General features: G+C 49.8%; 3 protein-coding genes across 8 annotated transcripts; 2 read left to right on the top strand and 1 right to left on the bottom strand.

Annotated features, from left to right (window-relative positions):
- Positions 1–11100: 11100 nt before the first annotated feature.
- On the bottom strand, positions 11101–30580 carry PTP4A2 (protein tyrosine phosphatase 4A2). Of its 2 annotated transcripts, none has more exons than XM_086765066.1 (6): positions 30331–30580; positions 21501–22177; positions 19846–19938; positions 14704–14834; positions 12669–12743; positions 11101–11548 (listed from the first exon to the last, which is right to left on the bottom strand). In XM_086765066.1, exons 2-6 carry the CDS (start codon positions 21594–21596, stop codon positions 11440–11442), a joined length of 504 nt encoding a protein of 167 aa, XP_086621192.1. In that variant the 5' UTR covers positions 21597–22177; positions 30331–30580; the 3' UTR covers positions 11101–11439. The 2 variants fall into 2 exon arrangements, with proteins under 2 accessions (XP_086621192.1, XP_086621191.1); XM_086765065.1 differs by having other exon boundaries at positions 30358–30580.
- A 4180-nt stretch (positions 30581–34760) lies between these two features.
- Positions 34761–56011, top strand: KHDRBS1 (KH RNA binding domain containing, signal transduction associated 1). 2 transcript variants are annotated; one of them, XR_015260886.1, is made up of 11 exons: positions 34761–35165; positions 41908–42035; positions 42642–42758; positions 43815–43961; positions 46510–46646; positions 47536–47749; positions 48662–48729; positions 49064–49122; positions 51508–51702; positions 54307–54368; positions 55774–56011. XR_015260886.1 is itself a non-coding variant. In XM_086764788.1 (9 exons), the coding sequence occupies exons 1-9, from the start codon at positions 34847–34849 to the stop codon at positions 51603–51605; spliced, it is 1287 nt and encodes a 428-aa protein (XP_086620914.1). In that variant the 5' UTR covers positions 34810–34846; the 3' UTR covers positions 51606–52890. The 2 variants fall into 2 exon arrangements, 1 of the variants encoding a protein (XP_086620914.1); XM_086764788.1 differs by lacking the exons at positions 54307–54368; positions 55774–56011 and having other exon boundaries at positions 34810–35165; positions 51508–52890.
- Positions 56012–56989: 978 nt separating this feature from the next.
- On the top strand, positions 56990–67146 carry TMEM39B (transmembrane protein 39B). Of its 4 annotated transcripts, XM_086764784.1 has the most exons (10): positions 56990–58165; positions 59712–59820; positions 60588–60796; positions 62521–62740; positions 63064–63147; positions 63789–63943; positions 64575–64911; positions 65636–65823; positions 66267–66387; positions 66765–67146. In XM_086764784.1, the coding sequence occupies exons 2-10, from the start codon at positions 59818–59820 to the stop codon at positions 66999–67001; spliced, it is 1554 nt and encodes a 517-aa protein (XP_086620910.1). In that variant the 5' UTR covers positions 56990–58165; positions 59712–59817; the 3' UTR covers positions 67002–67146. The 4 variants fall into 4 exon arrangements, with proteins under 4 accessions (XP_086620910.1, XP_086620911.1, XP_086620912.1 ...); XM_086764785.1 differs by lacking the exon at positions 59712–59820; XM_086764786.1 differs by lacking the exons at positions 56990–58165; positions 59712–59820 and adding an exon at positions 58487–58585.
- The last annotated feature ends 1640 nt before the right edge of the window (positions 67147–68786 follow it).

Below are 68786 nucleotides of genomic sequence, written 5' to 3'. Positions count from 1 at the left end.
AGGTTACCGAAGAGCCCTGGCATACGCAGCCCGACGCCGGCACAGCATCGCACGCCGGCACGCTTCGGGTCCCCACCTGCAACAGGCTCACGGCCTCCACACCGCACCGTGAGCAACGGGATGGGGAGATGCCCAGCTGCGCAGCCCCTTCACCGCAGAGAGTGAGGAGGCAGAGCTCCTCGTGAGCGTAACCTGTGTGGAGCCCGGGGTCCGCACATCATCCACATGTTATAGCAGATTATGAAGGTCACTGTCCTCAGCATCGCTGTTTGCCCTTGAAACACCCTTGTCAAGGGAACAAGAATCATCTCCCGCCGGAATTCTGCCAAGGCATCCATCTAAGATCCTTTCTTTGTCTTGCACCAAATGCAAAACACGCATTAAATCGACACCCCTGGTGTTTTATGGCCCTTTTCTCGCCAGCGAGGCAGCACTGGACTCCAGGCAAAGGGAAGGCATTCCCTCAGCCTTTAGCTCCCGGAGCCTCTCTCACCCATTTTCTGCCTCAGCCACACAGTAAGCTCCGGGGAGACTGGAGTTTATAATGCAAGTTTTATGAAGCATGGAGCTACGACATAACAACGGAAACACGGAGACGGGAGGAAGCACAGGAGGGCTCCGTGCAGGCACGTGTCCCGCTGGTCTCCAGCTGGGAAATCGCTTTACGAGGCTGCAGACATCTTTCCTCCACTTCTCACGGGAGGTCCTGCGAAGGTACAGACTTAACACTGCTCCATTTCTACCACATATTGATCAGGTATTGGCGTTCCGGAGCGGCAGAGAGCTCTCATCAATCAGGAAGACGCTGCCTGCCGCATTAAGCCCTGCGGACACGGCAGCCCAAAGCCCTCCAAGGCTGACTGAAGGAGCAATTGCTCTCTGTATTATTGCATTTCCAATATCAGACTGATCTCTAAGAGGTTACATTTATTCCCATCATCAAAAATTGCTAACTGGCTGAACGACAGCCCCGGCAGTCAGAGAGCAAGGGCACCACGGCGATATCTGCAAACAACCCCAGCAAAAGGGGCCGGAGCAGCAGGGAGAGCGTTGGTTTGCTGTAAGGACACGGGAGGGAAGCGGCCCCTCTCCAGGGAGCTGCCAGGTTCTAAGTTACAAAGCGCATGATAAACACAGCCAGATAATAACTTCTGAAGAGGTCTCAAGAGAAAAAGATGGGCTGTAGGAAGCTCTCGCATCCTGTGCTGCATGACCAGCCACCATCAAAGACCATCCTCCCATCTTACACCGAAATGTCAGACTTGGGGAGGCTCAGTACTCAGGCGGTGGAAACGCAAAAGATTCGTGGTCCGAGGTCTCCATCTGCCTGGACTGACGATTTCCCCTGTCACCTAGGATTTTGCAGGCTTACTGCAAGGAATACGACTGAAAAAGAAAAGAAGGAAGCCCGGGGAACAGAAGGGTGTGAAGAAGAGCAGGAGGGTGTAATTGCTGCATGCAGAGATGATGCCTCTGCAGAGAGGTGTCCTGAGACACAGGCCAGGAAGCCTAGACTTTGGGAAGTGCTAAAGGCAATAGTCCATGTCCTTTCAAAAATGAGTAAAGTGAGAGCTGCAGATCCCACATCCCAGCTTGGGTTGTCAGCAGAATGGTCTGATCCAGCCCCTGAACTCTGCAGGAAACCAGAAAACCAGAGGTGAGGCCTCAGTGGGTGACAGGAGAGGGTCCACGCTACCAGAGCTGCTGGATAAAAGGCTGACATGTTCTTCCCCAGGTCTCACAGCTCGCTGTTACCACCTTGCTGCCAGCAGAGACCACAGCTCCGTGGACTGCAGAGGTTGCATCAATGCTCTTCACCCAAAAAAATGAGCCCTGCCTACAGCTCACGCACCTCCTGCCCAGCTCCTCCTGCCGAAGAGACCCAGGCAGCCATTATCTCCACCAGCCAGGTACCTCGTAATCCCCCGCGGCACTGCGGTGAGTGTCCAAACACTCTCTCCAACCTGAATCATTCCCACTTGGCTTCAGTTTGGAAACCAGACCCAGGCCGAGGCCGTTAAGGAGATCAGGGTAAGAGCAGCAAGGGACAGAACAGCTCACAGCCCACCGTGGCTTCCAGCCAGGACTTGGTGCCCAGCACCCCAACGCCGGTGCTTCAGAGGAAAGAAAAAGCTCACGTGGGCTGCTCGACGAGTGGCTTCCAAAAGAACACGTTTCCAGAGCTCAGAGAGCCGAGCTGGAAGGGGCAGGAGGCAGCAGGGGAGGGTGCTCAAAGGAGGCAGGGTTGAAATCTGCTGGAGTGCTTTCTGCCGCCTTGATCTGCCGAGACAAATAGCAGCACACAGATCAGAGACAGAGGAACAAGCCTGCTCGTTGCTGTCCAGCTAACAGGCATTTCTCTCACGCTGCAGCAACTGCTTCCTGTAATCAATGCACTGCTGAGGCCATGAGACAACAGAATATGTTTTTTTCCCAAAACAAGGAGCTGATTTCAATTGATCTGAAGGTGCAAACACCCTCCTGTTATCCCAGAGAGGCCAGGACCCCGGGAACTGCCAGGTACCCCTGGGAGCCTGTCCTGCCCAGGGCCAGCTTTCTCTAGCCCCCACATTTCTGGGCCATGGAGGAACTGGCAGCAAGCACTGCTGCCAGAGGGAAAGCTGGCCCAGAAACTTGCTGAGCGAGCAAAGCCCTGGCTGGGTGCAAGGGAAAGTGCAAGCCGTGCTGCAGGATGCCCGCGCTGAAGCCCAGATCCATTTGTATTCCACAGGATCCTCTCCTCTGCCTGTTGGCACAACAGACGACGGAGTCCCCCCTCGGAAGCCGAGGCTGGGATGAACGCTCAGCACCAGCTCTGCTCAGCAGAAATGCTGTTTCTGCGCGAGCTCCTGGAGCTACGCCCTCCTGTTGAGGACAGGTTTTGCCACAGCGCTGGTTTGTCAAGGCTGCGGCGAACCTGGTCTCACCAGGAGGAGTCACAAGGGAGGCACGGGAGCATCACTTCACGAGCATCCTCAGGACACAGCACCGCTCTGCTGCCTGGAAACCCCAGGAGCCGCAGGGCAGCTGGGCAGCTGCCTGGTGTCAGGAGGCTGACGAGCCACCTCACGATACGATACCGCAGCAGAGACAGGCAGGTAGCAGTTTCTTACCATAAAAGCTTGACAAAATTGCTTTTAAATCCCTCTGGTTTTGAGCTGATCTGATTTTTTTAACCCTATCGCAGTTCTCTGCCACACAGGACTGGTGGTTTCTTCAATTTTTCAGCAATCCCTCCAGAACAGAGCACAGCAGATTTCCCCATTCATGTTATCAGCACCATTTGCCTTGTGAACGACAGAAGGACCACCTGAGATTAAAAGCCACGCTGTTGCCCTTCGGGTTTCCCCCTCACAGGCTACCCGATGTCTCTGTTTTAGCCCCCTGCCTCAAGAGCCACACTGAGTTTAAATCCGCTGCCCGGCAAATGAACGGTACATGCAAAACCCATCTTGAAGAGCAGAAAATCTATTCCCTTCCTAGGCTGTTAGACGCCATGGATAATTGATACGTGACTCCGTGAGATAAAGAAATAAACCATTCTTCCTTCTGGAGGCCCCTTCTGCCTCCGGGTCTCAGAGCTGGGCAGCCTTTGACCTTGAGCTCTCGCATTAATGCCTGCGCGCAGTCAGACGGGGATATCGCACACGCCCTCGGCTCATCTCCTGGGGTTTCGCTTTCTCCTGCCCCTGCATAATGGCAGCTTTGTCCTCCAGTAAACGAAGGAGCAGCCAGTTTATTGCAGGCCCAGCTCGTTCTCAAATATAAACCCAGTGAAAAATGTCACCTGCTGATTCGATCCGCCCCGCGTGCCACTTCAGCAGCTGCTCTATCCCAAACAGCCATTATCACCAAACAGGTGGAAGAACAGACGTGTATACAGCACATATACATAAACACGAGAGCCGGAGGAAAGACGGCGTTTGTCTCGCAGCCCCGCAGGCCTGGCTTAGAGACCTGCTTTGTTTAGGAGCCACAACAGCCCAGATCCACAACGAAGCTCCAGCTTTGCCCCCTTGGCACTGAGGCATCCGAGGGCAGAACTGGACACTGGTCCCCAGCTCAGGGCGCGAAAGCAGGACCCTCAGCAGTGATGGGGTGGGGAGGGAAGCACCCCGCACCACAGCGGAGCCACCTCGGACTTCACTCCCGGAGCAGCTTAACCCTTGTCTGTGCTTAGAGAAGCCGGAGGGGCTCTGGCGCTGTATCTATCACACAGTTACGGGGCAGGGGAAGGCACAACACGCAAGGGCTGTCTGCGTAACAGCTGCCCAGAACCGCCTCCCATCCCAGCTACCGCTAGCAGACTCTGCTCTGCGAGCACTAAAATTAATTTAAAGCCATTTCCAAGCAAAGGCAAACAGTTTAATTCTGCTGCCCTTTGGCAACCCTGCTCTGATTTCTTACCCAGGCCCTGAAACAAACGGACGGCTTGGATTCAGCTTAGCAGAACGCAAACAGGAAAGCCCTGTGATAAATCACCTTTGCAGGCACGAAGGATTCACCTGGGACAGCGCCATTACCAGTAACCAGGAAGCAACCGCGGGTTATCGGTGTCACATCTAGCTTTTGCAAGCACAGCTTTCACCTGTGATGCGAGTGTTGGGGAGACACCAGCTCCCTCATCGCTCCGGGGCCAAGCAGCTCCGGCAGCCGCACCTGTGGGGTGACGTTAAAGGAGTTGGAGCGGCAGCGGCATCCTGAGCCTTGGCAGCGGTCCGCAGCCCTCCTGGGGTGTTTAAATTTACTGTCATCATTAAGGACAAAGACGCAAATGTCAAACGCAAGGCATTCCATAATGGATTTAACGCAGGCTGGAGAGGAGTTAACTGAAATGCAGAGCATTCGTCTTGCTTTAAGTAATTACCCTTGCAGGAGGAATACCGCTACCAAAAGCAAGTCTGCAGTAATTTCTGCCACCTTGCTCCTGACCCCTTCTCCTATTTAAAATTTCTGGCTAGCTTTACAGAAAGGAAAGCAAGACGGGCTCATTAACGAAGGTACAAAGAACAACTGGAGTAGGTTGGGATGGAGTCCACGCAGCAATCAAAACACGGCTTTGTAGTTAGCTCTGAATTCCTGCTGTCTCAATTACGTTTGCGGAGCCCAGCCCGTGCTGCACGCAGCTCTGCTGTGGGGAGACTTTTCTTTGTGCCTCATTGGCTGCGCGCGGTGGTACTGTGAGAGCAGTTTCCTTGACAACATTTTTTTTTTTAATGGAATTTCTTTTTTTTCTTGCCCCACTCCATGGCTGCAAGATCAGGCCTGACTTTGAATCCCAGTGGCAAAGATACCACGAACAGGAATTAGCACGGCAGGAGAAGGAACACCCCAACAGCCTGGCTGCAACGCGAGGTCCCTGTCCCACTCAGCCTGCGGAGCGACCAGACGGAGGAGCTGAAGTTGGGAAGATAGTGATAATCATCCAGTTGTGCATTACACAGTTCTTCCTCCAGATTTTTTTTTTTCTATTAGCCTCACAACATTTTGTAACCCTTCATCTTGTTTTCAGTGTCTAGAGAGGAGAGAAGGGAAGAAATCTACGCCTTACATCCACGCCACCACCAGCTACTCCAGCACAGGTCACGCAGCGGGTGCTCTGCAGCACAATACACCCCAGCTGACTCCTCCAACGCACCAGCCAGCCTCTCCATCCCCAGGGAGGCCATCAAATCTGCATTTCATCTCTCCTTCGCCTGATCTGGTGGCAGGAGACCCACTGACTCGCTTACTGCCCTCGAGCAACAGAAACAAAAAAGCACATCTCTCATTATTAGGACCAGTCAAAGATCTTCCTGCAAAACAGACGCTTCCCTCCCTGCCAGACGCTGAAGCGACGGGATTGAAGCGTTCTGCAGGAACATATCGATCCCACCATAGCTCTCAAAAAAGCAGGAGGCCCTGCCTGCACTCCTAGCACTTCAAGCTTGCAGGCAACAGGGCCGAGCGGCAGCGAGGACTGGATGTCAACAAGCTGCCGCTATTTTAACATTTCCCCCCAACTCCATTCAGCACCGGCCTGATAGGTTCTGCTGGCTTTTTCTCTAGGAAACATCCTTATTTCAGTCCTAAAGCCGTTTATATTCCACGCAAGAATGTCCTCTTCCCTCTTATTGTTGGAAATTGAAATTTGAAATGGCAATAAATCACAAAGTAGCACAAAAGGCAGCCTGCATGCAGAATTATCTACAGCAAAAAGTACTCCAAAGCACTACGTCTGGTCAGAAGGAATAACCAGCTCAGCACGACCGCGCCGATAATAACAAGGACAAAAAAACCCCCAGAAACAAAACAGTGGTCCAGGAAGGTCACAAGCTCCACACGCACGGCCTTGCCAAAGACAACCCAAGGGCTTTCTGAATATTATTTCAGCCAGGGGTTCACGCTGGGCTCTCCGTTCTCTGCGCAATGTTGCAGATGTTGGTAGCCCCAGCCTCCCCGCTTTGCTGGGAGCGGGGGGCCTTTCACAACATCCAATCCTCCGACTGACTGCACGCGCATCCCCTCAGGGTGCTTGTCAGCAAGAAAATCGTTTCTGTCAAGGACTCCAGTCATCAGCATTCTGCTCTGCTTCCCAGCAAAGCGGCTCAGGAACCACAGAGGGTGTGCCACGTCCTCAGACCAGGTTTGCTCCCCCCGTGGCCGTTACGCAGCCCGAAAGGACTCATGTTACTGCTCAGTGCTTTTGGTTTCCCTTGCCGGACAGAGAAGAAGCGATTCCTTACCTGGTTCTTTTCCCCGCCTTGAGCTCTTCTAATCCATCCAGATTTGGATCAGGGATTTTCCTCTGGCTCCCGGTGTCCTTCATTTGTCTCCATCTACAGAGTTAAGCCCTGTAAGAAAGGGCACAGAGACAGCCACCTCAAATTCCAGCTATCCTGCCAGTACCACCACAGCCACCATCAAAACAAAGCAGCTTCTCCAGAAGCCTCGAAATCTCACCCACGGCTCTTTCTCCAAGGCCTTTGCCAGGCACACCATTACCCCCACAAAGCACTGGGGAGCTCAGTTACCTGGTACCAACCACATCCCTGAAACAATGATCCATTCAGCGGTCCACAGAGAAGTGGGGCTCCTGTCCTGGGTGGTATGCAGGCAACTTTCTGCAACTGCACCAACACCTTTGTCAGACAGCCAGTAACTTTGTGAGAGCCTAGTTTTCTTCCTGATGTTGTCCCATCAATTAGTAGTAGCAGGATCTAGACTAAATATACAGCATGGAAAGCAATTAATACTTGACTTAGGTCACTTCCTTCATGGATGATGGTGATTTAAGTTCTGAGGGAACAAGGGAAAGTCTTAAGATTTAGCTCCATACCAAAGCTTTTGGGTTTTGCACAATATTTAACACAGGACTACCAAGGTAATGATGTCTACACAGCCCTTGGACAGCCTAAAGTGGAAGGTGTTCCTGATAGACTTGTGAAAAGCATCGCCCGTTACGTCCCTTTGGGACTCGATCAGACGTAAATCCAGTTTTAGACAGGATTCCTTGACATCTCCATTTTCACAGATGAGTCAAGGGTACTACCTTATACCAAAACTTTACGCCCCTACACATCCAGCCAAGCCAGCCTCCAGAACAGACACATGAATGGAGTAACCCACTTACCCGAGCCTAGAAACTCACCGTGGTGCTCAGCTGCAAATACCCCTGTGCTCCAAGGGCCTCAGCAGCCTTTCTGTCGTTGTCAGGGAACAGCGCAACCCCGAGCCAAGGCTCTGGCCACCTTCAGCACACGCGTGAACGCTGCCGTCCGGAGCGGTGACGCTGCAAACACCTAGAGAGGCAGCAAGCTGACAGCGACCTGAACATTTCACTGCAAGATCTGTTTACTGACAAAAAGCTGTTCTGCCAGCCTCCACGGAACATGTACATAAAATGCTCACTGGAATTGATTCACGAGGATTAAGACAGAGTTAAATTATTTGTTATTTTTCAGTTAAAGGAACATACATGATCACCGAAGCGCAAACCATGACTCCCAGTTTCTTTCCCCATGCAGTCTCTCCACTCTGCTTATCATTCTTGATTGCTTCAAAAGTAGCATCTTAATGCTATAAATACGCATGTGATTAAGTGTTATCTCCAGTGAAAGTGTCAGTATCTGAGGCTGCCGAGATGTTAGCGAAAAAAACTGACAAGAGAAACAAGGAACTCCTATCGTACAGGAATATCTCAGTTCCAATTAAGCACATGGTATTTTTTTATACCAAGTGGCTTTTGATTAGCAAGACGTATTTCACTTTGGTGCATGGTAACCAAAAAGGTGGAAATTCCGAAAAACAAAACAAGAGTTTGGTGTTAAAAAAAAATACATATATATATGTATACACACATATACACACAAAGACACCCTCACAGAAAGAGGAGATGGAACTTCCCAGTTACTGCTGGCAGTCTCACAAAGTTGTTTATTATCTCATTGCCAACAGGGACTGCAAATTTGTTCCAGTGCACTAGTGGGAAAAATCTGATAAATATTAGAAACACGATACCGATTTGCAAGTAACCAACTTCTTTGATGGCAGCAAAGCTGATTGGATTGTTATCTGTGAGGCCCCGAAAACAGCACCTTCGTATTGTTTCAGTGACACAGACCAAGGCAGGGGCATTCCCGTGCCAAGGAAGGGGACCGGCTGGGAGCCAGGACTCCAGAAACTCCATTGTCACCCCAGAACAACCACCCCATTCAAGCTCTGCCAGGCGGCCTGCTGTCTAGTCTTGTCCAGGGCACAACGGAAAGTTTTGCAAGGGATCTTGGACAGCTCTTGTTTAGAGCTCTTGTTTGGTTTGGGGTTTTTGTTTGTTTAAAGGTAAGTTTACACCTTTTTAGAGAGGCAGCTTGAAAAGAAGAGAACTGTTCCTGTCTGTGCCTCTTCTCAAAGGCAGAGCAGCCTTTCCCACCAGCGCCTCCACACCACGCGGTACCCAACGGTGACCAGCTATACAAGGGGCACGGACAAACTTGTCCAAAGGCCTTTACAAATCAGATGAAAGAAGAGCATTTAACATTAATGAGCTGCAATAAATTCATCAAGAGCCAGAGGGAAGACGTTTTACTGCAAGAACTTTATTGCACTACGTTCAAGTGCTGAACCACGTATTGTGCCTACTGGACATCGGTCACAATTACACCCCCCATTTTGTGCCTGCACTGTACAACAGTCTGCTCTTTTCCCTATTCTTCCTCAATTACGGCTGCAGAGTCATAGTATATGATAACTACTACATTATAAATCAGAGTAAAACTAGGGGGAAAATGCAAAGTTATACATATAGCATGTGACTTTTTTTTTTTAAAATTGTTCTTCAGAAGGGCCTGGGGTTTGGTTTTTAATCCAGCTCAATACCTTCCCCTCCAATCTGACTTCCATCATTTGCCAAATCAGCTTTACCTACCACCATTTCATTTTACTACAACCATCACTTTTAATTTGCAGAGACAGCTAGAACACCAGGCTTGTAGTTTACAAGGGGAAGGTAAAGGCCAGGATTTGGTAGTTTCAGCATCCTGTGCCTTCCACGTGGACTCAAACATCACCAGATAGGTTATTTCCCTAGTGAAGGCAGTGACATCACACACACTTTCATGTCTCCTTTATCTATCCAAGAAATCAGAAACGTCACACATCTTAGAGGGAGGAAGGAACTCAGCACAACAACACAGCTTGAGTCAGGGTGCAGAAGGAGTTCCGTGGAGCGCGCTGCTTTCCAGCCATGGCCTCAAACAGGTCTGTCGGTAGGTCTGTGAAGTGAGGGTCTTGATAAGCACCATTACTTTTTGCTAAAATTTATAAACCCCTTCCAGGAATAGAATTCTGAAAGTCCATTACTGGTGTTCCAAAAACGTTTGTGCAGTTAAGCTGCGGACTGAAAACAGAAGTCTAGAACAGGAAGAAACCCTGTGAAGGCAGTTCGCATCGCCGGCAGCTGAGGTATCAGTAAAACACGGGTACCAGTCTACACCCACTACAGGCACAGACCAGCAAAAGCCTTTGGTGCTCCAAGCAAAAGGTGACAGGAGAACACGACCCTAACCCTGCATTCCAAGCCTTCAGAGGCTGAGTATTACAGACGTGTTGTCAAGTCGAAAGCATGAGGTCACTACTGGGCAGGGCACTAAGCGAACATGTTTGGTAGAAGCAGCCTGGCTGAAACCGCTTATTAGAGGCTCTGAAGTGACTCAGCTTGATTAACTCACTGACATAGAAAGAGAACGTGGTGCCAGCACGCACCCCAAAAATCAGCGTATTTATGGTCTGACAATGGTGCATACACGGCAGGCATGTTGGCGTGTAACCGGAGATTCTCCCTCCAGAAGAGCCTAATAAAAAATAACAAGGCAATCGGTGGTTAAACTGAACTGTACGCGAGGGCCAGGCGGGGAACACACCCATACTGGGCATCTGTTCACGGACCGCATTTCTGCGCGTGTACCAGCTTTACCTCAGACACAGTACAAATGAGACACTCCCTCTGATCTACTGTGTTCAGCAAGGCAGAGAATCTGGACAGCAGCAAAGAGCCTTTTCTTCTTCCTTATGACAGATAAAATTAATTTTAAGTCCTTGTCTGAATTGCCCCTTGCTCACCTAGGACACTTTTGAACATCAGCCTTCTGCCGAGACAGATTTTCTATCCAGCAACAGAAAGACAATTAACATTTCAGCCAAATTCTTTGGATATAAGACCAACATACACACACACGAAACCACACACACGTGCATACACACACTCTCAAAAGCACCATCTCCCCCCAGTCGGAACAGGCCTTTAGCACGTTCACCAAAGTCAGGAGGCAGAGAGTCTCCTGTTAAAGCCCACCAGGAAGTTTTTTCACCCCTGCAGAGTCAGAGCACCGTGCAGACACACAACACAGGCATCTCTGAATCTCTAGAATACGCCCCGGGTGGGCTTAAGGCTGTCAGACTGCTCCCGTACAGCAAAGGCTCCTCCTCGTGTCTCTCTGCCAGGTCCCAGCAAGGTTAAAAAAAGGCAACTCCATTTAAGAGAGTCCCATAGGAATTCATGTATCGGGCCCTAACTGCGGGGTACGTTCCTCAGGTCAAGAAAATAGTTTCTCTACGAGCCAATGCTCTGCTGGTTTTCCTTAGACATAAAATTTACTTTATTTCTTTTCTTAAAAAGTTAAAAATACAGAAGGTTCAGAAACTGATTTTCTCCTTACAGATGTTCAAACTGCAGCTTAAGGAGAAAACAATCCTTCACTGAAATGTTTCTCTTAATTTTTTTTTATTTTTATTTTTATTTTCATTCATCACCACCATTAGGACAGAGGTTGAGGAGCACTGACTCCACCACTAATTTGATGACGTAGTTTGACTCCAGATTCACATTTCCAGGTGCCAAGAGTCCAGAAAACAGCCATGTTAACTTCTGCCTTCGTTTGAGATTTTTTTGTTTGTTTGTTTTTTTTATTGAACACAGCAGTGACCGTTGGCATCTTTGAAGCGTAATCGCATCTTAGGTCGGTATTTCTCAAGGTAAAGCAGCTGTTTGGAATTGAAAGCTCCCCTCCTTTTCCTAAAACAAAGAGAATGAAGGCTAATATCAATGGAAAAAGTACTGCTTCGATCACCATGTACATTCTCAGGCAGATTAGTCCTCGTTCCAAAGCTTTTCTCTACCTATAAAACAGCATTTTGGCTTGGTTCCAAATCCATTGACACTTTGAGGAAAGACAAACCAGACCAGCACATGCACTTCATCACCTACATGCCAGTATTAAAACCAAAATCCAGTTAGCAAATTTCAGCATATTTTCTTGGACTGGGAGAGTTCCCATCACCAGATAAACAACACCAAGGTCACTCTTTCCTTGCAGGTGCACGCGCTACGTATTCTAGTAGCTAGTAAATAAAGACCATAGCATTCAGATACAGATATATCAAGAGGTTCTCAGAAAAGGCACTGTACCCAGGAAGAGAAAAAGGGAACCTAAGAAAGGAAAAATTCAGAGATCTGTTGACAGCAAGACAGTTTACAAAGATTACTGAAGACCCTGGGAATCCATAAAAGGATGAATTGCCTTTTTGGCAAAGTTCATTGAACATAATCTCACCTGCTGGGCTTCATTTCAAGATCTGATGTTATCACTAAACCAACAGTGCTCTGCAATCTCGTCCTTTACCAATTTTGTTATTTTCCAGACAGGTGGTTTCCGACATCTCCTGGGTGGATAACACACTCACACCACCTGTGGGAGTGCTGCTGCTCCCCTGCTTGCTGTAAAAATCCTGCTTGGGGGCTCAGCCTCACTACAAGGTGGTTTGGTTGGGGTTGTTTTGTTTTGTTTTTTAAATTAGGAGCAACCAATCCATGTCAAATTCACCCACGATTTTTACAGCCCCAGCCTAGACTTTTTTCCTCCCCAACTTCAAAAATCTTTGAGTCTTAATGGATTAACACATAGGCCTAGATTTTAAAATAATAATTTTTTTTTTTAAAATCACCTTTTAATCCTCATCTCTAAACAGAGGAAAGGGCACAAGCCTCACCATTAATGTCAAAGTCAAGCCCATTATTGGCAGGATATAGCTACTAGAAAAGAAACCCGAAATCTAACAAACTTTGCTGAAGACACATGCTGTTCAAATACAACACAAACTGAGAGATTTCTTGAGAAAGGGGAAGTTTAACTTACTGCCTTATGTACTGGACTGCATCTTCATACTTCATCCCACTTTCAAGGAGAGCAAGTGCAACGAGGACAGGAGCCCTAAAGGAGAAATCAATATTTAAAGAAGATCTGGATAAACAATATATTGAACCTCTCAAAATACACCAAACTAATCTCTAAACAAATAGCTTACGCATTTTCTCTTTAAGTATTATTTAAAGACAGACATTTGCTCGCTGAGTACCTAATGTAAAATTTCTTTTAGTAGACAGCTCTGCTTCCAACAAACACACACACAAAAATAAAAATCAATAGCTCCTCAGTGTTTGGGGTATGAAATAATTCTAGATTGTTATGCTTTCTCATTTCACTATAACTCAATTTTCTACTTCGCTAAAACAAGTGTGTAATACCTCTTGCACACATTTTGCTTCTTATAACACTGCAGATTTAACTATACATGAGAGAGATCTATGAAGCATTGAACAGATTACTTATATTGATTTTATTTATTTATTTATTTTTAAGTTATCTGCTGTGCATGGAACTGGGCGTTCTAGGGACAACTGAGCAAAAACTTCTGCTTTGGGGTCCACATTTTGGAAGGTGGCTGAGGGTAAAGAGCTAGCTTTTCAAACAAGCCAAAAATCACAGCAGACACAGACTGTCTCCTGGATTGCTGTTCACTGCACAGTTGCAGCAGGCAGCTCTGACAGCAGAGCAAAGGGTTAAAGAGGTGCTAGTAACTGGACCAGTTGTACTCATGGCTAAACAAAAACAACTCTATCACTGCCACACTGCACCTGCATCAACAGAATTAGTCACATTATTCACTTTCCAAATGAAGCAATTTGAAACATCAAAAATCACTTCCAAAAAAATTTCTGTCTCTTTTTACTATAGCTGAAGTGCAGTTCCCTACGACAGGTTGACAGCTTTCCAGATTAAAGCAAAATCTGTAAAGCTCTCGCTTTTCTCTCTGCCAGAAGTAATCTGAGAACAAGAGCAAAAAGGTCATTCGGCAAGGAACAGACACACAACACGAGTGTGTGTGACATACAGGAGATAGGAAGCCTCTGGTACCCTTTGGCCTGGTATTAGACAAGAAACAGGAGAGTTGAAAATCACTTGAGTTACACGTGGTCGCAGATAAAAATAGAGCAGAAATGGATTTTTTAAAAAAAATGTTAATTGTCTTGGCTTTTTGGCTCATTATTCTCTCTCTGCCTCCTGATTTCCCCCATCTCTTCCTCTCTAGAGATGGAAATTTAAGAATTGCCACACTCCAACTCTGTGCTTACTCGACTTCTTTAATCCTCCTTTCTTGCCCACTCCTTCATGTCCTTAAATATCAACAGTCCCAGCGTTTCTGTAAGAACACTAACACTTAAGCTCCCTTTCCTCCTACCCCATAGGATAAACATAACATTCAAAGATTACATTTGGGAATATGAATGTAGCATTTAGTTTTCCTAAACTGGTCTTTTTGTTCTTTCATCTTGAAACAAAGTTCTTCCCAAAGAAGCAAGTTATGTTTTGAGTGGTGAGGAGAGAAACAGTCTGCACATGAGGAAGAAATACAAGTCTAACTCTTCTTAGCACTGAAGTGAAGCCACTTTAGCCTAAGAAATTGGAACCGCTTTCTCTAAATGTTTTTTTTTATTGCCACATGCTTAATAGTATATCAGTTAAAAACAGGAGGAAATTTAGAAAACCCCAACTGTACAGCCTTAGAAATCGTACTAGACATGTATATTGCATAAGAAATTTCATTGTTTTCTGAGAAAGACACATACTTTCAAATCAACAGCATCTCTAACTGCTCATGTCATGATTGACAGAAGTGTTCTGAACAATCTCTCCAAGTTTTTCTTCTCATCCCGGATCAGAGCTATGAAATTACTGAATATTTTTAAGCTCTAGTAAGTCTCTGTTGCTTTAGCGACAAAAACTTCACACTGCTGCTTTAAAGCATTATTTGGGAGAAAACCAGCTAAACTGGCATTTACAAATAAACAAACTTCAAGCCCAGCACAAGAACAAGACAGCAGATACTAACCGTCCCAACCCTGCAACACAGTGAACTGCGACACAGCATCCAGGCTCTTCACGAAATTTGGTTTTCAACAGGTTTAGCCAGTCATCAACTATCTGATTTGGGGGTGGTGCTCCGTCATCAAACGGCCAGTCCTTTGAAGTATAAAAAAAAAGGACATTAGCTGTATGGACTTCAATCCATAACCAACAGCAAGGGAATCGTAACTGGGAGAAGGAAAATACCACGTTCAGCAAGGAGTACATATTACACTCGCAGTTCTGTGGGTGTTTTCCTGGTTGCACAGAAGTTTGCAAGTCAATACCATAATGCAACGCTAAATGTTTAACAACCATTTAATTGCACTTTTCAATAAAACTTCAATAAAAGTCTACACTACCTCCTTTGTAGTATAGAATTTTTAGAAAAATAGCTGCCCTTGAAGTCTCATTTCGTTAGAAATATGTAAAAATCAATAGACATTTCAAACAAACATTTGAAAGATGAGAACTCTGCAGACTTTTGCCTGCAGTTGTGTCAGCCTTTTAAAATACTATTCGTACTGCGGACTGCACAGAGAAGCTACTTCCTGAGCAGCAGCGAAGATAGTCGTAACAACTCAGACGGATCAGTTTGTCCAGCTGCCACAAACTCAATGACAAGACAGTTAAAATTACCTAGGTACGTTCAAGCCAAAAAACCCACATTCACAAGCGAAAAAGAGCTTAGATAAAAGGCAAAGCCAACAACTAAGCCGCATTTACAGTTACATTTCTGTTTGTTAGAGGGGTAGCCAACACTTAAACTACCTAGGCCACATCTAATATCACCAACACGCCCATCAAATCAAAACTGCATGTGAGAAACTTCCCATTTTCCTGAGGTCGCAGCTCTTTCCTGGAACTCGTGCTAAGTGCAGTACTGTATGTCCTATACTTCAACACCAAGCACAACATCACATGCTTTATCATCTTCTCAGACACGGGGAGTGCTGTGGAAAGAGCACTCCCAGATGCAAGGCTGAAAAATAATACTTAGCAGCTCTTTAGCACTTTTCATTAGACAACTGCAATGCATTTTACAAGAGAGACTCACAGCCAGAGCTTCACATTGTTCAACAATCTCTCCAAATGCTTTGAAAGGAGGCCTCTTCTTCCCTCACCGGTCAGAAACACGCCTCTCACGTCGTATCTTGACAACAGGTTAATGTAATATTCTCTGAAGCCCAAAAGAAGCACGCGGAAACTCTGAACAAGTACAACCAAAAGTAAAAATCTGCCAGATTTTAATTTTGAAATGCACTTACTGCTACCCTAACACTTCCTGAGCAGCAAGCACAGCGTAGCACACAGAGCTCAGCCCAAGAACACCTTACAAGCGCGTTAGCACGTTAAAGAGCTGAAAGGTGGAAATCTGCGTCTCGGAACCACAAAACCAAAAAAGCCTTTAAGTTAGTGAAATAACTTCATTATGCAATTAATTCAGAAAGATACACAGAGTCTGAAAAGGGCAGAGAACTTTTTTAAAGCAAATGGGAAATTAAAAATATCTGAGACAACGCAGCAAAAGAAAAAACTATCGAAACAAGATCCTAAAGCAAAACTTGTTCTTTCTAATAAAAGGCTTTTACGAGATTTTCCACTCAGTCCCACACTGCTAGATGTATTATTTTAGGCTCTATGTCATCCACTGTCCCAGGAAGAGATACACGGGCTGCCAAGGGAAGAGGCATTACCCATCGCAAGATGCTTTCTTTTGAAATTGCCTTGCGAAGAACAGGGTTTACCCGTCAGTTCTGTGTCCTAGTTTTAGAATAAACGAAATCCTTTCCTCCAGAACAAACACAGGAGGTTACTACATTGCTTTAGCTCATGTGATAACCACCACGGCCACACAACTCTCGTGCCAGCCCGAATTAACGACATTGTCATGTCCCCACAGAGCATCGCCTTCTCAGGAATGGGGCACCACTGATATTAAATTAGCACTGATAAAACACTGCTGCTTGGGACGCTGCCCTGAATGAGGAACAACAACAATTCTGCGACTTAGAGGAGTAACTGCAGCAGAGTTTTGCAGGTTTTTTTTTCTTTTTTTTTTTTTTCCTGATTATGAGTTCTGCCAGCACCACCTCCAAATTCCTGTCGGCCAGGACAGAAAACAGATTGCTAAGCTGGGATGATGCACTGAGATCGCACAAACAGAAAATACAGCTCTTTCATGCCACCCTATAGTAGCTGCGCAGGATGATAGGCTGAAAGGGTGGTTGTTATTTACCCTTTTCCTGGAGCAGCCTGGCTCAGCAGAACAGCTCCGAGTTGGTCAGTCAGCAACGACTGCAGGACCGGCAGTGCAGAACTGAGATGACCAAGCAGCAGCAGCAGGACTTTAAAGTGACAAAGAATCCTTTCTTCAAAACTCGTGCGCAACTCGGCAGCAAAGCACTCCCAGAACTGTCCCCATCTGCATCGGGTGGCACCGCAGCCACCAGCCCGGAACTTTCCCACCTCAATACCAGAGCCCGTGGCGACGTAGTAAATGTCAGCTGGCAATGATCACATCTCTAACGCAGGCACTCCCGACTCCCTGCGAGCGCTCAGGTGGTGGCCATCCCGGACGGCACAGAGCGTGCAGAAAGTCTGACCCGGGGATAACAGTGAATGAAGGATCGAGAGAAGCAGAACAATGAAACATGTCTTAGAAAATGAACAAAACTATCACAGCCTCCTTGGTTGCCAGCCAGTGCAAAAATACTTCTGGAAAAAAAAAAAAAAAACCCTACCAGTTTTTCCAATGTAGTATTTCTACATTTCAAGACCTTACATATGAACATAACTAAGAACTGCAGAAGCCCACAGAAACTAAATCCATCCCCGCCTCCTGCCTCCTGGATTTAATCTCTGTTGATAAACACGCGCATGCAATAGTACTACTTCAAGCGCGGAACATCTAATTCTCTGCTTTCTCACTATGCCATCTGCCAAAGCAACTCCGTAGCTGCCGCATTCTGCCCATCCTGCCAGTACATGATCCTGTGTCGCGGCATGAGAGTAGGCTTTGCTAAAATGCTCTCGTTTTAAGGGGTGCCACTATGCTTTTGACCTCAACAGTTCTAAAATAGACACTAATCTCTCTCAGGCTGTTTTTAATCTTAATGCTATTTTTGCAAGCAAATATTAGCTTTAAATAGTGACGTGTTATTTTCTCAGCCAGATGGTAATTTAATATCATCTCGAACAGCAGCAGGACTCTGCTTCGAAAACGCATGCACTCATAAGAAGGAAAACCTATTCAGGAGTTGGTCATGTCTGTGACGAGTTAAACCTATCTCAAAGGGCAAAACAGCAAATTGCTAAGACAGCCTCATGACTGGGATCATCGGGATCAGTGATGACATCAACAGCAAACCTTCCCTGCCACCTCCTGCTTTCTGTTACCCTTAACAGATGCCTGGGGGATTTATGCTCTCCTGGTTTGCCTCCTGCAGCAGTGGAATACTAACTAGGAAGAACTGGTACATACCAAACGCAGAGAGGCTTGTTAGCTCAGGGAAACGCGTACAGACACCAGACTCTGGCATGTGTTACTCAGAGTGAAAGGCTCTCCAACAGAACAGTGCTTAGCAGAGCTGGCGGAAACAGCATTTCCAGTTTTTAGAAAAGCTTCCTCAAAAAACCGTTTTCACTTCCAATCTAGCCAACATCAAGTTTTTAAGTTTCTTGAGAACCAAAATCCCCGAACCATTTCAGAAGCACAGATTCCAGAGCACAGAGAGCTCTGGCTCTTGCAGCTGCCCCAAGGGCCCCGGCCATGGCCGGGGTGGGTGGATTTCGCTCGCAGCTGCAGGAGCCAAGGTCAGCCGGCCTCACAGGGCAGGCACCTTGGCAGAGCTGGACACCTGCAAAACTGTCCTAAGTATTCTAGGAAGAACTCAGATCTGTGCTTTGGCACAGGAACACAGAAATACTCTAAGCTCCAGCTTAAATGGGGGCTCTGAGGGCTTCAACATCAGAAGTTTAATCCTCCCAGCCTCTGGCAACCTCAGGAGTATCACAGCTAGAGGTTTCACAGCAGCATGCCTGAAAACACTGGGATGTCCAAGACACCTCTAGAGTGAACAAAAACACTATTCCAGAGCGCAGCCCTAGCAGCGCTGGTAGCCCTGTAATGACTGATTTTTCCAGCAACACTGAGGCACACGTGGCTGCCTGGAACTGCAGTAAATGCTTACTAGGGCCAGGCGCCAAGAAACCTGACTGACCTGTACGTGGAGTTTTCACAGATATGCCAGGATACAAGTTTTTCTCCTAATGGAAAACTGCAGAAGTTTCCCTCCAAACGAGCCATAAAAAAAAAATCAAGAGGCAGTAGAAGACTGACTACCTGCAACAAGAAGGTAAGATGCAATTTCTGGCCTCGTAAGAGTTATTACTCACTCCAGTAAAATAAACTGATTCTATCTGACACACTATAATAATTCAGAAGTATTGCCTGGAAAAATACCACCTGCAAGCTTAGTATGAGCACACACCTATTAAAAAAAACCTCCCCTAAAATGCCAAGCAGCACTAGACAACAGTCAGACAGCCACTGCCCAACGGTAACGATGAGCAGCAGTTCAGGAATTGCACCTGCTGAGCAGGGAAGCCACCAGCAGCCGGGCTCCATTCAGAGGTGAGGCTATCGATCAATATCCTGCTACAGCCAGGCCGTGGAAGCCTATACCAACGTGCCCAGAAAGCGGCACATTTGGAGAGAGCGAGAGAATGGAGTTTTTTATGCATCCTGAGAAGGTCAACAGTAAAGCCAAGAAAGTGCTTTATCCAGAGAAAAGGACCAACCGAGTTATATGAACCACAAGGCTGAACATGGGATTCGTATTGCACTAGTCACTAAAACACAATCAAAATATCTCAACAAATCCAGAAATCCAGGAACAGACATTCCTATTCCAACTAAAGCGCTCAGGCAGTTGTAACGAATCAGCAAGCACCTTTCACAGCAGTACAGCCAGTTTCTCAAAACCAGCTTTAGCTGATGCGGGGGATCACGCTGCTTTTGGTCAGTCTGAAACAGTCATAAGCGCTTGCCCAAAACGTGAAGGCCATCCCCACCACTTCTAGATACACAATTTTTCATTTTTAGACAGTTTTAAAGGCAACTCACTAGAACCTGGACTCCTTCTTTTTCAATGGGAGCTTTATCGTAAGTGGCATCACAAACTCGCACCAAGGTTGTCACTCCGTACTTCTTCAGCTCCTTTAAGAAAAAGGAAAACACGTGAGCACACCGACGGAGCAAAGGGTTACAGAACTTTCTCACCAGCTACAAAACTAAATATTCGCCGGAGTCAGCAGTACCACGGCTATTGCACAGCTCCAAGGTGACTACACAATGAAGGAGCAAGGGCCAAGCCAGAAAGGGAGGTTTAAGGCCTGCATTAGGACAAGGGTTACAAGTGGCAAGAATAAACGTGGAACACTTCTGAATTATTCTTCTCCAGGGATATGCCAAGGTGGAAAAAAATTGCATGTATAAGAGCAAAATTAAAATAGCTGCTTATATTCTCCACGCAGCTTCTCCTCTTTAAATAGAAGCGTGGAGCTGTTTGCTTCAGCCAGTGTTGACATTTTGAGGCAGGGAGGAACAGAGCACACACACCACCATACTCCAGCTTCCTTGTAATGCACTATAAGTAGCACATTGTGCTAGATAAATAATCAGAAGATCAAACACAAGCTGTTTCAGTTCACTTTGAAGGTTCATACAGCAAGCAGCGTTTCCCCTCCTGTTTGGACGGAATCACTGTAACCTCTAACAATTAGCAATAATATATATTCCAGAGTCAGGACGTCTGAAAAAAAGACAACAATCCATAATAATGGGGGAAAAAAACCCCATATATATGAAGACCAAAAGAATGTGGCTTTCAGACAAAGTTAACCACTAATATCTGAACAGATTCATGGTGAAGAGCACGCTGCTGAATGGTGGAAGTTTGTTAACAGCCCCAGTCAGACATCAGTATGACAGGATCTCTTTGGAATTAAAGAGATTTGTGTATGCAAGATAGAAGTCCTCTGGATATAAGGGCACAAAGATACAGCAGGTTTGGAGCAAACATGAATGCAGAAATACACTGTAATGCTGCTTCTCTGACGATACCATCTGTCACTTTATCAGCAAACTAAGTATTCAATTTTGCAGTATTTAAGATCTGCTTGTGTCAGTAACGGCCTGACCCACTGCCCACCATCGCTGAATCTTCCCACAGGGAGACCCAAGCAGGTGTCATTCCTCGTGGATAAATTCTGGCACCTGAAATCTCTGGCAATTCCAGGACCGGCAGGGCACTTTGAGAACACATCCTGTAAACTAAAACATCACTAAGTACTGCACTTAATCCTACTCTAAGGGAGGAGAAAGGTCAGAAACCAGTTATAATTGTTAACTGCTTCTTTAAAAGCCAAAAGCTGAGCAATAGATCAATATATTAGAAGCACTGCATTATTTAATGAAAGATAACGTTCAGAACGTCCTTCGGGAACCAGGACACGAATGATGGCAAGGGGCTGTGTTTGTATGCTAAAACGGAAGCGCATCCAGCCTCCTGCAATTAAAGAAATGCGGGACTTTCGAAAAAGTTATTGGTGGATTCTCTTCTCAAACTGCCAAGAGAACGCGAACCATATATTGAAGATAAAACCACCTTAAGTTTCAGGTAACATGTAACAAAGCCAAAGCATTGAGCAACGAGCGCAAGGAATGACTGTTCAGCGCTTCCACGGAAAGAAGGATGGTACCTTATTTGACTGCCTTACCTCTATGAACCTGCCGAGGGTTGCATTGGTTGGGTTGTGAGTGATCAGGAAACGCATGTTCTCGAAAGTAATTTCCACGGGGGCTGGACGGTTCATAATGGCAAACAAAATGTGTAAGGGGCCAAAAAAAATTAAAATTAAAAAAAAAAAAAATCAATAACCTTGGAAAGGTTTCACAGCAGAAAACATTAAAAAGACCACTAAAATGCCTGGGATTGATCAGAGCTTGCTTTGACGTGTTTGTTCCTTAAAGAATTTGCTTCTAGAAAAGCAGGTTTGCTTCAGAATCCACTTGAATTCAACTTCAGCCTCAATTACGGTAGGTGGTATCCTTCAGACTCCCAAAATTCTGACTACGTGCAAGGCTAGGCAGCCTGTTCTACATTTAGGCACTGGTGAGGCAAAAAGGTAAGGGCAGATTTTCTCTCCACTTTGTTTTCTTGATGCTTAGTTTTGCTAGAGTCAGTAAAAGGAATATGCTTCCAATGTGCAGAAGATATCCCATATATTTGAGTGTGTTCGTTGTGTCTGGAGTCTTCAAGGCAAAGTAATTATGGCACGTAGAACCCCCTGCGCTCAGCTCACTTGTCAGCCAGGATCCTGTGCTGGGCCTGGCAGAAGTCTGCCCTCACGCTCAGAATCGCCATAAATGTGCGACGTATATTCCAACAGAACACCTAGAGAGAAGAAAAATATCATGTAAGAGGAATTGCGGCTTCTACTTCCAGACACACCAAATGTTCACCCTCCTAGAGAAACTCGAATTAAACTAGATAAGACTATGTTTAAAAAACAAACAAACAAAAATCAGTCTTTACTGGAGTCCCGATCAGTGTAATCCCGAATATTCTTTCGGCACCAAGTACGCTCTAGCCCAGAGACACGGGACTTCTTGTAACTGCTGTTCCTGGCAGCCAGGCACCGGAACGGAGAACAAGGAAACCTTTCTGTGCTCTCCGAGGCCCCTCCCTCCCAACCAGGTGCCCTAGCAGAGCAGAAAATAGCACAAAGCCAAGCACAGGCTTCAAAGTGTCCGTTGGTACAGTCTTACCTGTTTGGCCTGAACCCAAATATGTAGAAAATGATTGTTGGTATGGCTTTATTCCCCGAACGAAATAAGCAGTACAAGCAGCAAGAAGAGCGTAACTGCCATATATAGGAGTTTTTGCTAGCAGATAAATTTCACCAGCATTGTAGTATCACCAAACTTCCAACGGTAGCAGGGAGATATCCTCCAGAAACCACTCATTTCTAGAGCAACCAAGTGGTCCTTCAGCAGTAATAACTTTGAGTTGTTCCCAGTCTTACCTGTGTTTACAGACTGGGGCATTAAGACAGCAGCAGCCTCCAGTCCTAACACACAGGATTCAAAATACAGATGTTTTAGCAACAACAACAGAAGATGGCAGATGCAATTCCACCATGAGGTTTAGGGGGATGAAAGTGGAGCTAACCTAACCTAGCTCGACTCGCTTAAGGCTGAGATACTGAATAAGCAACATGGCTTTTCACCGCGTTTAAAAAGCATGGAACTAAAGAATCACTGCTGGCAATTCTTTTTTTTTTTTTAAGGAAAAAGTTTTAAATCAGTTGAATAAAATCCAAACTAGCAGCCAGAAGTCTCAACCTGCAGCTCAAGTGGAAAGGTCAATGTGGCACACTCAAGTGAACGCAATTAGGGAAAAACACACACCCATGAAGTTCACACCCCAAGCTTCTGCTGCGCTCAACATTTTAATGAGATCCTCGCTTTAAGACAGTCAAATTAAGTACTACAAAATTACCTTTTTCACTGACACGAAGTCAAAAATCACCCAAAGAACAGCAATTATTTCCTTAAAGAACAGCTTTCAATGCCAAAAAAATACATTAATTAGGTTGCCAGAGGCAAGAACAAAGATGTTTTCAATAACCTCCCCCAACCTTAACACAGTTCTTACTCTGAGTGACTGAAACATTTCAAAACCAAATCCTGGAATATTTTATCAGTGTAATGACTGCAGGATTCAGTCTCACCCCAGATGGAAGAGTCTCATCTACACACACCACATTCAAGTCCTTACGCTTGTCAACTCCTGCACGCTTGTCACAACTCTCTCATATACGCTACAGAATCTCAAAGCAGAGGGTATGTTAAAATGTATCGCAGTCTGCTAGAGCAGAGTGACTAAAGCTGCAGCATCACATGTCCAACATCTGTAAAACTCTACGCAAGAAAGTATTTTTCCAGGCAAATACTGGCCTGGTTTTCCCTCATTTGAACACACACTCCAGTCACCTGATTTGTCCTGGAGAGCAACCTGCTGACTTACATTACAGGAACGCTTTCAAAACTAACTTTTTAAGACCTAACAAGGTAACTTAAATAAAAACAGTGGTCAACAGATCTTGGCATAGGAGATCAAAAACTTCGATCCCAAGTACCAGAGGCTTACAGCATTACAAAGTACGCTGTCGCAAGGGGAAGAACTATTGTGTCATATTTAAACAAATCCTTTGAACAGTTTTATTTTCAGCACCAATAATTTGGTGGGAAGAGCCTCGCCCCGTGCTATTCGCACTGCGAGTTGTATCCGATCAGGTCATTATGGTTACACTTCTCCTCCCTCAAGCAAATCAAAGAGGGAATTTAAACCCAATTATTTTAGAAGTCTTTTGTAAAAACTATTTACCAAGTCATTAAGAAAGGACACCTGGAGATGACATGTTCCAGTAAAGTAAGTATGGCAGAGGGAGGCACCAGCTCAAGTCCTGCTCCCAGACCTGCAGCTGCTCGTGCTCTGACCTTGGCCAAGCCACTTTCAGTAGCTCGACTCATCTGCAGAAGAGGAACGACACCATCTTACCTTCCCCAAAGGAACAGTACTGAAGCGTTTAATTAGCTAATAGCTAAGGAGTGATTAAAAATGTGAAGCACTGTATTTAAGTCTGAAAAATTACTTTCAGAAGGATAAGAAATTTATGTAGCATTCAACCCTATTTTTAAAAAAGTTTGGTTAGCGACACATACATCTCTTCTTCCCATGGCTTTCAACTGCTAACTGTTTAACTAACGAATAACCAGGCTTATAATTAAGAAAATGAAAAACAGGAAAACCCCTATTGTCTACATCGTCTGATGTGCCCAAGTAAATACTTTAAAATTTCTTCCTCCTTATGTTAGCAAGCAAATTTGCACTTCAAAATCCCAAGAGAACTGAGCACTATCAAACTGACGACAGTAAATAGTAACCAGGTCTATGCACAACATAAAGCAAGAAATAATTTTTTAGCCAATTAACCTTCAGCTTTTTATATATAGAAAGTGAGATAGCACATGGAGAGAAACCAAAAAATTACAACATGTTTTATGTGGCTGACCTCAGAAAAGGCACAGAGGTATCCAACACATCAATGCTGGGAATGAGGTGCAACAGCTTCATCAGGAACCAGAGGAGGAGAAAAAGCAGAGACAGAGGACAAACAAGGCAAGCAACGGCCACTCGTGCATCTGAGAAGACCTAGGAATGCTTGGGAGTCAGTTCCTGATGTTGTTTAACTTAATTATCAGCGAATAATCATCAATCAAGACGCCTATCTACACAGCCAAGTTTAGTGAGCTGTGACAGTCTCTGCACCTACAGACACGACTAATTTCAGCTGTAACTAAGCACTGCGAGCTCACACCTCACACAGCCGTACACCCCAAGAAAGAGCCTGATAAAGCCTAATGAGGTCAATTTGAGAAGAATGTCTTTTAAAATGCTATGAACGTGCAAGAATATGCTTGAAATGTATGTAAGGGGCAGCCCTGTTATAAATCAGGGTGATTAACTAATTAAGAGAACAGTTAAATGAATTCCTGTCTCACTAGACGCTTCACTTGAGATTGCCTGGAGTAAAAACCCAGCACGCCTCCAACGCTCACCTCCGGTGGCCGCCTGTCCGTCACTGCATCGACTCCTAAATTAGACCCTGCAGTAGGGCAGGCCGCTCGCCCTTCTCTACCGAGCCCGTACAAGCTCAGGGAGACACGTCGAACGAAAAACACGCCAGAACACCATGAGGAATTCCTAGCTCCACCACCTCCTTCCAAACACAAACCAGTAAAAGTGCTGCCTTAGCTACACTGAGACAGCAAAACAGCTTGCAACAGCTGCAGCTTCCAGAGATTGCAAAACACGGATACCTTTGGAAAGGTCACTTGGATCACCTTTCAAAATAACCCGGTGCACAGGATGCACAGCGAAGCCTGCTAATTTGTCAGTCAGTATTGAAAGAGTACTTCAGGGTTTTGAAGTTTTTGAAACCATCTCGACTCATTTTGTTCCTGTAAGTGGGAATCCCCATTTTATGTTAACGAAGTTAGGGCACAACCTGTGGAATTGTTCCTCTTTTTCCTCTTCCATCAAACCTCACTCTTTCCGCATTCACACGCGCGCAATCAGCGCCGCAGGGCACTGACGGCACACAGCTCGGTCCCATAAACATTGCCGTTCTGGTACGACTCCGCAGCCCCGCTGGGCTCTTCCCGATACTCTGCGTACGTCACATTTCACTTCCCCTTCCTGCGCTGCCCTGCCGAGCGACCCACGTTCTGCCCATACGCTATCAAAACGTCCCCTTTCGTCTGGAGTACAAGGTGCTTTTTTCAAGTGGAAGAATTCACCCAGACCTCCAAAATTAGCCTTAGAACGGTGGCAACGCACGTTAGCAAGAACCCAGCAATCACCTTTTCTAAAACACACTCTCCTAGTATACAGAGACAAGAAACCCTGGAACTAACATTCTTGGAAAAAATTCTTGAACGCTTTCTGAAGAAAGCTTGCTCAGAATGACACGTGCCTAGAGAGGGGTGAGGTCAAAAATTTTACTGTTCCACCCTATCCACCCCCGCCACGGAGCTCCCTCCCAGCCTGCTCACAAGTTCTGCGGGTGACTCACTCGTTTCCTTTTGCACTAACCCAGTCCCAGGCCGTAAAACCGACGGCAGCAGATAGAGATCTGCCTCAGCAAGGAAGAAAAAAAAAAGTCCAGATTAAAGAAGTTGTAAAGGTGACACATAAGGAAACAGTAAGAATTGTCAAACAGACCGTGCAAGACTCCTCAGTGAGAGAACAGTCCTACAGCAAAACTCAAAATCGAGTACTACGCAGAAAAAGTTTAGGTGCCGCACGTAAATGTGGGTGAGGTCAAACTGCTACATCCAACACAGGCATGGATGCACAGGGATCATCATCCTGGCGAGCTCGGCAGCGGGAAGTGACTCGATACTGCGTTAGCTCTTTCAGAAAGAGCTGGTAGGCTTGTGTGCCTTACGCTTTACATCTTTTCTCTCCTGTGAAATAAAACTTGCTTCATAATTAAAAATGCTGCTTTGACACTTAGGATTTTTTGAACGCCTTCCCCATCCACCAGTTTTTAAAATCCCTCCAGAGGACACATTTGAATGTTATTTACATACCATGCCCAAAAAGTTTAGAGTTACTAAAACTCTTTGAAGTCAAACCCAAAAGGCTCAGCTAAGAAAAATAAGTTTAAGCTATTATCCCATTTAAGCCATAGAATTATATTTAAGTAAAATCAAAAATTGCTTTAGACAACAGTTCATGAGTATGTGACACTAACAGCTCATTCCTAAAAATCAGAATGCCGAGTTGTCCGAGCTGTATCAACTGCTGGTCTTTGAAACCACGGTCCAGCTACACCACGAGCCTCCCCGACAACTCAGACTGACTATTCTCACACCTTAAGATGAAGTATCAAAAAAATATCCCCAAACCCATTAACAAGTCAAGCAGGACTTAAAAGCAATTTCAAATCACACAGCAACGGGGATATTATTCTGTGAAGTTACAGAGCTGAATTACTCGCATCTTAGTCATCTCACTCGTTTGAATTTGCCGTATACCTCCGCCGGAAAAATGACTCTGTGGCGAGCGGGCTCCAGGTCCAGGCTCTGAGGGCAGTTAAATGCAGCCTGACAACTGAAACTGAAGCTTACTGAGAGATCTCACTGCACATCCACAGAGCCCCAATTGTTAAATCCACAGCCCATTATTTCGAGCAGAGCCAGACTTTCTGTCTAAGAGATCAAAAGGAATTTAGCTTTTTGGTACAGAGAGAAACAAGGGGTAACAAGAAGGTACACATAAGAGTGACCTGGACAGACAGCGACCCAGCATCTCAAGTGTCATAACAGTGAAAAGGATCAAGGGAGCCAAGGCTCCTGTACCCCTTCACAATTAGCAAGATGAGCCACGAGATGACACCGGAGCCAAGAGCCACCACAAAGTGATTTTACACTCTCTTACGATACACAGCAGCCAAATTCTGGCCTGAGCAGGTGCCAGCCTGGTCGAGTACTGCAATTCACAGACGTCAAGAAGAGCAACTTGTAGCGCAGGCTCCCAAGCCATCAGGCCTATTTTTCAGTGTTTGGACAGAGCTGTTCCAAACCTCCAGCCCTTTTAACAGGCAAATAAGCTGTCAAACTAATCCAAATACAGCCAGAGCTCCTCTCTGCTAGCTCAGCAACGGCACGGCACTGACAACAGGTTTTCTCCTCCACAGATATTATCAAAATACACAACCTACAGCACTTACAAAAGTTATCTGCTTGCACTACAGCGTCTCGAGAGCTGCGTTTCCAGCTGTAGGTCATCTTCCTTACAGCGAGGACAGAAGCTCGCCCTTCCACGAGCCACACGTCGCCCGGCTCTGCCCAGGGCCACGCACCAGCGCGCTCCCTCCCAGGCCCCGCAACAGTTAACCAACGCGGCATTCCGCCACGGGGCAAAGTCCAGCGGCAGCAGCGGGGAAACCGGCTGCGATGGCAGTTCAGCTCTGCTCCGACAGAAGAGCAACGTTTACGTACTGCTGCGTGGAAGAGAATAATGAACATCTGCAGGTAATTAAACCTGAATCCAATCACCTGTGTTTATGACAGATGCACGTAAAAACATCACACCTAGACCCTAAGCAAGGAGGCCAACATTCCTGCCTGTGCATCCTTGCTCCTGCCTTAACTCCAACCAATCTTTTCTTTCCAACAGCTGAGTTCATTAAATCCAAGTATTTCTACACGTTGAGTCATAAGGAGATAGAGTTTTCTGGCTGCTGCTAGTGGTGGGCTTATCTTTTCTCTTCTTTAAATACTAACTGCAGCTCTGAGTCAGAACCTGACTGGGTCGTTTTGGGAGTTTTGAAGCACGTTTCCATTTATACAGTAGCCTTTAAAAGCCAACTTTCTTCCTTACTCCTCCTCACACCGAAACCAACAGGCACACAGCTGCCCTGAGAGAAAAAGCAGATTGTGACTAATCACACTAAAGAACCACGAGGAACCGTCACCGCAGCTCCGCGGAGGCCACTTCTACCATCATCCCCGTACCGTAACACCTCCCAACCTGCAACCTCGCCTGCGCTCCGAATCCCAGACCCCCAGCCCCCGATAACTGGGGGTTCCTCGCCCACCAAAGCACGCCCGAAGCGGCAAACCACAGCCGTTCCCAGTAAGTACACCACCCCGCCCTCAGACCTTCCTGCAGGTCACTCCCAGCACCCTCAGCAACACCAGTACATTCTTTAGCCATTGCCCCAGTCAGACTTCCATCAGCTCCTCGCTTCCAGCCCAGGCAGCTCCAAATCCCACAGGGCAGCCCTCTATCTACACAAACCAGTCTCGGCATTCGCTACCCTGCCCCCACTCGAGCCCCAGGAAAACCACCACATCCCGGACACCCTTCCTTTCCAGCTCCACGTGCCCCCCTCCAGCCTGAGAAAGATCTCCCCCAACGCTGCTCACAGCCCTCCTTGTCTCCCCTTTCCAGCCCAGATACCAGAAAAATCACTTAAACTTTCCAGAAGGGCTCCGGGTCTCACACAAGGCAGACCCCCTTCCCCCAGATCAGCCCTCCCATCCTTTCTCAAACTCTTCCCCCACCCATACAGCACACAGGAATTAGTAACACCCCCTCCCCTCAAACCAGCCCCTCTGAATGCCCCCCATACCAGCTACAAGCAGACCCCCCCTCAATCATCCCCACCAGCTCTTGGCAGTCTCCTTATTTTCCCCCTGCTGCAATTCTACAGGCACTGAACTCCCCCCTTGAACATCCCCCCCAACCCCAACACAAGGCAGACTCCCTCCCCTAAACGATCCCTTTGGGGTCCACGCATCCCAGCCCCACAGCTGAGGGGGGATCCATACAAACCAGCCCTGCAGACCAGGGAGGTGGGCACCGTAAATCAACCCCCTCCCACAGGTGAGGGGAAGACCCTCCAAACCAGCCTCGCAGGTAGAGGGGACACCCCACAAAGCAGCCCACCACTGCAGGCAAGGGCTGCTACCCTAAAACCAGCCTTACTGGCCATGGGGATCCCTCATACCAGTGCAACCCCACAGGCAGGGGAGACCTCCCAAAACCAGCCCCAAAGTAGAGCAGGGACCTCACAGGTCAGCAAGCTGCCCCCCAAGCCTGCTCCTCAGGCCAAGGGACCCTCTAAACAAGGCCCACAGGTCAGGAAATCGCCCCAGGCCAGGAAGGTTCCCCCCAAACCGGCCCCTCGGACCAAAGAGGGTCTCCTAAGCCAGCAAGGACTCCCCCAAACCAGACCTGCAGCCCAGGCGGGACCCCTAGACCCCCCCGAATCGGCCGCAGGAGCCAAAGGAGACTCTCCAGGCCATGAAGGGCTCCCGGCCCAGCCCCACGGGCCGGGGACCCCCTCAAAACCTCTCAAGGAGCCGGGGGGGTGTACCCACAGGCCGCCCCAAAGCCACTGCTACCCCCCCCCAAGCTCGGGCCCGCCCCGGGGCGGGGGCCTCCGGCCTCCCTCGGTCCCTCCTCACCCGAAGCCCCCTCCAGCGGCCCCTCACCCTGGGCATTGAGCGCGTCGGCGTTCTTCCGAACGGGCCCGGCGCCTCCCACACACCGGGCCGGGGGACGGGAAGGAGCGAGAGGGGGCGGGAAGGGGCGCGGCGGCGGCGGCGGGGCCCGTGACGGGGCTGGGGCTGCGCTCGACCCGGTCCGGCCCGGCCGCGCGGAGAGACCGGACAGCCCGCGCGCCGCCAGACGGCTCCTCGCCCACAGGCCGCTCCCTCCCCGCCCGCGCCCCGTGGTACGGCCCGCCCGCCGCTGATTGGCACGGCCCGCCTCACACCCACAGCCGGCATTGGTACGGTCCGCCTCCCCTCCCGCCTCGCTTTCAGCGCGCCGGGTGCGCCCACTCAACGGCCGCGGGGGTGCACGGGGCATGCCGACGCGGCACGAGAAAGCGCTGGGGCGGCCTCGCTCCTCGCTGCCGTGCGCCCCTCCCCGTGCCGCGGGGAACGGCTCCCTCCGTCTCGCTGCTGTTGGACATGCCCCCCCCCCCAAGAGAGGCGGCAGTGGTACAGCCGGCTTCCCCCCTCCTTGGCCATTGGTATGGCCCTTCCCGGCGCAACCGGAGAGCCGGGGGCGGCTCGCCCTGCCCCGCCTGCCCGCCCTAAGCGAAACGCACCGCCCTGCTGTCCCCACTCACCCTTGGTACATCCCCAGCCGCCTCCCCCGCCCTTCCGGTGCACTTGGACTGGCCCTCCGGCCGCACGTGCACGGGGGCCCTTCCACGCCACACACACCCCCCCCCCCCCTCCCACAGCGCACAGCCGCAGTGGTACAGCCCGCCCCCCCCCCCCCCCCCCCAACCGCTCAGTGGTTCGGCTCGCCCGGCGGTTCCCATGGCTTCCGCTTCCCCAGCCGCACCGGGACCGGGACCGGGACCGGGCCCTGCCCGCCCCAGCCACCGCCTCCCGAGCGTCCCCGGGGGCAAAGAGCCCCGGTGCTTACAGCCCTGGGGCCGCAGAGGGAGCGGGGTCCCCGGGAAGGGCAGCTCGCGGCCCGGACCCCCCGCACCGTGATACCGGAATAAACGAATGATTGATCCGGTTCCCTGCTCCGGATACGGTGACTCAGATTTTGGGTGGGGGGGGCAGGATCCTGGCCCGCGGGAAGCCCCACGCCGGTGCCGGCGGCGTAGCGTTAAGTGACCGCTGGTGCCAGCGCCAGCCGGACAGCGCCGTGCCCCGTGACGGCCCCGCCCGACACCGGTTTTAACGGCAAAGGGCGCGACAGGGATTGCGTAACGCGGCTCCAGCACCCGCTTCGCACGTCGGGGGGGGGGTGGGGGGGAAGGCGGCATCCCTAATCCTGCCTGGAAGCCCGGGTCCGTGCCCACCACAATCCTGCCGGGAGGCTGCAGGGCCCCTCCGAGCCACCGCTCCCAGCTGGGGCCACAAAACGGAGCCGGCGCAGAGAAACGGCCGGGCTGCACCAGGGAAGGCTGTCCCACGCACGGGGTGGCGTTTCGCTCCCCAAAAAAAGCTGCCCCGCTGACGGGGAGCAGCTCTGAGGGACAGCAGCTTGCCCCAACAGCAGGCCAGATCCTGCTAGAGAGCACTGGGACATGGCACCGGGCCGGCCCCGGCGCCGCGCCACCCTCCCGGGAGAAGGGAGGATTTATCCATGGGATGAAAATCCTTTGGCTGCCAAAGATCCCCAAGAACAGCACAGTCAGCCCCTGCGGGGTGAGCATTTAATGCCGTGTAACGAGTGCCTTCATTTGGAGCCACGGACCAACGCATCCTCTTCCGCCAGCCGAGATAAAGATACCAGAGCCGCAGGACAGACAGACCGCTCCCGCGGGCACGGCTGCTGCCAACGGTCCAGCCCGCCGAGCGAGCGGCTGCGCTGGAAGCAGTGCCGGCAAGGGCTGGAACAAGCATTCCTCTGTTCTCGGCTCCGGCGGGAAGCCCTCCGCGGGGCCCCTCGCCCGCGCGGGCGGCAGCGGTGCCTCTGACGCGCGGCCATTTGCATAACGCGCAATATCGAGCGCTCCGGGCTGCCGGGCTTCTTCCTCTCCTGCAGCAAAACAAAGGCGTTTTCTCCAAGAGCTGATGAACGGCCCCCGCCAGAAGCGAGCACGTCCACGCCAGCCATCAGCTGCTCCCAGAAGGCGGAACAAACGCCGGGAGGATGGAGCAGGGACGGCCCAAAACACACCCATCTCCCGTTTGCAGCCAGAGGACAGCACATCGCTCCTCCGCTCTCAGCCTGGTGCTGTCTGGAGGGAACCGCGTCCATTTTAACCCAGTGACTCTGTTTGTGAAGCAGCTGAAGGCTCTGGCCAAGCTCAGGGCCACGCTGCTCTCTCTGCAGGCTGCGTAAGGTAATGACAAAGGAATGTCTCAGCCCCTCTACGCCCTGAGCAGAGCAGACGACATGAAGAGAGAAGGTAGAAGTGACTTAATTCACCGATGGTGAACTGACCGGTTAAGCAAAGCGTCCAGGTTCACTCAGGAAGCCTGGGGAGTGTTGGAAACTCATCCCAGATTTCCTAATTTCCAGTCCAGGTCCCCATCAGGCAACCTTCTTCTAAAAATTGAAACATTCCGTAAAGGAGCCACATCCATCTTTTTTTTTTTTTATCCCCCTCTGAAGCTCTTTGAGGAATGGGTCCAAATCAAAAAGCCAGCCACAGCACAGCAGAGCTGGTGGGAAGATGGGAGCTGGGTGTGCTCAGGGAGCACCGCTGAGGCAGGAAGGGAAAACCCTGGGCCAATGACAGCCCGTTACCAGAAGCAGAGTTAGTTCATCCTGGCTCCGGAAAGGTGCTGTGGCATTTACAAGTGACGCAGCTGTGAGTAAGGATGAGATAGGGAACGAGAATCTCAATGAAAAATAAGCCAGAATGACACTGAAGATACACAACGGGGGTGAAGGAAAAAGAGACTGTGAATGAGGAGGAGGAGGAACAGGCTAGGTACACGTATCAGAGACCCACGCAGCTCCGAAGCTGTCAACAGCAGGAGCTCCCTTCGCCAGGCGAGATGTTTTGTGCAGCGGAACGGCACAGCCGTTGACCACCGAGTGACGGGTTTGCACAGGTTTGGGGGGCTGGGAAACGGCACCCTGCAGGCAAGAGGGACAGGATGAGGTTCAGGCTGTTACCTGATGACGTGGGAGGCTACGTCTGTCCATGAACATCAGCTTCAGCTCTGCACAGGAGGGGCTGCTGCACACAGCGGCCTGTCAGGAGATGAGAGATCAAATAAGAATCACATGCTTCCTTAACAGGCTGAAGTATACATGTAATTTCACAAATTATAAAAGCTGTTGTCTCCCATGTCCTCATGCTATGACTGTCAAATTATTAATGAAGGGCCATGTTTGATACTAACTTAAGGAGCTGCAGTGCCCAAAATGGTTAAGTAATTGCTGCCTCCACAGACCACAATAACAGAAACCTCTGCAGACGGGGCTTTCACATTTGAAATAATCCTCAGTAAAAAAAAAAAAACCAACATTCAACAGCACTTTGTTGGGTTTCAAGGCTCTGCAGACAGGCCTTCCCCAGTAATTCCACCCCAGCACCTCTGACTGGAGTTCCTTAACCTCTGATAATTGGAGCCCATAAAACTCTTTTTCTTCCCTCTTCAACGCTGCGTAACGCCACCCGCCACGCAGGCATTAACCGCTCTCTCCAAAACCCCATATCACAGCATGTGACCAACGCCACAAGTACACCAAGCGCTTCCCTCCCCGAAGGGCCCCACCAAGGCCCCGCACCACAGGGCAAGGCTACAAAGGCGGGAGGGGGAAGGCTCGGCTCCCGCGCAGGCCCTGTCCCGCGGGGCAGGTCTGCGAGCACGGGCAGGTGGCGGGCTCAGCCCTTGAGACGGGCTGTGCTGGTTTACCGTGCCTGCGGAGGCCAGCCGGGGCGGCCACGCTGCCTCTCCCGCTCCCCAACCGGACCCGAGCCCGGCCCGGCACCGCGCTTCGAGCCTCAGCGCTCCCACCTCAACAAAACGCTGACAGCGCATGCGCTACAGCCGCTTTGTTCTGGCGCGGCCAGCCCCTGCGCATGCGCAAGCCACTCCTACGCAGGCGCCGTGAGTCCCCTGGGGGCTGATTTTCACAGCGGCCTGGGACTGCTGTCACGCCGCTCGATCTGCGCGTGCGCAGTCGAGGCCGGGTGTGTGTGCGCGCGTGTGTGTGCGTGTGGCGGCCCCTCCTTCACACGTGTCCCTTTCCGTTTCAGGGGCTGTCCACTGCGCCTGCGCCTGAGGAGCGCGAGTCTCTGGAAGCCCGCCGCTTGGCGGGGGCGGGCCGCGAGGAGCGAGGCGCAGGCGCGGAGGCGCGGCGGGGTGGTCGCGCGGGAGCCGCCGGAGGAGGAGGAGAGGGGGGGGGGGTAACGACGCCGCCAAGGGGGCGGGGCTTCCGGCCCCGCACTTCCGGCCTTGGCGCCGCGGCGGACAGTGTGGCAGCGCCGCTCGGCCCGCTCCGCTCCGCTCCGCGCCCGCCCACCCCGCCGCCCCTCTCCCCCTCCCCATGCAGCGCCGCGACGACCCCTCCGCCCGCCTGGGCCGGGGGCCGGGCCCCGGTGGAGCCCGGCAAGGGGCTCCCCAACAGCGGCGCCAGCCCCGCGGCGGGGGGGGCCGCGGGGCCGCTGCCGGGGCGCAGCCTCCTCCGCTGCTACCGCCCAGCGCCACGGCCGGGGCCTCGGCCGGGCAGGCCGCCGCCCCCACCCCGCTGCTACCTGGGGCCGCTGTCAAGATGGAGCCCGAGAACAAGTACCTGCCCGAGCTGATGGCCGAGAAGGACAGCCTCGACCCGTCCTTCACGCACGCCATGCAGCTCCTCACAGCAGGTACCGGGGGCCGGGCAGGGCGGGACCCCCGGGCAGGGCACGTCCCCACCTCCCTGCGCTCGGTGGGGCGGGCAGGGCGGCAGGCAGCCCCTGGTAAACGCCTTGTGCGGGGAACGGCGGGAGGGACCCCCGCCCCGGGGGGCTGATGCGGCGGCGGGCAGCTCCCGGGGAAGCGGGGTTGGTGGGGGGTGTGGGGGGGGGCGTTTCGCCGAGCCGCTGTGGTTCCTCTGCCCGGTGCGAGATGCGACCCCCCGGGGGTTTCGGAGATCGGGCATTTCTCTTATTTCATCTCTCTTTGGCCCTGTGCTTAATCCAGGGCCTGGGCCGACCCAGAACTTTCTTGTTAAAATGCGGTGACAGCGGCCCTTTCCATCCCCGGGGAGAGAGGGGGCCAAAGAGAAACGGTGAAAATGGGGATTGTCCGTGTAGCGCCTGCTTGAGTCCCCGTGAGGCATAGTTTGCGATCTCTTTGATTTTTCCACTCTGGTGATCTGTATTAGAGCTTATTTCATGCTTCTGATGAACCCAGATAGGCAGTGGAAATGGCAGTCTTTGTTCTGTGCCCAGCCTAGCCTTCTCCTTCCCCAGCACCGCTGCCCAATCGCCTGCCGGCTCTGATTTCTCCCTGTCTCCACGGAGCAGCTGCTGCGCCCGCGTTTGGTGCCTCTGTCAAGTACATTCAGCTGCCTCAAGACACTGCAGTCAGCTTAAAAATTGGAACGAGTTAAAAATATTTGCTCATGCTTACAGCTTTGTGTGCGTGGAGAGCTGGGAGGTACCCAGTGCGAGGAGATACTCAGATTTAATCTGCAAAGAGCAGAGCGTTCAGCTCTCTGATACTTGCCATTCTGCTTCTATTTATTTTATTTTTGTATCTTTAAACTGTATAATATTGCCACAGTTGGTGCAGTGCTAGAGATTTTATTAGCTCCTCCTTTAATGTAGGAAATAATTCTTAGGAATTGCTGTCTCCCGTTGTCCAAGTAACTGAGGTATATCGTCACGTGTAGCTTGGCATCGCTCGCGGACATCTTCATCTAAATAAATTAGTTTTATAATCCGATTTGCCGTCAATTTGACGTTTTTCATTAATAAAACCCTTTAGCCAGCTGATGCTCGACAGCTCTGTGATAACGCAGTGAAATGAAACCTAAGGAGTTTGTTAATTCCCGCACAAAGAACGGCGTTCTCAGCCCACTTAGCAAAGCATCGTTGGCTGAGTGGTGTAACAAGGATTTATGAGGTTTTCTTCATTTATTTAAAAATTGCTGATAGTAAACTGCAGCTTTGTGAGACTTAAAATTGATCATTAGAAGAGCTCCAGATGCTTCCTGCTTGCTTTGGATATTTTGAAAATTGCTGTCCTTTGGGAGCGTTCACTAGCAGTCCAAATTCAGGGCAGTCTGAGCAGGAAGCTCGTGAGAAAGAATCTGAAATAAAACAGTGGTTTTAGGTGACTAAATCTCTTTGCGCAGATGACTCCAAAGTGATCTGGATTGCTCAGAATTTCTCTGCTGCTGTGGCAGCCTTTGGGGGTGTCGTGTTGGAGAAGCTGCTGTACAGCTTCCTTTGGAATTTAGGTCTGGGTCAAAGATTGTAATGCGTACGGCCAGCACGACTTACACGAAATGACTTCCAGACACAGAAATGCCTGATTATTGAGTGTCAGCAGTGTTCCTATTCCAGCCTTTTTTCAGGCGTGGAAGTTGCTGCCTCTGGGAGGGAACCTTGCAGGAGTTCTGCGTTAAAACTAAGACTTCTTGTTTAAAAACAACATGTAAAAGTACTCTGAAATACTTTTGTGGTTCTGAGGCTGCTTAGCATTTTTAGAGAAAATGAGCGGTGTTTCTGACCAAGGTGAACGGCAGCACCGTGATGTAATACTGATCCTCGGACAACGTACTGTGTGATGGAAAGGCGGTGAAGTGGCGAGGCTTTGGGGTTCTGTTACACAGCGCCCTGAGCAGAAACTGGTAACTGGGGTTTCTTGCACCTTGGAATATGATCCTCATTTCCTACTCCTGTGGCTGGGGATCTGTGTGCCCCTCCGCTTCCATAGGAACAGGAAAACCCCTTTTCCTCACTTGCGTTTATGCCCCCCGGCTGCTGCGGGGAGAGCAGGTGGTGTTTTGAAAGGCACAGTCCTCTCTGCGTGCTGTGGGAGGACAGGGGGTGTCCATTGGTGAATTAGCTAGGCATACGAGTTTTTTTTCAAATTCTTGTGGTAATCTCAGCTATTTTTATTTCATGGAGAAAACTCCATGTGAAAAGAGCCGGTTGTCTCTGAGCTTCCTATGCTACAAACCGCTACGTGAGCTACGTCACTGCACTAGCAAGTCTCTGTACCGCTCACATCCTCATGTTAAATTCCCAGGAGTGCGGAGCGGTGAGGAGGGACGGAGATGGGTGGTGAGGGGTGGATTCAGAGCAGCGCCAATGAAGGGAGGGAGCGTTAGAGCGACGCAGGGAGATGTTGGAGGGCTCCTCAACAGAATCCCCTGCTGAGCGGGTTGGCTCTCCTGCCAGATCCATCCAGGCTGTGTGTATTCCTAGGACAGAAAACGGGTTGTACGGGAACGTCAGATGGATGGGCGGCGGCCTCGCTGGAGTGCCTGCCAAGGAACCAAACAGTGGGATTAGAGATGGGCTGAGCTCGCAGGGGTGATGAGGAGCTGTGTGTAACCCAGAGCAACGCTACGGGCCGGAGCTTGCGTAGCGTGGAGTTACAGCTGTCCCGAAGTGGAGACCATTACCTAAATTTGTGTGTTTCCAAGCGTACGCCCTACCCCCAAGGAGCTGTAAATGCCGCCTTAAACCTGTGCCCAGATGTCGCGGGCCGGGCTGTGCCGATGCCGCCCGGCTGTTGCATTGTTAAATGTGTACCCTGCTAAGCCATGCCAACGTTAGAGGCTGGTGCCGGCCTGCCTGTCACTGCTGTGACCCTGCCTCCTCCCGCTTCTCTCCCAGGCGCCTCCGCTACCTGTGCGTTCCTCAGAGCTCACCTCCGGGCTTTCTCCTCCCTGCCTCACGCTTGGGCAGTGTTTCTTCTCTTCCCCGCGCTCCTTCTCCCTGCGCTGGTGGCAGTCCCCTGCCTTCTCAGCAAAGCTCCAAAGCAGAGCTGTCTGCGTATGAAGCCCAGCATACCAGCTGAAGGGTCGGGGTGTATTTCAGCAGAAAGTGGGAGGGAAGTGGTGGGGTTAGGCTTGCCAAATTCTGCAGCTTCCGCTGTTGGCAGAGTCCATCCAGGAACAGCTCCCTGCTTCCTCTCCTGTGGAATCAAACCAGCTGGGCAGCCGTGGCAAAGGGGAGAGGGAGCTCTGCTTTCTTCCGGAGGCTCCCATCCCCAAACTCTTTTAGGGTTTTTGTTTTTTGGGTTTTTTTGGGCACGGGGTCAGTATTATCGTAATGGTAAGATAATACTCTCAGTATGATGAATAAACAGTGTGCCTCTGCTTGCAGAGCACCAGCGTGCTGCAGGACGATGTTTCATATGGGGTGTTTTGTTAAGGAAGAGCTCGGGCTTAGATCAGGAGTAGCACTGTGGCTGCTTAGCCTCCTCCTTGCGAAGCAGCGGTGTTACCAACCCCCTTTACCTACCCCTTAGGATTTCATCTGAGACAATGCAATCACTGCCCCACATGAAGTCCTGGAAACCACTGCCACACATGCCGCCAGCCTGCTGACATTCCCCGTGGCAAGAAGGTAACCTTCTGCTGCACCTCTGACGCGGCTTTAAAAAATCAGCACTGGAATGAGGCATGCTTAATCCCTCAAGGTACACGTCCGCTTCTCCTTCCTATCAGTAAGTGGCCTGACAAACTGCTACCGCTCGTCACTTCGTTCAGTACTGCTTCGTGTTGCGTAGCTGGTCTGCCGGAACGCACGCAGATAACGCTGGAATCCTGAGCAGCAGGACACGTCGCGAGTGGCGTGGTTTTAGTCCTTCTGCACGCCTGTTTCCAGACGGGAGTTTGTTCTGAAGGTGTGAAGGGGACTGCGGGGTCGCCCTGCTGACCCGGACTGCAGCAGCTGGAGAACTTGGAGTTATTCTGCTGTGCGGGGCTTTTTCTTCTCCTGTGTTTTGGATTTCATTTGAAGACTTGATGATGGTGGATCCAGTGCTTTTTTTAGCACACGGTTAATTATTTGTTGCCCTCACAGACTGATTCCCAGATGCCGTTGCTACTGTTGCAGGAGGCAGAATGGATTTTGCTGTGCGGTTGATGTGAACTGGGATTCACTGGTTTGCAGAGGCTTACAGCTAATTGCGTGGGGTTTTGACGAGGTAGAAGATGCCTCTGGGTAGTTTAATTTACATCACGGAAGTTTTAGGGTGCTTTTATTCTGATGTGTGCGTAGAAAACAGTTCTTGTCAATGTTCAGAATGCATTTTCAGCCATTCATGTACCTTTTTTGGAAAACCAAAACTTTTGAAAAGTAATTGCGTTGTATTATAGGCTGTCAAGCTATGCCTAACGGGGCACCGGTGCAATCTTTATTTTCCAGGTCTTGATTCTCTGATCTGTTCTTGTAGCTAAAATTGAAAAGACTACGTAAAACTAACGAAGGCAGCGAACTCTGTTGCTTATTTTATAAATTTGACAGTGCTTGAACTTCTGCGTTTTTTACTTTTGCATAGTGTCTTCAGAAAATAATTTATTTTTAAAGCAAAGGTCAGGCTATCTTTTTCAAAGCAATTGCATCCAGGATTTTTTTTTTTTAAATGAAGGAGTCATGGTAACACTTTTGTAAGGGAGCCAAGGTACTGTTGCAAGTAAAAATACAAAATTTAGGCTTTTTTTTTTTCATAATTATGCAACAAAATCTCCAAGTTCTCTATTTAGATCTCTGAACTAAAAACCAGTTTAAATTACTGTGTCCATAACTGAAAAGATAAAATATTGGTCATTTGATCATATTTTCTTCAGGGTTTTTTGGGGGGGTTGCACATCTAATTGCTTGCCTTGCTTGTGGTCGGCACCGTTTGAAAGATGCCAGTCGCGCTTCTCAGCCCGTGAGGCTGCGGTTGCCCGTCCAGTGGGAAGGATGGCGGTAACCCATTGTTCCTGCTTCTGTTTGGATTGCACCAGAACATTACCAGATGGCTAGTGTGTCCCGTAGTGGGTACACCGATCTTCCCAAACTGCAAACATGAACATTTAGTTTCTGGCATGGACAGAAATCAGAGGGAACACAAGATATTGCAGCTGCCCTCTTTAAATCCTGGTAGTGACTAAGCAGTCTTCAGTTTCGTCTTGCAGCTTTAATTCGGTTACGTGTATAATCTTGTGAAAGTGTCTTTCCCCCGAGATGTGAGAAGTTGTATTTAGAGCACTTTCGACTCAGAAGAGATATTTATAGTCCTTGGGTTTGCTGATGAAATGGCACAATTTAACTTTTAAGGAAGGGTCATGCTCCTCTCCTGATAAGCATCTGCGGATAATAATTTGTGATGGCTGTGCATGGTGTGACCATTTTTATTTTTTCTTCTTAGTTGGGCTGAAGAGTGCATCGTGGTTCATCAGTAATTTGGGATTGTTAATAATGGATTGGCTCCAAACTGGGGGGAACCTGTCGTCTAGTTGTTGGCTATTAAATAAAAGTGTGCGTGACTGGACTTCTCTGGAAAAGAAAAGCCGGTCAGCTGTGGGCTACGTTCTTCAGAGAAGTGTTGGGTGGTGTTCTTGTGCAAGGGAAAGCGCATTCGTGACTGTAAGAACCTGTGCTAGGAGTGCCGGCCTTGAAGATGATCTCCATCTGGGTTGTCTTTTATGAGGTGACCGTCTCCTGCCATCTCTCAGTGAAAGTTTAGTTTCTAGCTAGGTTTGAGGAGGTGTTTGTTCCTAATTGGCCTACCTTAATGACCTACTTCCAGAAGGTTATCTGGGCTTTGTTCCAGATCCCCCTCAGGCTGCAGCGTGCCTTCAGTTCAGTCAGGCCACCTCAGTGCTTTTCCAAGACTCTGAAATTCACAATATACAATTAAAATTCAGAACCTTATTTTGAGAGACAAAAATATGGAGTTGCGTTGCCTGAATCAAGTTAAGGACTCCTGGCGCTCACTTTCATGGCTACATGCCTGAAGCTTACACCTTAAAAAACCAAGTTAGGAATTGCTGGTGTGACAAAGGTGCATCCATTTAATGAAATGAGGATTGTAAGAATTTCATCAGCCAGACCACACTTTAGTGTGTCACTCACTCAGACTTCTGTTTATTAGGAGTGTTTTCAACTTAACGGAAATTCGTAGTGTCAGTATGTCTTGGCTGCACTAAAATTACAGATTTGAAGTAGTGCTTCAGCTGGAACAACAACTTGCCTGATTTGCCGATGGCCGCCGCGTTGTGGTGAGTGGGTGCAGTAGCGTAGCCGAGGCTGGTTCCTTTGTAGGTTTAGGGGTCTACAACATGAGTTTGGGGACTGACAGAGGAAAGCACAGCAGAACTGTACTTAGAGTTTCCTACTCTTATTTCTTGAAGTTATGTGTAGAGCATTCTCTGCTGTTCTTTCTTATTTTGCTTTACGATCCTGGTTTTGGCCTTCCGGAATCCCTAGACGCGAAGGGAGGAAGGGACGCTGGGCTAGCACTGAAGAGGTGGCCTGTCTGTCCAGATTCCATCCATGCAATGACAAGTGTTCGTATATCCACAGAGAACGAGGGTGGTGTGTCCTGTCGTAATTCCAACTCTAACGGTGATGCTTGTTTGAGGAATATAAGCAGCCCTATTTTTATCTTGTTTAGAAATTGAAAAAATTCAGAAGGGTGAAACTACAAAGAAGGATGAGGAGGAGAACTACCTGGATTTATTTTCCCACAAGAATATGAAACTGAAAGAACGAGTTCTGATACCTGTCAAACAGTACCCCAAGGTGAGGGCCAGAAAATAGCTTACTGAATCTCTGTCATTTGCTTATTTTCCATGGGTTTTATGGCTGGCTTTGAGATAGTAGCTGTCAAAGCATCATCAGGAGTTATGCTAGTGTTCCACTATCGCTCCGTAATTTTTCCTATGCAAGCTTACAGGATCTTAATTCTAATATATTACATTTGTAGAATGTCTTGGGCTAAAGCTAAATGGTGATGCATAGCTGTGATCCTTTATTATGAGAGTAGACACTTTGATACGCAGAGCTTTGTGTTTTACAGTTAAGAACCCATTTAAGACTTGTTGCCTGTAAAATTACTGGAGAGTAGATGTTAGAATTAAACGCTTTGTGTGAGTTAATTTAGCTTGATTTTCTGGAGGAGCATTTTTTCATTAAAAGAATGTTCTGGAACTTAAATTTTCCTGTGCGTTTTTTGGTCTGTATTTTTTGGTGAGCTGAAGAGAAAGTGGAGTGGCTAAATTTTTTGTCAGCCAGCATAACATTCAGAAAAGCTTTTGTTAAGGCTACTGAGCTCTGGAGCTAATTTGTTTCTTTTTTTTTTTTTCTTTTTTTCTTTTTTTTTTTTTTTTTTTTTTTCTTAATTTGCAGTTCAACTTTGTTGGAAAGATTTTGGGACCTCAAGGCAACACCATCAAGAGGCTTCAGGAAGAAACTGGTGCTAAGATATCTGTGCTTGGGAAGGGTTCAATGCGAGATAAACAAAAGGTAAGGGCATCACTCTTGAAAACATACATATATCAAAATGCTTTTCATATTGCTGGGAGAAGCAGTGGTTCTCAAAGCATTTTATGAAAGATTAAACCATTAAAATCCAAAAGCAAAGGCAGCAGGAAGTCACCCTTTCTAAATTGTTCTGTGCATGCTGGGGAGCAATCTTGATTGAGGCAGAAGTGTGATGCAGGTTTTCTTCATGAGCGTGACTTAGAGAGCAGCCATCCTTTGACATCCTGTACCCATGGATGCAGAGGGAGTTTATATGAAAGGTAAAGTACAAAGTTTGTAAAATGAGAATTAATTCCAGCTACTCTGTGAAAATTAATTCGCTAAAGGAATAGGTTTCCCTTCCAGGGGAAAAGAAAAAAAAAATTAAAAATCCTTTTTCCAGCTTTTCACTCTGAAATCCTTAAATTCTCATGGTTCACTGAAGATGTTGGAGCAGTATGTTCCTGGTAATCTTTTGTGAATCACAAAGTGCTGGGAGGTTTTTTTGAACAGAAAAAATGAAAAGAATTTTTTTTTCTTCCTGCTTACTCCCAGAACTGAGCTAACAGTCAGCAGAGCTGTAACTTAATTTGACTTTTTATTTCAGCAGCATGGAAAGCTCCTACACTTCTAGTTTATTTGTAGCTTCTTAAAGCTATCTGAATGACACAGGTATCTAAGCGCAGAGTCACAGAAAAAGCTTGTTTGCAGCATTAGACTTCTCTAGGTGGTAAAGAGCACCTCAAGCAGAACAATAGCGTGGAAGAGGAGGAACACTGCTTGAATATGCTTCTGGGGAAAAATGTGTCTGGCATCAGTGCATTAGCAAAAGTATGTCATCTGAAAAGGCAGCTGTAAAATGATGGAGGGTGTGGGTTGCATCTGGCTGTTCATAAAACTGTATCCTCGTGTCACTAGTGTGCTGCTATGATCTGTGTCCAGGCACGGCCAAAATGCTTTTGCAGACGTTTCCTGTTAAGGCTTAGAAAACAGGTAAAAGAAAAATACTTTCTCTGCATCTTACTTAGTGTCAGAAATCTCTAATCTGGTTTGTTTCAGGAGGAAGAACTGCGTAAAGGGGGAGATCCTAAATATGCTCATCTAAATATGGATTTGCATGTCTTCATTGAAGTTTTTGGACCCCCTTGTGAAGCATATGCTCTGATGGCTCACGCCATGGAGGAAGTCAAGAAGTTCCTTGTTCCAGTATGTACAGTGATGTTCTTTCCTTTCTGAAGGAGATGGATGGGTTGTGAATCTGTAAGGCTGGGTAAGGTCTGCACAGCCTAAGGCTCGTGCTGCAGGAATAGTGTAGATGAGGAAGCCCGGACCGTTAAGTGTGTGTGGCAGCTTGAAATGACCCCGTTCATCTCGTGTGAAGGCATGTGTGATTCCCCTAACCATAATTAGAAAGATGTACGCTTAAGGAGTGGAAAGGCCACTGGGGGTTAGCAAAGGTAGATCTAATCCTGTTCGGGTAGTTTAAAAAAGAAATATCCAAGATCAGAATAGTTTCAGGAATTAAAAATTAAGCTGAATTCTGGCAAATGGCTTCAGCATTTTTACGTGCTTTTGGATAGCTGTGAGCTGCCAGACAGACTGTAATAGTATGTTAAAGTAAAAGGCCTTGACTGTATAGCTCTCAATCACTTGTTTGGAGCTTCCTTGCAGGCCTGTCCAGTTCTGTCCTGCAGAAGGTAGGTGAGCAGGTTGCCTCTTTGGTGGATGTGTGTGGGTTTGTCACAGTGGTCCTGTGACCGACGTACCAGCTGCCTGCAGAGAGTCCGACTCCAAGCTTATGAGCAGGTCAGAACATTTCCTCTGAGTGTACGTTCCTACATGTCTGGTTCAGACAGAAACCTTTTCAGGGCCTTGGAGTCAGTCTCATGGAGCACAGCAAGGAGGAGATTCAGGACTAGCTTTCAGTTGTATCGGGAGGTGCTGATGATACCTTCAAGCATTTAACCTGAACAGTTGTATAGAGCTCTTGAAGTAGGTGTTTCTCTCCCAGTAAGTACTGGCTGTAGACACTGGAGTGGGTGGGTAGCTTGTCTAGCTCTTGGTGTCAGTTTTAGCAGGAGAATAACTTTAGCCATGCCTGGCATGGAAGAGACGACTTAGCTGAGTTCCTCTGGCTTGGAACTGTAGCATAGAAGTCCAACTAGAAAACTTCATTGGTCAGAGCAGAAACTAAGTATGAAGGTGTTTCCTCTGCTCTGAATGGGTGGTGTGAGGATGAGGAGGGCAACTGCCCAGGCAGCTGCGTAGTCGTATTCAGTCTTGTCGCTGTTTTCTGAGACACGCCTCTTAAATCGGTATTTTTACCGCTTTAAACGCAGGTGATGTGGAGGAGCCTCTTTTTGCTAAGCAGGCAAAAAGATGCCATACAGATGACACTTGTTATCTGTTTGGGGATGTCTTTTACTGGTGAACCTTGTAAAATCCTTGTGGTCAACTTCATGTCAGTTTTGTGCCAGTACGTAACAGGACACTGCTCAAGTATTGCCTCCAAGAACTGTAGAACATAAGGAGTCTTACGTGTGTTATTAAAACAATGGTGTTGCTTGGTAAATTAGGAAAAAACGGAATGAAAAAGAAGCGTGCAAAGCTGCCTGCTTCTGGCTAGCTCAGCCTGTAATTCAGAGACCTGGCAGGTAGAGAGCTGAATACACCCCAGCGCCATGCTCCACAGCTGAGCCTGGAGAGCTTCGATGTTCTGCCTGCAATCCCAGGGGCGGGTGGAACCTGAGAGCTGTGCGTAGTAGGGGAGTGCAGAAAAGCGTATGGGTACTGTGTGATTTCTGTGAGTCTGACAGAGAGGAGGAGAGACTGCTGTGTGAAGTGTCTTTGAAGGAAAGAGGTCATCTTCAAGGAGCCCTGGGGATGTACAAACCCTCAGCTTGCTAAAGCAAGCGTGCAGCCTTGCTATTTGAAGTGTCTTGTCTGTTGGTGCCTTCAAACAATGTGCTAAACTTGTGAAAATTGTCAGAGAAGTCACTGTGGAAGCCAGCAGTGCTGTGAAGACACATCTGGTAGGAGTCTCCTTGCTTTGTGGTGTTGCCATGGTGTTGTGAAGATCCTCAGTGCGAGGCCCAGCTTGGCCCCCTGTGTTGAGGGGAGGGGTGGGATGACTTCTGCGAGGTCACCAGAGTTCTGTGCTAATTCCTGACACTAGATCTCCTGAGGCCATAGAAATACGTGGAGCTGGACACATACCGTGTTCCTAACAATTTGAAGAGGCAGCCTGGATTTGCAAATGGGTGCTTACTCTTCATCAGACTGCATCCTATCCTGTTCCTTCAGCGCGTCGGGAGCACAGCAGCATGTTGTTACCTTACACGCACTCGTTGTCAGCCGCTTGCCTTTAAATGGGAGCTGTAAGGTGCTCGAGGTGAGATGTGTCTTGCCTGACTTCACCTCTACTCTCCAACATGTGCAAATAAATCTTGCTGACATCTCTGGGATGCTGGACGTCAGACGCCTCCCGAACCCGCGTTAGAGAACCCTCTTCCCAGGGACCAGCTGTAGTGCTCGCTGCAGCTCCCGAGCACGCGGGTGGTGTGCCCTTCCTGGGCTGTTTGGAGAAAGCTGGCAGTTGTGCACTGCTGCAGGCTGAGCAAATCCCAGTAAAGCTAACCAGCAGTTAATTTAGGACCACCGGGTTATTTTTATTCCAGCACCGTAGCCTGTGATATCTCGGAGCACAGACTGGCTAGTTAGCTGTTCTTTGGAGTTGACTCTTTCCTTTTTTTAGGATATGATGGATGATATCTGTCAGGAGCAATTCTTGGAGCTCTCCTATCTGAACGGTGTACCAGAGCCAACTCGTGGCCGAGGAGTCCCTGTGCGGGGAAGGGGAGCTGCTCCACCACCGCCTCCGCCTGTTCCAAGGTATCTTTCCCAAAAGCACAGACCTGGAAATGCTGCATCTTGCTCAAATTGTGCTGCTGGATGAGGTGAAACTACTTGTTCTCACACGTAAGCTGTTGGCCTTGACCTTGGCTTTTGGCCAAGGCTTTCTAGCCTTGCGTTGCAGGCTCGCTTTTAGCAAGCTGGTGTCAAATATTTAGTATGTTTGAGATGTAATCTAGCACAGTGGATGTCTTCTGTATTATTCTTGATGTCTGAAATCAGTAGCTTCATAAAGCAACCTCTCAAAAATTGGCCCTCAGAATCGTGGATAGATGTGTCGTGTTTGCTCCCGTAGCCTTCAGCAGAACAAGCGTTTTCGGTTTAAACCGACCTTCCTTTGACAGTTAGAGGGTGGCGTTACTCTGTCGTTGCTGCCAAGGCATCTGGATAAATTGGCAATAAAACTCTGTTACCGTAGTTTTGCTTCGCTAACTGTTTCATGGTGGGGAAAGTCTTTGCTTCTGAGTGTTTAGCCCAGAAATCTCCCTGCTCATCTCATCATTGATCTTTACAGTCCTGGAGGTCTGGCAGTCATTACAGGTTAGTGATGGAGGGTTGTTCAGAATGAACGCTGAGAAATTACTTGGCCAGTGCTCTGTATCAGATTTATTTCTCTGTCTGTACGACAGCTAATGCAGGAGAGTTCTCATCCCAGAAGATAGTTCTGTCAATCCTGCAATACAACGTTAGCAATTCTTGTGCTTTCATTCTTGATAAAGCATTCACGGCGTAGTTAATGATGACTGTATTTATTTATCAAGCTGTTGCATTTTAAAGTAGGCGGAAGAAGCGTATGCGCTGCCCTCAGTGTTCAGCACATGAGCAGTACAACAGTCGCTGTTCACAGTCCTTTTCCTCTCCTTTCCAGGGGACGTGGTGTTGGTCCTCCCCCTCCTCCTCCTCGGGGAGCCCTCGTGCGAGGAGCCCCGGTGCGGGGTGCCATTGCCAGGGGAGCTGCTGTAGCCCGCGGAGTGCCTCCTCCCCCAGCAGTACGGGGTGCTCCTGCACCCAGAGCACGCGCAGCCGGCATTCAGAGGATACCGCTTCCTCCTCCTCCCGCGCCAGAAACCTATGAGGAATACGTAAGAAACTATTTATCTTTGCTTTTTTAATTCCAGCTAGCTGATCATATATTAGATAATCAACTTCGTTGAAATTAGAGCTAACAACAGTACGACTGCGTTGGGGAAGTGGCCACTGGTCACTAGTATGGTGCTGCCCTAAAGACAGGGTAAGGGGTGTTCTTTATAAAACTGAAATGTGCCCCCAAGACTGAAGTTTGCCGTAACTGTCAGTGCACGGTAGAAAAACTGAAGCACAGAGACTGATAAAGCTTTCGTCACATGCTCTTTCTGCAACAGAATTCTTTAAGCTGGGAGAGAGCACCAAAGGTTTCTTATGGCCCCTAAAATCCTTACAATAAATATGTGAATGAACATGATGATGTTTCAAGGGATATAACTAAGCACCACCCTCCTGTCAAGCTTATCATAACATCTTTGCTCTTGTTATTCTAAAGGGAAAACAAGATGGCTGGGTTTGATGCACAACAGCATTTTGGGGAACCAGCACAAATATTGATGTTTCTAAATTGTATTTCTCTTCTCAGTAAAACTTCTCAGTTTTTCCACTGAAACCTGTCATAACTTAATAGGTTGGGTTTTGTTTAGCTGTAAATCTGTATTTTAGATAACCCAGTTACAGGCCTCCTGGCACATGGATTTGTATTGCAGACAGACTGCAGCTCTGGAGGTGTAAATGGCTTTCAAATGCGTTGTAAATACTAGTCTGGTTTATTTCTCCCAAGCCACAGGACACAAGCAGATTTTCAGCTCCCTATGTGTTATGATTGACCCCTCTTCCCTCTGGCAGGCAAGGATTCACAGGCTCCTCTGGAAGCTGCTGCAGGCTGAATTCAGCTTTGCCGTTACTCTTGGTCAGGCGTTAACCTTTGGTGCTTCTATTAACACCGTTTGTGTCATCATCTGTTTCAGGGCTATGATGATGCGTATGCAGACCAGAGCTATGAGGGGTATGAAGGCTACTACAGCCAGGGCCAAGGGTGAGTTTGCTTGTCTCCTGTCTGTTACAGAGAAAATTATGCGTGATCTTTCTTTTTTCTTTTTTCTTTTTTTTTAAATTAAGAGAATGGAAACACTCATTTCTGAGTTTGAGCTGTAAGGAGAGCGCCCTGTTCTGCTGGAATCCAGGAGTGCCTGGGAAATAACTTTTGGGAGTGTCCCAGTGTCCTTGACAAATCCGTAAAAGCAATGACCAGACACGCCACGGCCACAAGCAATATTGGGCATCTTTGCTTTTCAAGCGTTTGTGCAAGTTGTGTCAGTTCAGGAGTACGATTTCAGCACTGTATGTAACCAACATCATTACTCTTCCAGGGATACAGAATACTATGATTATGGACACGGGGAGGCACAGGAAACCTATGAAGCTTATGGTATGTCTGGGAATACTGTTCTCTTGACAGGGAAGGGGCTGCACGTGGTTGGGAATTGCCTGCAGCAGTTGCAGGGAGTTGGGAATTGCTGATGGTTAACCAGCTGTTTTCCAGTGCCACTCCATTCTCTGAGCAAAATGTTCCTGAGGAGAACTTGAAGTAGTTTTCGTTGTAGAATGTTTGTGCCCTGCAGATTATCCAGGTCTGAACAACCAAAGGCATTCTGTGGGCTTTAGGTTCTTACCCAGCTTGATTTTCTCAAAAGTGACGCTTCTAAAATTCCATTTTTTAACTATGGAAATGTATTTTAATTTCCTTGTAGCTTTAGAATATTTTAAGAGCTCTGGATTGCCACCCACAGCACTGCTGCAGTCTGGTTTTCGAGGATTATGTTTTGTTGAGCTGAATGAGTGCATGGTTCCATCTGCTTCCATAGCCTCAAAAACTAGCAAGCTGATACTGACTGCACTGTACATTTGCTTGAAAAATGGATTGAAGTGTCATATTACGGCCTCCCTTTGACTAGGTGGAACAGTTTTGGCCAATATGACTTGCAAGTAGTCTATGAAGTTTAGCTAATTGGAATTGCGTAAAGCTGTCAGCTTAGGCTAGGCTGAGGGGTGCAGGGGAGGGATCAACCACAGCTATAAATCACCACCTGTCGAAAACAACCACCTCGTACCTGAGGCACCGGCAATAAAGGATTGGGTGACTGCATGGGGGTTTTTTAATGCTAGCTCAGACATCCGAGCTTATGAATGGTGTCTGCATGTGGCAATGACTAAGATTCATTCTCCTCTCTCTGTAAACAAGCTGAACTATAAACAGTTAGGAAAGCTGTGCAGCGAGCTGCTTAATGGCATGGAAATAGGCTGCATTGGAAACAGCTCCCTTCAGCAGAGCAGCAGTTGCCTGAAGGTGTGAATGAGTGCAGGTAGTGAAGATAATGACCAGCTGGAGGGGCTTGCTGGGATCCTCAGGAGCTGGGAATCCCCTGTTCCCTGTCGTGCCGGTATTACGGAAGCAGAGCTGTGAATATGGTGGCAGTAGCTGTCTCGTGTGCCAGCCTCCGGGTGTTCCCTGCTCAGGGCTTAAGTGGTGAGCAGTTCAAATTTAGGTGCCTAACCAGGGATGCTTTTCCAGTCTAAGATGCATTTGAATAGAAAACTGCTATCTTCCCTGGCCTCAGTGGCTTGGTTTGTTGCCTGTGTTAGTCACGCAGCACAAAGAGGCTTTTGTGGCTCCTACTTGGTAGGAGAGCGGCGGTGTTGTCTGGAATATGAAGGCCAAAACGCTCGCTGTATACTTGGCATGAAGTTGCCACAGCTAATCTGTTTATCCACAGTAATTTCCTTTGGTCTCTGCTTTCATGAAAACAGAATTAGAGAAATAAATTGTTGAGCCAGGCTGGAGACAGTTTTGAGAAAATGGGAACGTGCACCATGGTGGTAGGAACAGACTCAGCTGTCTTCCAGGCTTTGGACCCTTACTTTCGTAAACTGGTGACCCTGCAAGGAATGGCAGGCGTGCACATTGCGAGCACAAACCGTAACGAAAGCTGAGCTTGGATATTTGGGGCTTGAGCTAGCTCGGGGACAGCAGGGATGCGAACCTCGTTTGCTTTGGTGGTGGCTGTATGTAGCAGAAGGGTTTGGGCTGTCCTGTTGAGCGCTTTGTCCCACCAGCGGTTTGTGCTGGAGTAGCGCTAGCGAGTGGTGTCTGCTGCGAAGAGGTGAGAGATGCTGCGCGAGCTGCAGCTGGACATTTTCCTGTAACCACGGAAGGGAAGGAACAGCAAGTCACGGTCAGAAACAGACTGGTGTCTGGAAGATCAGTCGGACGTGCTGCTGTCCTAGAGCAGTGTAGGGACATTTATTTTGGCACAATTGTCTCGGAGCTGCCTTCCTGGCATCTGGCAGGAGAGCAGCACTACCTGTAGCAGTCCACGCAGCCAGACCCCGGGGTTATAAATGCTGCTGGCCGCCAGCCCGAGGGGCCGCAGCTGCTGCGACCTTCGCCGCGGCTGGCTGCCAGAGCTGCCCTGTGAATTGGCTTCGGCTCTGCTGAAATTAATTACTCCTAAAAGGTAGCGGCTTTGTCCAAGTCAGTGCTTAGCTGGGCTGTGAGAGCTGCAGGCTTCCTGGGGATGCCACGCAGGTGGCTTTTTCCCCATAGTGTCGGAAGATGTGCTGCAAACAAGAGGTTTTGGTGGTCCGCAGGGCGTTTTGCAGACTGGTTTTGGGGTGAAACCGCTGTGAAGATGCCCCGTGCCTCCGCGTCAGCTCCAGAGGGGAGGCCGTCCGTCCGGCACCGCTGCTCCCTCTGTGCCCGTGCCCATGCCCGCAGCACTCCGCCGTCCCTGACGTATCCCTCTCTTTTCCGCAGGGCAAGATGACTGGAACGGAACCAGGCCCTCCCTGAAGGCCCCGCCGGCCAGGCCAGTGAAGGGGGCCTACAGAGAGCACCCATACGGACGTTATTAAAAAACAAACATGAGGGAAAAATATCAGTTATGAGCAAACAGTTGTTACTGATTCTTGTATCTCCCAGGATTCCCGTTGCTTTACCCACACCAGACAAGTAATTGTCTAACTGTTTTTCTTCGTGGCCCTTTTTCTCCCACTCCATCCTCACCCTGCATTCTGGCTTCTGTACGTAGTATTTTAAAATGAGTTAAATAGATTTAGAGGACCGACTTTAAGTTTTTTTTTTTTTAAGTGTGTAGATGGCTTTTCTTTCTTTGTTGTTTAGATAAACACAACTGTACCTTTTTTAATAAAAAAAAAAAGTTGAGTTAAAAATGTTAGTTTCAGAAGTGACATGCTTTGCTTAGCAGTTATGAAATTAAGGTTTTGTTAACCTTTTAAGTTTGGTTTTAAGGAACCCATAAAAGATGTAGTTGCAGAATCCCAAAGTAGGCTACATTTCAAAATTCAGGGCTGTTTTTAAGAGTTAAAATCATAAGGTAACGGTAGTAGCTGCCACCGTTTAAAAGTAACCTCAGATGTCAAACTTTCCTTAAAAGCAGATTGCTGGTGAATCTCAAGTTTAAATTTTAATATGAAGGATCCTCAAACAAATTAAATAGCATTTTTTAAAGGTGATTGACTTAAAAGAAAAAAAAAGAAAATTAGGTTCGTAAAATTGACTTTTCTTATGTGGGTTTTGAAATCTAGCCCCGCACTTTTGGTGTTGAGAGATGCTTGGGAAGCAGATTTTCCAGTGCACGGGGGTTCTTAGTTTGGGTCTATGTGAAGAACTTCTAAGGGAAAAACGAATTAAAGCATGGCTCTAATTGCCCAGTGTTTGATATTAGAAAACACAGTATTAAGCGAGCAGATCTGAGCTCTGTAAAATTACAGCCTTCTCATTTTTATAGCGCTTGGGCAGATAATACAGCGCGAGTTTAAAACTGACCACGCTGTCAGGCTCAGCCATCCCATGGACTTGTTCAAGTGTATCTCAACACTAGCTTTGCATAAAAAGGGACACTGCAGCTGAAAAAAAAAACGAGGAAAAAGTTCACGTTGTACATAGGATAAAGTCCTAATTGGATTTGTACACTGTCCTCCCACTCTGTTCTTGGAGATTAAATGCTACATGTGTAAGTCTGCCTAAATAGGTAGCTAAAACTTGTCAAAATGTCTGCCGCAGTTTGTCAATAAAGTTTAGTCCTTTTTTAATCAAAGTAAATGTGATGAATTGTCATTTTTTTGTTGAGCAATAAAATAGCTATTTTTTTTCAAATAAATTTAAATTAATGCTAAAGCTAATTGTCTTTTTAAAACATGGAGACATTCTAAAACTGGTGGTTTTTGTAATTCTCACAAAAAGTTTATCAAGCTCGTTGAATGAGCTTGATTTTTTTAAAAAAAAAAAAAAAAAAAGAAAAAAGAAAAAAAGTTGTTTTTCACCCCCTGGAAATTGTTGAAAGCAGTTTGATCCTGGACCGTGGCAGAAATCTGACATGAGTCTGCTGGAAAGTGTTTATGGTTCTTTGCTGAGTTACTGATTCAGATTTCAGGTGGCCTCGCAGAGCATTCCAGACTGCCGGCTCCAGATTGAGTCTGAAATGGCTGGTTTAAACGTAGCGTGACAAAATGAATGCTGAAAAATCCAAGGCTCAGCTGCCACCGGGAGGAAAAGCAAGCTTGCTTTCTGCTTTATGTAAATACCCCGAGCCCCTTGGCTAAGATGATGCCCTTACGGTAGCCTTTACTGGGAAAGCCGTTTAAAAATGTGTCTTTGTTTGAGGAGGGCGCTGCAGTTGCTCCTCGTATCCTTCTGAAAGGCTGTGTATGTATATATATATATAATACATAATAGTTTAAATTAAACTGCTTCTTAGAGAGACGTGAAAAATGGTTTGTATTTCCCATCTGCAAAATGAATCTGGCATTCTAGGGGGAGAGAATTAAACTGCTTGGGGGTGAAAAATAGAGCATTAAGAGCCAAACTGCACATAGCAGTGCATGATTGAGGGGAGTACTTTAAAACAAAAAGTTGTATTTGTAGATTGTTATTAAAGTGTAAATAACTGAATTTTCAACAATGGTTTGGAGTCAGCTTTCAGGGCATAATGTCTTGCTTGATGAAAAGATCACCCTATACCCCCCTTTTAAAGGAAAATTATCGCAGGAGAATCAGGATGTGTAAAGCTAACATGCATCGCAAACCCCAAAAGGTAACCTAAATGTCTGATTTTAATAGCACATTTCTCTTTTACATAAACTGTGACGGCAACTTGCATAAACTTTATTGAAACAATTCTTCAAGTGTTAATTTTAATGTAAAAATTTGCAAAAAAAAAAATGTTTAAAATAAACATTTAAAAAAAACCACATGCTTCTGCATAAATTAGCAATAATTTTAATAATGTGCCCTTGGAAAATGCACTGTAATGTAATGTGGGCAAAAAGGAATCGGCAAGCTTAAATATCAAAAGATGTAAAATGACAACGAATGTAGATAGTCCTGCTACTGCCAAAAAAAAGAAATTCTGCTCAGTTATTTAAAAATGTAAAATGACGGCCCTTTTTAGACCCCAGTATCGATATTTACTGTGAAATGTTCAAAGCTCAGCTTAAGTTGCATGTTTTCCTTCCTGTGTAATTGCATGCAGGAATCTCTTTCTTTTGGTTTGTGCTTCCGTTAAGGAGACTCACAAATGTCTTCGATTTGCAGGAGTCAAGAGTGCATCGCTCTGAATCACGTGGGTGAAGATGCGCAGGGGCAACACGAAGTGGGTAAGTTTGTTTATTTTTGCAACCCGTTGCAAGCTGCTAAGATGTTCTGAGTGGGAGGTGGGGGGGTGGCACCATCTGAGCTGCAAAACTGAAGCCGTTCTTTATATACCCACAAATAAATTACTCTTGCAAAGGCCAGCTACATGACTGACGCTCCTGCGGAGGTCACGGTGTGGAGGAGGCTTCAGCACGTACCTGCGTAGAGCTCTCCCACCGACATCCCGTGGAGAAGGAGGTTTAAGTGGATTTGAGGAGAGAGGGAAACGTGGTAAGGAGATCTGTCTCTTGGAGCTGGTTCCCGATGGAGGCGCTGGCCTTCATGAGAGCGCTCTCGGCAGCAAGGTAGCGTTGAAGTTGTTACCCCATGGTCTAGAGACAGAGCAGCCCAAGGAATGGCTCCGTAGGAATTCCTGTGTGAGTCCATAATGCATTCACATTATAGACTGCAGATTCTAAACCAGATGCTTCCCAGCCAGACCTTGCTAGTTCTACCCCTTCCACACCCCTGTCGATGGGCTCTGAAGTGCGGTCTGGCTGCTGGCTGGGTGTTTGATGGCTTTTTGTTTGATGTTGTTGCCAGAGACTGCTCGGTCAGTGGTCCTGCCGGCCTGGCTGGGACGCGTTTAGCTCAGAGCGCCGTGGGGCTGCACGCCTGGTGTCAGCAAGTGAATGCCCTGAGCCCTCAGGAAGGGTCCTGGACCCCCAGCACCTTGGGGTGGTGGACCCCCAGCACCTTTGGGTGCTGGTGCCGGTCAGTACCCGCGGTGGCGGGGCTCCCTCTGCCGGCTGCTCTGGCCCCACTGACTTGCTTGTTCTCCAATAAACACCTTGCGAAATGCACACAAGTGAGATCAAACCAAGCCGTGCCTTGGTTGGGGAGTTTATCACGCGTCAGCGGAGCGACCTGCTTACACAGCAAGGACACATCTCCCCCCAGGCCCAACGGCAGCAACTGTAAGCATTTCCTTTGGGGACAGCTAATCGCTTTCTCTGAAATCTCGAGATCACTGAAAATCTGAGCTCTGTAAGTAAAAGAACAAAGAAAAGAAACCCTTGGAACACTGAGGAAGTCTAATGGCTTCAAAAGCCAACTGTGAAAAGCCCTGGGTGTAGGACATAGAAGGACATAAGCCTTATTTTATTTGGAAATGTAAAGCCAGACAAGCTTCGCTTCTCTTAGGAGTTTTGGGAACAAGAAAGTGGTGATATGTGGAAATGCTGCAACGGAGATTACCCTCAGTTCTTTGGCTTCGACTTGAAAATTGGATCTGTCGCTTTCTGCTAGGGGAAATCCTAACGTGTCTGGATTTGTGGCCTGTTTGTCGAATGCCTCTTCATTTACGATGTAATTGGAACATCAATTTGTACGGTGTTGTACCAATCTTTCCCATTTCTTTCCTAATAGGCACAGCTTTTATATCAAGTGGAAAAGACTTGGTAGAGATGATCTATTATGATGCAGTTTTTTACCAGTAGAAGTGGATCTTGTGACGCTGCCTTTGGAGTAACACGGCTTGCTTGTCTATTGCATTTGTTGCGTGTCTGTGAAAGATTTTACTGTTATGGAGGAATGTAAATCTTAATCCATTGAAAATAACTGTCTATGCCAAAAGTATTTTGAAAACATGCCCTGCGTCAAACAACTTCCTCCCTCTCATAGCATTACTACAGTCAGATTTTAGCCTAGAGTCTTGCAAAAGCTAATTTGAGATCCCAAAATAGCCGTCAGCATCGGATGTGTCTCTCAAAGATGCTCTAATTGGCCAGACGTTCCGGGGGTGATACAGGACTCGCTGAAGTTTGTGAGGTAGAGATTCCTTTGAGTACTGAAATCTGAGTCACCTAAATAACCTTCCCTTTCACACCGACACGTAGCCACTGGAGGTAGCGTGCTGCTGGCTGTGAGTTAACAAGCGCCAGCGATCTTTCATCTCCCGATTTCCCCAAAGGACTAATCCACATCTTATTATTTGTAGGATTTTAGGCCATAAATGAGATACAGGCCCGCGTTGTGCTTTGTACTGCGCAGTGTGACGTACAGCAGCAGTCCCTTCTCCTCTGTGGAGGTATTTCCCAGCGATATTGTTCTTTTCAACAAAAGTTTGGCTCTAGAAACATCCTCCTGCTGCAGAGCGCTCCATGGCTCGGCAGTGCCATCTTCTCTGGCCTTGCGCTGGATGGCCGCAGCTCTTTCAGCGTCTAGCCCAGCGCTTTGGTATAAATACTCAGGCCTGGAGCTGGTGCAGACCTGGACTTCCCACCTCCTCAGAGAGGTCTCACCGTGCTTAGTGATTCACAGCCAGGATCTTGGGCAGCAGCAGGAGTCTGAAACCGAGCTTGCCGGAAAAACGCTCCACCTGCTATCACAGAGGTGCCCCCAGCACCTTTTCCTGGAAGGAGACTAGCATACCCTGCCCCTTCCCTAACCCGGGTTTCAAGCTGCTGTTCAGATTATTAAATCAAGTGGCTACAAGCTTTATTTTATAACTTACCTATGGTATTTTTATGTTTAACTTAAAACACTGTGCTTTCGGTAGGGCTAAGACGTTACCCTGGTGTGGCCCTCTGTAAAATTCCGTGTTTGGTAAGCTGGGTTTGAGAGCACAGCTGGATCCCCTGTTTGGCTGTTAACGCAGATGATTCTTTTTGTGCAGAATGAGTTTTTAAATCCGTATGAGAGCATCTGTCACCCACAGAGCCAAGAAAAACAATTTAAATGTGCGTGTCTTCCCTTCCTCAACCCATGCTGCCGCTCTCCTAAGGAACGCTTGGGCAGAGGGCGATTCCTGCAGCCTGGGACAGTCCCTCCGAACGGCCCTGGAGGAGCAGAGACCGGCTGTGACCCGTCTGCTGGGAGGCGCAGAGGAGAACAGGCGCTGCTGCTAGCACAGCTCTTCTCTCGGCTGCGAGGAACAAGTACATGTGGTGCTTTTGGGGAGGAAGACAGGGCTTGGGGAAATTCATCTGTAATTGATAAACCTGTAACGTCTTGGATGAGACGCTGGACACGTGCCCCGTTTGTACGCTTTGAGGGGGAGGAATTTCTGCAGGCTAGTCAGGGCCCGGGGGAGCTCTCCTCTCCAATGGAGATGTCATTCCTCTTTTTCTGCTCGGGAAGCTCAGTTCCTGTGAGCACAGAGCAGAAACCTTTGTTGTTGTTGCTCAGCCGAGCCTTCCATTGCCACCATCTGTTTTAATAGAAATGTTTCTCTCCACGCTCATTTTGCTCCTTTTGCCAAGTGGGATGAGTCTCCAACGAGCTGATTTCAGACGAAGCAGCCCGGGTCAGACGCCGTTCGCTTTGCTGGAGCTGGGAAAGAGGAACCTGCCAGCTCTTCGTGAGTGCTGGGGAACACCTCAAAAGCTGGAGAGCAGCAGCTGTGTGTCGGGAGTATGAAACAAAAGCGTTTTCCAGTGAAGCTGTTCCTTTTACCGCTGGCTTCAGAACTAAATACAACCAAGGGTTCATGCACGGTGTTACGGATGCAAACCTGTTTTTAACCTGGCATCCGTGTGTCCTGTTACCGCCGTAGTTCTGTTAAAACCGCAGGTGTCTGGACAGTCCTGGTTTTTGGTGGCTCTGCACAACATAGCTTTTGAAACCAGTAAGAAATGAGCGATTGGCCCTGTGAAAGTTCCTTAATTTTGGAGACGGCTTTGCCTCCAGCCCAGGCAGGGGTGGTTCTCACGCTTGTGTAACGCTCCATCTGTACCGACGCTTCGGACACCCACAAGTTACGGAAATCGATGAGAAAAACACCGCGAGCGCTTGGTGACGACGGCGAGAACCGCTCCAGGTGAATCACAGCGGGAAAATAACTTGGGTAGGAAACCGGCAGGCTCGTGGTATTTGGCGAGGAGCGTTCGGCAGATGTTGAAAATAAAGCCCTGACGCCGAATTTTGGTCGGCGCTCAAAGCCGTGCCGTTTTTCTCTCCTTTCTCTTCCTGCTGCAGCGTTGCCCTTAGTGGGAAGATGGAGTTGGGGATGGGGGGGTGTCTCTGCCCTAAGCTGGGGTGCGGGGGACCGCAGCGATGCACCAAAATGCCCGCGCCGCTCCGGTGCCTGGGCTTCGGGTGGGCGGGGCTGGGGGCGGGGCCTGGCTGGCGGCGCGCTCTCGCCCCGGCAGGAGGATTGTCCGCTGGCGGCCGCCGTCCCGCCGCCGGCCCCGCCCGCCATATTGTAGCCGGGCGCAGGCTGAGCGGCGGCCGGAGATGGGTGAGGGGGGCCGAGCGGCGGCGGGACCGGCCCGGGCACCGGACCCAGGACTCGGAGGGGAGCGGGGCGGACGGGCTCGGAGCGGGGGGGCGAGCCGGCAGCTGGGGGCGAGGGCCGGGCGGGGAGCGGGAAGAGCCCCCGGCTGGCCCCGCCCCGCCGCCGCTGTGAGGGGGGCGGCTCCCGGGCCGCGGCCTGGCCCGGGGCCCCCGCGGGTGCTGTGGAGCCCCGTTCCTCCCTGCAGCCTCGGTGCGCGCTCCCGTAGCTGCCCTGCAGGTTCCTTGGACCGCGGTGGAGTCTCCAGAGCCCCCGCTGCTCTGCTGGGGCCCATCCTGCGAGCCTGCAGCTCCCGGTGCCCCACTGCGGCCCCGGCCTGCCCCCCGAGGGCCTTTACAGCCCCCGTTGCCCTGTTACAGCCCCAGCCCGTGCCCCCAGAGCCCCTGTGGCCCCCACCGCTCTTCCCTGGCTCCACTTGTGCCCCCAGGTTGCCCCTTTGTCCCCCGTAGCCTCTGGAGTGTTTGTGGCTCCTGCCTGCACCTCTGTAGACCCCACAGCTCCTGGCCGGTGCCCTCGCAGCCCCCACTGCTCCTTCAAAGGCCCCATCTGAGTGCTCAGAGCTCCGACGGCCCCCGAACTACGCTCCTGTAGTGCCCGAGAGTGCTCCCCAGGCTCCTCAGCTCTCTTCCCAGGCCCAACACTTTCGTCCTATCACTTTTCCCTCTCAGACTCTCTTGTCGTGGCGTCCTGGGCCTCAAACCCGCTGCCTTCACCTCCCGCAAGGTGCTGTCCGTCCGGTGCCCCCCACCCAGCCCTGGTGCACAGCCCCTCCTGTTCACCAGCAGTTACCCTGCGTCCCCAGGTCGCCAGGACTCTGTGTGCCGTGGCACGTTCTGGGTTCTGCCCTTTGCTCCGTACCCCTCAGTGCCCCGGCACTGCAGCCACCTCGGTGCCCTGATGGCAGCTGTCTGGGAGTATCTTTGCTTTTCCCGGGTCTAGCCCCCTGCGCCCTGCCCCTCATTGCTGGGGAGGGCTGCAGCACTTTGCTGGGAGACTCTGGAGCTCAGCATAAGCGTTAAAACTTGTTTGAGAGCAGTTTCTAAACCTTCAGCAATTTTTTTTTTTTTACTAGATGCTAAGTGATGCAAACTGGAAGTCAGCAATCGGAAAAATAAACGTTAAGCAATTGATATAACCCGATCCGAGTTTCCTCCCAGCTCAGATTTCACTTCCAGTGAATGGTGTGTTGTCAGCCTGTCCTTTCTCTCGGTTGTGCGGGTTCTCCTAAGGTTGGTCAGCATCCAGAGAAAGTTCTTAAAGCCTTGGTGTTACTGTTATTGTTTACGCGGTGGCAAGCAAGCGCCAGAAAAGCTGACTTTGGGCTGGCATCCTGCTGAGCTCTGTGCCGTGCAAACACACAACAACAAGTGCCCTGAAAATGCTCATTATTTTTTTCCCCGCCTTAAAGGAGCATAAAAGGAAGAAGCCAGCTCGTGTGCTTTTGCAGTGTCCCTTTTCAGAGAGCTGTGAGTGTTCGGCTCCAGCACAAAATTGGGCGAAAGGGGGCCTAGGTAATACCCCGCTTTACTGAGTCCTTTGGGCAGATTGTTTAGCCGCTCCGTAAGTGCGTCGCTCTGCCTGTAAAACAGGGACAACACGGCAGCAGTGCAGATTAAATTCCTTGGAAACGGCCTCGGGCAGGGAGGGAGGCATGGAAAGCTTCTTCCTGCTCCCGTGGAAGCCCGCATACATCAGGCTTTAGCCTTCCAGCGAGTTCACGGCGCCGTAACAAGCTGCTGCACATCCCGGGAGCGTCGGGAGCGATCTGGGGCCGCATCTGGAGCCGGTGGCAAGGATGGGAGACGCGGGAAAGGGTTGAGCGAAGTTGCGTTATCCTGCCTTGTGCTGCAAGCCGGCAGTGTGAGCGAGCGGTTACTGCTGGTCACTGGGTGTGGTGAGGAGACGAGCCTTAACTGGAAATCCTTAATTAGACATCCTTTCCTTTCAGTTTTCAGGACTGAAGACATCGTCCTGCAGTGACCAGCGGAGAAGCCAGCTCCAAGACCAGCCCTCGGCACCCTCTGTTGTTATGGCAGGGGGAAGGCGGGGCCCTAACCGGACGTCCTACTGCCGAAATCCCCTCTGTGAACCCGGGGCCGCTGGCGGCTCCGGCCATTCCACCAGCTCCTCCGTCACGGGTGTGCGCTCACGCACCAGGTACGTCCGGCTCTGCACATCTGGCCAGGCCAGCTGCTGCTCTCTGAGGCAGGTGTGAGGCCGTCTGTGTCTCCCCAGCCCGCACGCTGCCGGTTTTCCCGTGGCTCTGTGGCGGTGTCCGTGCCGGATGTTGTGGTTGGGATAGGTGGGTTCCGATTTGCCCGAGGCTGTTCAGTGCTTCGTCAGACCGTGACAAACTTCCAGGAGCGTTCAAAAGCCTTCAGTGACCATTGAACGGAAAGTAAGAAGAGTGAAATTTTTATCCAAAGCCTGACTCTGGTGTTCCAGTTGTTGCCTCTCCTGTGCCCTGAAGTTTTTGTCGGGCGAGGCATCGCTGATGTTCAGCCAGGTCGGGTGATGTGCAGGCTGCGGGATTTTTCAGGTTCTAGTCTGGCTGGTTGGTTGCAGTTGTGCGACTGAGATAGAGAGGAGGAAGGAGAAGCGGAGCACCGACCACGCTACGTAAGCAGGAGGTGCCTTACGAAGTCTCTGCAAAGAAAATGTGACATCTGTCTTAACATACTCCCTGCTTACGGCCCTAGGCCAAGAAATTCGTAGAGCTGCAGTTACTCAAACAAGTTATTGCAAGGCCACGGGAGGTGGAGCGATCCACCTTGCGCATGCTTTGCTGTGAGGGCATCACGAAGGCTCTCTTTGCCCGCAAAGCGGGTGACGCAGTACAGATCCGCGCCCAGCGCAGCTCCGAGCGGTTTGTCTCCGCAGCTGGACCCTCTGACACCCGTCTCGTAGGCGGCAGTCCCGGCCGAGGGGTCCAGGGTGCTTTATGCTCATTAGAGCCTTGCTGCTCTTGGGAAGGCCCCCTCAGGCCTCGTGTGTCTGTTGGAAGCAGAAAAGGCTGTGTGGCTGTGTTTAAAGCCTTTTTCGGGAGGACCAGAACAGGAACTCCTGTGTACAAGAGCAGAGTTTAGTGGTGAATTTATCGATCCTGAGGAGCTGAATCAGTCTTGCCAGCTTGGGAATCTGGGGATTTCAGAGAGACAGCTCGGCTTCCTGAAGTTTTCCCCTCACGCGCGGCCTCGTTTAAGCTGTCAGCTGCCTGCTTTAAAAAGCGTGGACTGATCTACCTGTGCCCACCCCTGGCTGGCAGTCTTTCTGCAGTCACACGCCGAGACTCTGGTGGTTTCGGTTTGGGATTCTCGATAGGAGTTTGTGCTCTGTATTTCCTTCGAAACCCACGCCCAGATTCCTTTGGCTGCTGTTATTTGGCGATTGCAGATCAGGAGAGATCTATCCGGTACACGTGAATTCCCTTCCCTTTGATTAAAGGGGTTGCCGTCTGGGGTTGTGTACGTGCTCACACAGGAATATGCACCGCTGACTAAACTTGTTTTTCCTCCATAGTTGGATAGAAATTGAAGAATGAGAAAGAGCTTGTGTCTAATTGCTCTGCATTTCATGTTCAAGCGCTCTTAGAAATGTAAATAGCAACTCAAGGCCTGAAAGCTTCCAATTAATTAAAAGGGCCACTGCTTGCCCCTTGAATAGCAAAACACGGCCACGGCTTTTGAACCTGACTCAAAGCCAGGGATTTAATGTCAGATGGCCTGCTGCTGTGGAGCGGCCTGGTTCCACACGTTGGCAGTCAGCGTAGGTTTCTCAGTCAGTGTTAGAGCCCGACCTCCACGGCCTGAGCGTGTGGGCTGGAGGGCGGCGCTGCGTTTGTCTCAGGGAAGTGACTGCCGGCTTTTGGTTTTCCTCGCTAGGAGCGGGTCGGGAACAGGCCTGTCCAGCCCACCTCTGGCAGCTCAGACCGTCGTCCCCCTGCGGCACTGTAAGATCCCGGAGCTGCCTGTGGAGAGGAGCGTGCTGTTTGAACTTCAGCTCTTCTTCTGTCACCTCGTTGCTCTGTTCGTCCACTACATCAACATCTACAAAACCGTGTGGTGGTACCCGCCCTCCCACCCGCCCTCGCACACGTCGTTGGTAAGCACCGCCGGACAGCTGCTGTCCAGCGACAGGCGCAGACTGTCCCTTGGCTTGTTGGACGTAAGGTTATCTGTATGTCTGGTGCAAACTGACGTAAGGTTACCTATATATGTTTGATACAATCTACACATGACTCTGCAGCCCCTGGAGTCGTGCGAGTTACTCGTCAAATTTTGGGCAGCGGCTGGCTGCCTGGCATTCTCTTCCTGATCTTGGAAGAGGGAGTCTGAGGAGAAGAGAATAACTTGGGAGCTTTTCTGTTGAAGGTCGGTTTCTGCTGCCTGGTGGCAAGTGGAATAATTTTGGTTTTGTCGCCACAGAACTTTCATCTTATTGACTTCAACGTGCTGACAGTGACGACGATTGTCCTGGCACGCCGGCTGATCGGTGCTATTGTGAAGGAGGTAAAGTCCCCAAGCAGATCTCAGATCTGTTATTTCAGGCGAAATGTAAAGCCGTGTGTCTCTTTTGCATTCCAAATTGCAGTTCCAAACTCTTCTGTCTTTTTCTAAAGAACTTTGTGCTGTGTCCAAGTCAGTAACTTAGGCATGGTTTCTAATGGGAAGAGCAGAGAACAGAAGTGAGCGTCTCAAACCGCCTCCCTGCCCTTCTGCGGTTGTTTCGGAATTACTGTCTGAACTAGACCGTAGTAATTCTGCTGTCTTCCTCGTGAAGAGCAGGATTTGACTCTTTTCCTGTTCTCTCAGTTACTCTAGCGTTCTGCAGGAAGGAGCTGGTGTAGGTCGGTTTCTGCTGGCCGTGGAAGCCTTGTGTGGCAAGCAGCTCCAGGAGCTGCCAGACCTTAACAAGAAACTCTGAGAGCTCTCCTCATCCCAGCGTGAGGAATGAGGCCCTGGGTTTTGCGAGTCCAGCCTAGAGAAGGCCTCGCCTTGCTGGCAGCAGCCACACAGAGCCTCTCACTAGCTCTTCCTTCGTGCCTGTGAGGTTGATTTTACAGACCGAGTGCTGCTCGTTTACCGTTTGCTTCCCGTAGGAGGAGTGAACGCGTCTCCCCTCTGCCCAGCTCTTTCTTCTCTCCCCGCAGGCTTCGCAGAGCAGCAAAGTCTCCCTGCCACGCTCTGTTTTCCTGGTGATCACTCGGTTTGCCGTTCTCACTGGCACAGGCTGGAGCTTGTGTCGATCCATCATCCACCTTTTCAGAACCTACTCTTTCCTTAATCTCCTATTCCTGTGTTACCCGTAAGTATCTCTGCTGCCACTTGTGTCTGCTTTCTAAAGTTGCTCCAGGCAGCGGGGCTTGCTCAGCTGAGTGAAGCCTGAGAGTAAATAGGCACTCGATTACCTGGTAGCAGAACTTAAACTTACCCTTTTCCCTCTTGCTGTGTCATGTTTCTTCTTGGTGGCAGGGCGTATCTTTGACATGTACCCATATTTCAGCTTTAATATAAGCGTTAATGATGGTTCTTAGATTGCTCGTTCTCTGAAAAGGATTATATGCTTTTCTCATTGTATTCAAAGAACTCTTGTCATCAGTTTCCCTGAGCCCTTGGGTGCCTCTGCCAGGTGGAGTGAACCAAACAGCTTCCCTGCTTGGTATTGCCTAACAAAAGGAAGGCAGTTCTGTTTCCAGCCAAGCGGTAGAAACAGCTCCCTTCTCTCTGGTAGACGCAGGAGGAAACATCTCATAAAGATCTGAGACTCGGTGCTTGTGTTTGCGATCCGAGTGGTGAAGCTCTTTTCTGGAGTTTCTGTAGGTACTAGAGGCCGTTTAGGAGGGGGATGTCATCGTGATGCTGAGCTGCTGCCAACGAAGGCACTGCCCGGGGAGCCCGTAGGGAAGTAACCGCCTTTCTGCGCTTTGCTGCTCCAGGTTTGGCATGTACATTCCCTTCCTTCAGCTGAACTGCGACCTGCGGAAGACGGGCCTCTTCTCCCAGGTAGCCAACATTGGTCCCAGAGAGACCGGCGAGGTGAGCTCCAGGGGCAGGGACTACCTGAGCGTCCTGAAGGAAACCTGGAAGCAGCACACGCGGCAGATGTACGGCATGGAGGCCATGCCCACCCACGCCTGCTGCCTCTCCCCGGATCTCATCCGCAACGAGGTGGAGTACCTGAAAATGGACTTTAACTGGCGGATGAAGGAGGTGCTGGTGAGCTCCATGCTCAGTGCCTACTACGTGGCCTTCGTGCCGGTCTGGTTCGTGAAGGTGAGTGAGGGCCAGGTGGCCGTGTCAAACCCATTTGCAGAGGCCTTGTGAAAAGAAAGCAAAAAGGAAAGCAAGCCTTGTGAAAAGAAGCAAAACCATCCAGGTTTAACTTTGCTTAAACTGCAGATAACGGAGGACAATATTGTCCTAGTAAAGCGTATTCTGACCGTCCTGAGAGCGTGCATCCGTCTGGTAGGGAGCGGTGTCTTCCTCCTGCCTCCCCGGGAAGCGAGGAGAGCTCCAGGCCTTCGCACGCTGACCTTCCGTCAGGACAGAGCTCCAGGACAAGGGGATTGACTTTAATAAGGGAGGTGGGATGAAGGAGGGTGGACCTTATCGGGATTCTTAGCTGTTTTATTTAAGTTCCTAGTGTGCTGTACAATGAGACAAGTGTCTCACAGTGAATCTCTCGGACCTCCGGGATGAGCCCAGATCCCCTTCCCGTGCGGGGCTGGTGCTCCCACCCATCGCCAGCTGAGCTGGGGGAGCTGCAGGAGCTGTCTCCCTGGTTTTGGTGATGGGTGATGATAGCGTAAATGTTTCGCTCTGGAGTGTTCAGGAGTTGTACAGCAGCCATCCTATGTGGGCGCTTCTTTCTCAAGCAGGATTAATAGCTGCGTGAAAAGCCCTCGTTCTGCCTGCCTGAAAGCTTTGTGTTTTGATGGCTATGGGAGGTGAGGCTGTCCAAACACGTTGTCACACGTTCTTCTTGTCCCCCCCACAGAACACTCAGTACTATGACAAACGCTGGTCGTGTGAGCTCTTCCTTCTGGTTTCCATCAGCACGTCTGTCATCCTGATGCAGTACCTCTTACCTGCGCGCTACTGCGACCTGCTCCATAAAGCCGCCGCGCACCTGGGCTGCTGGCAGAAGGTCGATCCCGCCCTCTGCTCCAATGTGCTCCAGCATCAGTAAGGACCTCTCTGCTGCGGCTAGGGCTGGGGCTTTCTCTTAGCTGGCGTGAGCAGAGGCTGGATGGGGAGCTCAGCTTTCCAGCTGTCTCTCCTCCTCGTGTTGCTTAAAAAAAAAAAAGAAAGAAAGAAAGAAAAATGAAAGCGGAGTTGTTGGCTGACGCATCGGACAGCTCGCAGACGCTGTGCTGTCCGCTTCCAAGCGCAGCAAGCAGATCTGGTTTTTGGCGAGATGCCTGCTGCTTCTGGCCCCAGGTAGCTGCCGTTTGTCACTGCCGTGGTTACGCTGGGCCAAACTCTGCCCTCGCCGATGCCGGCAGCTTACTGCTGCGGCCAGCGCGGCGGAAGCAGCTTGTACGTTGTCCTAGCCGATGGCGTGGAGGCAGCAGCCGCCCCTGCGGCCGGGGAGGCGGAGATGAGAGCGCTCTGCTTGTTTTCTGCAGGTGGACGGAGGAGTGCATGTGGCCACAGGGCGTGCTGGTGAAACACAGCAAGAACGTGTACAAAGCTGTGGGTCATTACAACGTGGCGGTGCCCTCAGACGTCTCACACTTCCGCTTTCACGTAAGACCGCGTCTCCTTTCTGGGGGTGAGAGGGGTGGCACCTCGGCAGGATGGCGGTCCCTTGTCCTGACCGCCCCGGGCTGCCTGAGCTGGCTCTCCGAGCGGGAGAGCTGCCCGTGGGGTGTGCCCGGGCGGTGGAACGGGCCGGGTTCGGTGCAGCGCTTCGCGTTAGTCCCGTGTCTCCCGTCGGTGCTGCCAGAGGGTGACTCTGGCCCATGCAAGCCGGGGATCTCTCCGGAGCCGCTGGTGGGTTGATGGTGTGTCTCCTGAGGGGAATCCCCGGGGAATCCTCACCGGCCTCTGCCTCACAGGTCCTGTCGAAAACGTGTCCTGTAGGTCTGACCTCGCTCTGTGCCTTATTGTGGTCTCTCCTGCAGTTCTTTTTCAGCAAACCACTGAGAATCCTCAACATCCTGATTCTGCTGGAAGGAGCCGTCATCTTCTACCAGCTTTACTCGCTGATTTCTTCAGAGAAGTGGCACCAGACTATCTCGCTGGCTCTGATCCTCTTCAGCAATTACTACGCCTTCTTCAAGCTGCTGCGTGACCGTCTGGTGCTGGGCAAAGCCTACTCGTATTCTGCCAGCAGAGACTCGGAGCAGAAGTTAAATTAGAACAATTGCGCTGATGCTCAGCTTGTTACGAAACAGACAGAACAAGAAACCCTCAGAGCTTTGTATTTTTGTTACCACTGCTTTTTTTTTTCTTTGATAACTGATGTAATTAAAAGGAAAAAAAACCATATTTTTTTACTCCCAACAGTTGTTTGTGTGTTTGTTGTGTGGTAAAATCCCCCAAGAAGGCCTCCTCCCATTTTTATTGGAGAGGAGTGATTTATTAACGCCGGTTAAGAAAGCGAAGCCGGTGCTTCGTTTCGAGAGGAGCAAACGCCGCTGCTTCTGCAGGAGCCGGGGCTGGTGCTGAGTGGGAAGATGAGAATTAACAGGTTCGTTACAGCTCACACCTTCCAGTCCCGGTTCCTTTGTAAGGGGTGAGCCCTCATCCTGTCCTTTCCGGGGGCGCCGAAGGAACCCCCGCAGCCCTCCCTGATGCGCAGGGGGTAGGCTGCATCCCTTGCTAAAATGTTTTTTTTTTTTGGTTGCTGTGCCGGAATTGCCGCAACCCCTCGCTTGCAGCCAGCGCAGTGATGTGAGGGGACGGGGGAAGCTCGGGGGGGCTCCGGCTGCTCCCGCTCAGCCTTTCCGCGGGTGGGTTGGGGTTTTTCCCCCCTTGCCACCTTCCCCTGCCCGGCCCGGGGCCCGGGAGGGCGAGCCGGGCGGCATCGCCTGGCCCAGGAGGAGGAGGAGGAGGGGAGGGAGGAAGGGGCGCAGCTCCGCACCCGGGTGACTCGGGGCAGGGAGGCCGGACCCAGGCTCGGGCCCCTGCCCGCGGTGGAGGCTCCCCGTCGGTACCGGTACCGGCTCCGGCCTTTGTTCGGCTCCGGCCTCGCCGCCGCCAGGGGGCGCCCGGGGCGCACGCGGCCGCTCCCGCTACCGGTCCCGGTCCCGGTCCCACCCCGGCAGCGGCACCGCTCTCCGGGCCCCGGGAGCCCCATCCGCCCCGGGGGGAGGGTATTGCGAACGGAACCGGCCCTTCCTGGAGACCCAACGGCGCCGGGGTCTCGGTGCCCGGGCTGCCAGCCCCGAGGAGCCGACCCCCGGCAAAATGTCACCCCGGCCCGCGGCGGGGACACGGCGGGGCCGAAGGCCACCGGGAGCGGAGCCGCCGCCGCTCGCCTGCTGTCAGCCGCGGCGGGGCGAAGGGCGCCGCGAGGAAGAGGAGGGAGCAGCGGGGGAAAAACGAGGGCCGGGGTGCGGCTGAGCCCCGCGGGGCTGTGCCCCCGCACCCAAACCCAGCCCCGCAGCGACGGGGACCGAGCTGAGGGGCTTCGCTGGCTCCCAGCGTGGGAAGGCTGCGAGAAGTCCCCCGAGGACCCCCAGTGGGTGCTGTGGGGATGGGGGGTTGGGGGGGGTGGAGGGGCCCCCCCAGCCTGTGCCTCGGCTCTCCTATCGCCCCAGCCAGGGCCAGACCCAGTCTACGGATGGGATTGGGATGGGGGGGGGATACTGGGACGCCGTGGCGGGTGTTGCCTGTGCCCCAGCCCCCTCCCCACGGCAGCAGGAGGAAACGGCCGTGTCCAGCCTTTCCCGAGGATGAGGATTTCCTTCCTCCCATTGAGCGGGGACCCTGAGGTTAGCACGCAGCCGCGGGGGGCTCGGACCGCAGGATGGGGGGGCCTGGCTGGGAGGTCGGGGTCAGAGACCCCCCCCAACACACAGCCCCGGGTGCAGCTCCTGGCAGGACCCCCCCCTCTCCTCCCTCTGCCCGGCTGGGACCCTGCGCAGCCCGCGGGGACGAGGGAGCCAGGTTTGCTGGTCGCTCGGGATGGACCCTCGCAG

The sequence above is a fragment of the Chlamydotis macqueenii genome, chromosome 22, assembly GCF_036417535.1.
Source record: "Chlamydotis macqueenii isolate bChlMac1 chromosome 22, bChlMac1.mat, whole genome shotgun sequence".
NCBI lineage: Eukaryota > Metazoa > Chordata > Aves > Otidiformes > Otididae > Chlamydotis > Chlamydotis macqueenii.
The sequence above is the reverse complement of the archived record's forward strand: the minus strand, read 5'-3'. Positions and strand labels throughout refer to the sequence as shown.

Bases quoted from the DNA above. Each gene is read 5' to 3' on its own strand.
- PTP4A2 (XM_086765066.1), bottom strand. From the start codon at position 21,596: ATGAACCGTCCAGCCCCCGTGGAAATTACTTTCGAGAACATGCGTTTC. The intron at 19,939-21,500 runs GTAAGGCAGTCA...TTTTTCTTAAAG, and splicing joins CCCTCGGCAGGTTCATAGAG to GAGCTGAAGAAGTACGGAGT. The intron at 11,549-12,668 runs GTAAGTTAAACT...TCTTTGTTTTAG, and splicing joins GCAGTCCAGTACATAAGGCA to GAAAAGGAGGGGAGCTTTCA.
- KHDRBS1 (XM_086764788.1), top strand. From the start codon at position 34,847: ATGCAGCGCCGCGACGACCCCTCCGCCCGCCTGGGCCGGGGGCCGGGC. The intron at 42,759-43,814 runs GTAAGGGCATCA...GGTTTGTTTCAG, and splicing joins CAATGCGAGATAAACAAAAG to GAGGAAGAACTGCGTAAAGG. The intron at 46,647-47,535 runs GTATCTTTCCCA...TCTCCTTTCCAG, and splicing joins CCGCCTCCGCCTGTTCCAAG to GGGACGTGGTGTTGGTCCTC.
- TMEM39B (XM_086764784.1), top strand. The intron at 60,797-62,520 runs GTACGTCCGGCT...TTTCCTCGCTAG, and splicing joins GGTGTGCGCTCACGCACCAG to GAGCGGGTCGGGAACAGGCC. The intron at 62,741-63,063 runs GTAAGCACCGCC...TTGTCGCCACAG, and splicing joins CGCCCTCGCACACGTCGTTG to AACTTTCATCTTATTGACTT.